The following is a 72,089-nucleotide window of genomic DNA, read 5'->3' as shown; positions in this document are numbered from 1 at the left end:
TTTAAGACCGTTCAGTCATACAACTTTACTGTGACTAAATTCAACTATGGTTCCTCAAGGGTTTTGTGGGAAACTATGCAAAACTTTGTCGAAGCCCGCTATTCCACATGTAAATGTCTATAAAAGATTGGATAACTTTCAAACAAATTGTTTCGCAAAACACCTAATAACAATGTAACTCGTCTGCTCAAAATTGATTGTTTGCATTGACACTTCTGATACAACATTTTTATTAAATAATGCAGACAGAGAACTGGTCTTAGTGAAAAGCCATCACACCACGTCAAGGTGCCAGTTGTTGTGATGGGAAAAAATTTGCCGGGCGTTTTTTTTTTTCATTTTCTCTAACACGAAGGCTCAGAGCTCAGGTGATACCGTCAGGGTCGAGACCCGGAGTCGTGGCACCAGTCTTTCATCACAGCCACTAAGGGAACTATTTACATTTATATGTGGTACAGTGGGTTACTTCCAATGGCGTTAATGAGGTCGGGGAAATACTGCGATTTATCTCGCATACGCCGCCACATCCATTCATCTATGTAAGACGGAATAAAATCCCGGTAAGCGCCGTTCATGCGTTTAAATTTACGTTTGCAGTCACACCACAAACTTTCAATGTCGTTAGTGTGAACTCCGGCTGGAGTCACAAAACGATGAGAATGGTTGACGGTTTGATGCTGGTATTGGTGTGGCAAACCTGTAATTGAACAGCCCAGCAATTACATAGCAAAACGTGTCAAAAAACAAACAAATTACTAGATAGGTGATTGTAAGCAGCCCATTCATCCGACCAGATTGTTGTCCCAGGGGCCACGTGTCGGACAATAACTGTTTCTAGGGTGGCACGATCCCGGCGTGGGACTAGTTCCAAAAAACACTCCCTGTACAAGAGTTTGTTAGCCAAATAATATGCAATAATTTTAGGTCATACTTGGTCTGAAGATCAACGCCTCCAAAAACCCACTGTTCCCGTATTGGGCGCGCCTGTGCATTTGACCCACGTTTGCGGCGTGCCACCAGACTTTCATCTATGGCCACAATGTGCCCGACTCCGCCAATCACGTTGGGCCTGGACAGGAGATCCTGCGTGCATATCTGACGAGGGTGTTTACAATAAAAGCTTGTATCTACTGAATAAGCTTACTTCACGAAGGAAATTGCACCAATCAACACAAACGGTCTTTGAGATTGACGCCTCTGCCATAATTACGTCTTGGCAGACATCTAATGTCCAAAAATACATTAGTGTCACCAGTTGACGCAAGTCGAGATGACTTTTCTCAAAAAACGACCCTTTCCGGATGGAAACTATTTTTCTGCATGCCTGTTAATACACAAACGAATCAATTCAAAAACAAAATAACTTTCAAAACTGTATATATCATGCCAAACGCCAAAAAAAATTAAACTCCAAAAACACAATCAGACAACTGCAAGATAAACGCAATGCGGCAAAACAACAACTTACACGTGCTTGACAGCGCCAAGCTAGGCCATCGACCTTGGCCGAAGCCCAAACCTTTTCTTCCATGACAGAACCACATTTTGGGCAAGTTTGCTGCCGAGAAAGCAAACCATGAGCTCGTAAAAACACTATGCATTTACCTACATCCTGCAAAACTCCTAACTCCGCCAATTTCCTCACGTTTATTTGACTACCCGCCATAAGGCAAAAACAGTATAATCAGTTGAAGTTCATCAACAAAGTGAATAAAGAACTCATAACGAGAGATAACCACGTTTCAATGGACATTAAACAATGCGACATTGTCGGTGTTCTATGTGACGTAACATAGCAAATTTGTGCCCAAGCGGAAACAAGCTTCCACAAGATGGCCAGTCAAGAAACAAAGGAAACAAAAGCTTGTAAGAAGAGGAATTTGTGGTCATGAAAGTATACCAGGTGCCGACATAGGCTTTTCCGTTGTTAACTCGGCCGCTTGAAGCGGGTCGAGCTTCGTCGAGGTGCACCCCTTTGTCGGCCTCTCATCCGAAATGTACTTGAGCTTTCGGTCCGAAAGTTGGCACGAATATTTACAAGGGATTTAACTTTCACCCACCGACTTCCCTAAGGCATTATGACGTCACAGTTAAAAACTCACAGCTCATCCGAACCTGTTGGAATTTTATAACAGTGTACATCACATAAAATTAACATACACATTTTTACTATCAAAACATGACATTGAAGTAATATACAACTTTGTAATAATATGAAAACTTGTTATTATGGTTACCGCAGCCGTCCACACACTTTAAAAATTGTTTGTCATTGTACCTAAGTGAGAAAGCGCAGGTCTTTGGCGAGCGAGAGGTGTTTTGCATTAGCGAGTAAGTTTAGACTTTGAATAGATGTAGTTAGCGTGACCCGATTGACGTAATTTTTTGCATGACGTCATTCAAAGCCTTGATGACGTCACACACCAATTTTCAACTTTCTGCGATGTGTATTTCGTAAAGTGTGAAATTTTCGTCGGGCGATAGGGAAAATGTGTGACGTCACAGTGACGTCATTATGTGCGTGACGTATCCGTACTATGACGTAGTTGATCATATGTAAAGGTCATTGATGTATGTACAGGCAGGACGTAGTTATGACGTTGGGTCATGAAAGTATACCAGACCCGTGGTTCTCAACTCGTTTTAGGCCATGGACCACTTGCCCAATTAAAATAAACTCATGGACCACTTCATTTTTGAGAAAGAATATACAGTATACACACACAAGCATTTTGGCTTTAAATGTATTTTTTAAACAACTGAAACACACAAGAACAGAATTTTGAGTATACGATACAAAAAATTAACGACTTACATTTCGCTGCAACATGATTGTTTTTTAAATGAAAACTTTAAAATTATGTAAAAGTATGCATTTATCATTAATTTGAATAATTCGGTTTTTACTTGAAAACAGACTTTTGGATTCACTTCTCACCAACAAGTTTCTCAATGTTAGGAGCGGTGCTTGATAATGCACAACAAATATCACTTTCCACTGCTAGCCGATTCCTCTGTTTCGACTTGATGTGCAATAAACATGAAAATCCACTCTCACACATGTATGTTGATGCAAAAGGCAAAAGACACTTGGCTGCATGTGAAGACAAGTTTGGATAACTGCCGATCATACTGGCCCAAAACTTTTCCATAGTAGACCGCTGGTACATGTCTTGTGCCGCCAAATCATTCTTGAGCTCCAAGAACTCCTCCTGCAGATCTTCTGGGACACTCTTAACATCTGCTGTAAATGGAATTCTGATAAAAGATAAATCATCCCTTGTCATGTCTATCTCCGGAAAGTATCGCTGAAATTCGTCCTGTAGCTTTCGTAGATGAATTACAATTTGCATTTGAATGTGTTTCTTTTCTCCTCGTATCGCATCCACAGCTGGAAATTGAACTAGGTTGTTAACTTGAACTCGCATGATCCATAGTTCCAATTTTTCAACAAAGGCCTTGATAATGCCTTGGTGAGAAAACGGATTTGCACCTTTACTCTGCAACTGAAGATTCAGTTTGTTTAAGATTCCAAAAATATCAACGAGGTATGCAAGTTCTAATTCTGACTGTGTCAGAACATTTCGTAAATCGTCTTTTCCTCGATCCTGGAGAAATAAAGTTAATTCTTCTCTAAGATCAAGTATTCTATTCAGCATGTTTCCTGCTGACAACCACCTTACAGAAGTGTAAAACAGCAATAACTCAAAGTCAGGACCCATGTCCTGACACAATTTTTTGAACAGCATAGTGTTCATTGCTGATGATTTGATATAATTAACCACTTTTACCAATCCTTTGAAAATGATGTTAAGGTGATCAGGTAGTGTTTTAGTTGCCAATGCTTCCCTGTGAATAAAGCAGTGGACACCGGTTACCAATGGAGCACGCTGCTTCACTAATGCTTGAAAGCCTGATCTGGAACCCAGCATCGCAGGTGCACCATCGGTAGTAACGCCTACCAAATTTTTCCAATTGAGACCATTTGTTTCGAAGCAATTGTTGACAATTTCTAAAACATCCTGAGCGGTTGTAGTGGTTTCAAGTTTCTTACAAAAGAGAAATTCTTCCTTAAAGGCCATCGGTACTATGTATCGCGCGAACACCATTAGCTGAGAGGACAGGGATACATCAGTTGATTCATCCAACTGTATTGCAAACATTGGGGACTTTTTTATTTCATCAACAACTTGTTCACGGATGTTTTCTGATATTTCGTTGATTCGCCTTGATACTGTGTCATTAGATACAGATATATCATTTAGCTTTCTTGCTGCTTCCTCGCCGACAACCAGCCTTACCATTTCTTTTGCACAGGGAAGCACAAGCTGCTCGACAATCGTGTGAGGCTTTTTGGCTTGTGCGACTTTATACGCAACAATGTAAGAAGCATGTACTGCATTGGTGGTCTTTTCGTGGAACTTACTGGACGAGTCAAGGCGCTGGCGTTTGAGACCTGATAATTGCCGCTCAAAGTAATTTTTATCCTTTTGCAACAAGTTGGGGTGACACTTTTCAAGATGGAGCTTCAGCTTGGCTGGCTTCATGGAATCATTTGTCAAGACGGCGTAACAAATAACACACTGTGGTAACTCTACATCACCTTTACTTTGACAAGTGAACCCAAATTTAATGTAGTCCTCTGAATGTTTACGCCTAACATTCCTTCCCGCCATTGCTTGCTAATTAGTTTTAAAACTAGTAACTACAGCAGGAGTGGATTTTCAATTTTTGAAGACCCAATTGTTCCGACAAAAGTGTTGATGAAAGCCTTGTATTACGTAATAATACTGTATTTGCAATGCATAATCTAGGCTTAACGGTTAAGGCAAAACAGATAAGATATAAGTTTTGTAACGGATGGCCAATTGTTTTTACAAACACATTTTTTATTAAATGTTTAATCATTTACATCCAACTATTTCCCGTTTATTAACAAATATTGCGGATGTCCTGTGGACCACCAAAAAAGCCCTCATGGACCACCAGTTGAGAACCACTGATCTAAAAGATACAGGCCGAGTTCCGCACTCGCTTCGAGGAGGGCCGAACCAAATCAACATTGCAGGAATACGAAAAGTTGGCGTTTCCACGTTAACTGCTCTGTTCAACTCATTACTGGAGGCTGGTCGAAGTCCATTGTGGACAAAAAATGTCGGACCACTCTGATTCCAAAGTGCGACGACCACTGGGAACTGGGGCCGATTACGGTTGGTTCCCACTTCATCCGCCTCGATAATCGCGCTGAGCGACATGCTCGCAAAGCTGCAATGTTGCTTGCCAGACCCCAACGCGCACAGTCAGCGCTTCTCTACCTGTGAAGTGTTTTTTTCTGTGTCGTTGGTGTTTGCTTGCTGTTGTTTTACCTTTTTATTGTTGTTTTAATGCATGGTGTTACAGAAACGATACCAATAGGCAAAATATATATTTTCTTAAATATTATGGACTGATTCTGCTTCTTTGAAATATTCTTTCTCAGACAGGTATTTTAATCATAGTGACCTATGTCACGCAAAGGAAGCCTGAATCGTCTATGACTAAACCTCATAGGTTGACACGGTGCAAAATAATTCGACATTGCAATGTGACACCAGAGCGATAAAAATGACATTTTAACCAACTACACATGCTAAGGAAAAATGCAGGGGAATGTTATTAACGTAAATGCAACTCGATCCATTGCGCCAAAGTCGCGCCGACGTGTACCGAACGCCAAATTGACTCAAATTAAGTTTTATATATACAATGAGCACAGTTCACGAAGCACTACTGCAAACAGTCGCACAGCTTAAACCAGGGGTGGGCAAACTTTTCAGTGCAAGGGCCGCATTCAAATGTTCATAATGTTATGGGGCCGCATAGTATTTCACCAACGGCCCCCAATTACTTACTAGTGTAAAAAATTAGATTTATATCATATATATATATATACCATTTAAAGCCACCTAAAATGCTCAGGTGTATAAGTTTAACTGAATGGAGATAACTGTTTATGACGTCATAATCTGTATTGTGACGATTACGGTGCCTGTTCTTTTCGCATTGTTTGCTCACAATAAGCGGATAAAAAGCCTTGCGCATATGGCCAGTCTCACGAAATCTCGTTTTAGCAGTTTGAAAATCGAAATATTTGGCAAAATACTTTTAGTCACGTCACGGCAGCCAGTATATATATTTTAACATACAAGGTCACGGCCGCACAAACTCGTCTCCGCGGCCGCATATGGTCGTACGACCGCAGGTTGTGCACCCCTGATTTAGCCCAAAATATTAACATAGTATATTTTCAGATATGTAGAAAAGGCTGTTTTAATAACCAAGACTGCATGTTGCCTTCATAACTTTTTGCAGAAACAACATAACCAGCCAAGAAGTTATTTATACTGTCCACCATGTCATGTGGACAGAGAGGACAATGGTGTTGTTATTCCAGGAAGATGGAGAGTGGAAGACTTGGGAGGAAACCTATTTCCACTTGGACAAATGAGCTCTAACAATTACACGAGAGCTGCATCACACATACGAGACGAATTTAAAGAATATTTTAATTCACCCGCAGGACGATTACCATGGCAGGATATCATAGCCAATAGATCTTAAGTTTTAAATGCAAACTTTGTTGTGTTATGGGTTGTATTTCAATATACATTTACATTTAAAGAAAATGTTAACACATGTACAGACTACAGCACATCAAAAGACACAGCAGTCAGTAACCAAGATTGTCATTGAGAAAGGTTATCACATTAAGAATACTGCAAGTCACATAAATATTGCAAAATGTGAGCCATTGCTTGATCTGCCTTAGCTGCTGGCAGTGCTTCTAATTTAAGGCCAACCAACTTGCCAAATTGGTTTGCTGCATTTTCAGTGTGAACTTGCTGCGTTTGTATAGAGGTCACTGCTGCAATAGCTTCATGATTTTTTTCAAACATTGAAAACAGCCTTTCCTTAAAACAAAACATAAAATCAAATTCAAGTGGCAACAAATTTTTGATTCATTAACACTATTTATGAAAAGTGTTTTAACATTCTGACAAATTTATTTACAAACCATTTTTTTTCAGTTAAATGGCAAATATCAAAGTTAAAAAAAACACAAAAAAATATCAAACATACCTGAAATTCATGCCGTTTCTTTGTTGCATTACTACTGCTGCTTGATGAAGGTGTTGGAGATCTTGTTTCTTCAGAAAATGTTTCATCCACACATTCAAGGTCTTAACAAGTTTTAAAAGTATTTTTTTTAATTTGAGCACATACCAAATGCAGTACAACAAAAAATTACACTAACCAATCAAATTTGAATCTTCGACCACTTCAGAATTGGTAAGATCCAGCATGGGTATATTGTTGACAGTTCTAAACACAAGAATTATTTTATCTTTGCTTGTGGTGTGGTTTTAAAGCAAATAAATTATATTTTGACCAGAATGTCAACTGCTAATAGACTTTCTTTCCCTTAAACATTCTGCCACTAAACACTGCCTTTAAAATCAAAACTATCAACTTCCTAACACAGGGTTGCCAGATAAAAAACGCAGAGTAGTGCCAAAAACTCTCAAAAAAGCGCCAAACACAACAAAAAAGTGCCAAACCAAAAATGTTTGATGCCAAAAATACCGCCAAACCAATTTTACAGAAATAGCAATATAATGAGTATTATCATATATATATATTGCTAAATAGGTATTATAAACTGGTCCATACTTAAAATCTGGTCAGTAGAGAATTTATAGTTATATCTACGCATAACCGTTTACCAGATCTACGCATAACCGTTTACCAGTAGTGTACACCGTGCAGTTACAAAAATAGCAACTTTATTCTCCAGCACGGCCAGAACCAGAAAGTTCTAAAAGCACCACCTGGCGGTGTACATTTTAAATTAGTTTTACCAACAATTCTTTAAAAATCACTCTAAAACATCGTTTTTGCCCTGAACCCTGCATACGCACAAAATGCCGCCATAAGGATTTTGTTTACTCACAATTAAGCATTTTACTTGGCGATAATACTTTTTCCCTAACATGGCCAGTTTTGCCACAAACAATCAGTCTCCTTACAGCACAGACACTCACTTTTATAACATGATCTATTAACGACGTTTAACGACACAACAACAACAACAAGTTTGGTGATATTTTCACATTAAAGTTTCAAGACCAGTAACATCATTACTGCCATATTCAGTAGAATATATTTTATCTGAAGTAAAGTCATGTAACATTTTTGGCGATGCAACAAAGTCTTTACAACATTTACCAGACAGTATCAACTCCGCTCTGATTCTTACAATGGGCATCAAGAAGGTACAACTGCATTCGATTCCTAGTTTTGGTTTTAATAGATGTTACAAGGGAAAAAATCCTCCCAACCACGGCGTTACTGACTGGCGACATTGTTGAACTTTTTAAACTAAATAAACTCGATGCTACTTGCCGGCGCTGACACGTTTTCTGGAACACAAACTTTATGATGTCAAACAAGCTCTGCCTTAATTAATATTTTTTTCTTAATTGTTGCATTGATTTGTCAAAAAGGGCTTGTGTGACGTATACGGGAATTCAATGAAACAGAACCTACCCATTGTAATGGCGCAGCTAGCGGATTTAAGCCGTAATTTGTTGTATCAGAAGCGCAAACCTTTGCAAAAAGCAAAAACGCCAAATAAAACAATTAGGTGCCAACCATTTCCACAAACCGCCAAATTTTACAAAAATATCCGCCAAACCGCCAGTTGCTATTTTTGGTGCCAACTACTTTCAAAAAACGCCAATTTTGAGGTATTTGGCGGCAAAACCGCCAAATTGGCAACCCTGTTCTAACATACAATCTGTGGCGAAGGTGCTCATCCAAAAACCTCATGCTCTCAAAGTGCTCCAAACCCTTCTTGCATTTGTTGCACCACTTCCACTTTTTGTGGTTTCATCCGTTGCCTTTTTTAATTTTGCAAACTTGTCTCGAAGGCTTTTCCAACGTTTGGTGCAAGCTTCAACTAATCAAGAATGCATATTTAGCAAGCTGCATTTTTTCCACTGATTTGGATATAAATAGTAACTCACTTTATAGTTTATTCACACTTAAACCTATACAACTAATATGTCATTGTTTAGTGTAGTATAGTAATCATGTACACCATAAGTGATCAGTTAGATACAGTTACCTGGCTGCCCAAGAGTTTGACTTATCTTCAGCCATGTGTTTTCTTTTTTGATAGCATCCTTGTAATCACGATTTTTTCAATCGTACAAATGAAGTGATTCCTTAACTAGGTCGATAAGACATTCATTAAAATTCTCCATTTTTTTATCAGTTTTTTTTATGCTACAACCTACAACTATATGTGAAAAAATATTGGTTTACACATTAAACTGGTTAAGAATGATCCTTTGCATCCAAATTACACATATCCTGTGAAAAGTTGCTTATAAAAACAACATTTCCATCAATATTTACCAAAAAAAATTTTGTTCTGTTTCATTCACGTTTGCAATTAATCCGCCATCCGCGCCGTACAGTTGAATCATTTCAACTCTACCGCCAGCCGCCGTAACCACAGTTTTTTTTGCCGCCCAAGGACAACCGCACCTTGTGTGACATGCCAACCGCAAAACGCTATCTGTCGACCTCCGCAGTTACGCGCTAACCGCGTCATGTGTGAACCGGCCTTTACGGTTCAACGCAGGTGATAAGCGACATGATCTTGAGGTCACAAGCTGTAGGTCAGGGGTCGGCAACCCCTGGCACGCGAGGTGTTTTTTCATGGCCCGCCAACCGATTTTTTCAGTTTTTATCATGGCATTGTCTTAAAATTTAGCCTTTCTTGCACAAAACGCCCTGCTTTCTCTTTATTATTGATATCTGCTGGCACGCACCACTATTATTTCGAAAAACGACAAGTATATTGGCACGCGTCGCCTAGAAGGTTGCCAACCCCTGCTGTAGATGGATGGTAGAGGTGGCGATTTGGTAAAAAATTCAGACCGACCAAAGCCGGTTATGTGTAGTCTCAGAAAGGACAGTGTGTTTCTGGCCCTGTTTTTAGTTCAACATTTAGTTCCGCTGTAACTGTGAGTATTAGAGTGTTTTGCTAAAATGTCGGGTCAAGTTGTATCAGCAAAGTGGACTGCGAGAGATTTACAACAAATGGCATGGAACATATTTTTTATATTTGATCTTGGGTAAATAGAGGAAAACATAATAATGTGGTGGCATTTGTCCCCAATTAACTCAGTTTCAGGAGCATCAACTGAATACATGCAATATAGGAAGTAATATTTCTTTGTTTTAAACAGGTCATCCACAAAACAACCGTAATAACGGTGAAAATAAGTTTATTAACTAAACTGAAGGGATGTGAAAACCCAGGGTTTGGACTCGGGAACAACCTTCTCTAGAAAAAATTGACACTGATTTAGCCCAGGTGGAAATTTGAAAACACACCGATGACACACACCAGTGAGAAACCGTACCAATGTGATGTTTGTGAAAGAAACACTTAGCCGAAGTGGAGTTTTGAAAAGGCACATGTTGATATACACTATGGAGAAACCCTATATACAGGGTTGCCATACCGTCCTTATTTCTAAGATTTGTCCTTATTTTGAAGGGTTATGTCTTAGAAACGTTTATTGTCCTTATTTCTAAGAAATGTCCTTCTTTTTGACTTGCGTCCTTTTTTTTTGTCTTATTTTCAACAATTACAAGGAACAAACTTAGTGAAATGACAGTCAAATCCATGCTATAAGTAAAGGTAAACCTAGACCTGAGCTGTTGTGAGGTGCACGAAGTATTCTTTATAAACAAGGAGTTGCTGGAACAGATTGTTTCTGGTCCAAATATTGCATATGATATGTCATGGCTCGTATACATGCAAATATTTGTTCAAAAACGTTTGTTTCGTTTCGCATGAAAAGATAATTTTTCGGTTGTCCTTATTTTTGGTTTCATGTCGATGGCAGCTATATATGTGACGTTTGTGAGAGAAGATTTGTCATAAGTGGACATTCGGAAAGACACATGTTGACACACACTAAAGAAAAACCCCATCGATGTGATGTTTGTGAAAAACAATTTACCCAGTCAAGAGTTTTGAAAACACACATGCTGACACACTCCGATAAGAAACTTCATCGATGTGATGTTTGTGAAAAAAAGATTTAAGCGGGGTGAAGATTTAAAAACACACAACTTAATTCACACTAAAGAGAAACCATATCAATGTAATGTTTGTGAAAAACAATTCAGCCGAAGTGGAGCTTTGAAAACACACACGTTGATTCACACTGAAGACAAACCCCATCGATGTGATGTTTGTGTGTGAAAAACAATTTACCCAGTCAGGAGTTTTGAAAACGCACATGTTGACACACTCCGATAAGAAACCGCATCGATGTGATGTTTGTGAAAAAAGATTTAAACGAGGTGGAGATTTAAAAACACACATATTGATTCACACTAAAGAGTCACCTCATCGATGTGATGTTTGTAATAAAAGATTTAATCGAGGTGAAACTTTGAGAAAACACATGTCTGACTTGATTGGGTAAACGAAGTATGCTAAAATTTTAGTTGTCAAAATAAACATTAATTTAAATCTTGCACAAAACCGTGATAAAGGAATGTGTGAATTTAAATTGCACCAATGAGAACAAAAAAGTTAATAATAATAAAAACATTGGCAGGAATACATATAGTGAAAGATAGAAACAGCAACATGCATATGTAGCAAAAAATATAAACTTACAATCTGTGGATCTAATATCGTTTAATTTATGATATAACCTGAAACAGAAAACCACACAAAGTGGAACGTCACATCGTACACATTTGTTTGTGGCTCCTTCCTCTCGGCACTTTTCTGAAATTTAGGCGGCATACCACACAGTTTGGGCAAGACCACCCTTCCCAGTTCATGGTAAAATTTCTGGGGATTCAGCCTTTGTAGTCTCTCCCCAGATGTTTCTACTGGTCGTCTTCCGGTAAATGTGTATCTTGATAGCATTGTAACTGCACAGTCTTTATAAAAAATTTCAGGCTGATTTTGAAAGACCTGGCAGGGCCACTGCAGTAGTAGTCAGACATGGGGGCCATTCGTATTCGTCATTCGTATGTATTCGAATACAGGTTTTGCCACCTTCGTGCTGTATTCGAATGATGTTGGCTTTCGTTCGATAGTGCATGAATACAATTTGAATAGTTGAAGTTAACTTTTGAACCAACAATTTCAAAACAGTAAAATGCACATGTTAGGTAAAAAATACACTATTTTTTGTTTTACTGGAGCATAAATAAATTGCTTTTTTTCTTATGTGCTACACAGTTGTCACAGTAATAGTATTGTTGGTCTTCTATATATGCACACTCTTCATTACATTGTGTACATTGGATCTCACCACATACAAAACAAGAATGTTGATGTTTGTTTATTTTCAGGTAGAAATTCTTTTGTCTTATTTTTCTGTATTTTCGGTGCTTCTAAAATTTTCTTGCCTGCAACACTTCGTTAATGAGGTGAACTTGTCAAAACTTTGTTGTTTTTCTTCTTCTCTTCCCATCTCCGTAAATCTTTTTTGGAAGAGGGCTCATCTAATATGTGTGTTTTTGTAGTAGATGAGACACACTTACGAAAGAAGAATCGGCCAAACTTCATTCAGTGGTAGACGGAACTAACAAATTGGCAGCTTTTGAAGCAACGGAATTTGAATTCTCCATTAGGTTTGGTCGATCAGTGACCCTTCAGATTTAAAGTCTGTCATTTAACACACTGACAGGATGTGCTCGCCATCCACATTGTGATCTGTTTGTGATGGTTATGTGTTTAATAAATGCAACATCAAGAGGTAAGAAATGCATCAAATACAATTGCCAGAAGACCTCTGTAAAGTTGATCAAGAGATTGACTAGTGTGTGGAGGCAGGGACAACATAAATAACAACACAACTGGAGAAATGTTGCTTTAAAATTGTGTGTATGGCGTTTATGGCCCATTCAAAATTACAAAAACATTTTTAACAGTTGATGGATGAACATGTTTGATAAAATGCTCCAACCAAATATTAAAAAACATCACTATTCATCCATCATTTCTCCTGCAACAAATCAATTAAAGTGCTGGTTATCCATACTAATTTTAACAGAACACTTAAGGAAGTTTTTGTTTTAACGCGGTTTGTTATTGCTGTTGACATAAAATGTGAATACACGTTTGTAGAAAATCAGTTGGTGCACTTAGTCGCAGCCGAGGAAGAAGTGAACGTGAAGACTTGTTGCCCGAGTTTAAAGATTGTACTTTATGTAACCCCTTAAAAAATTTTAACTGTACAGCTTCACTATTAAATAATGCCTTATATCAAGGTCGCCACAAAAAGAATAAAAACAGTGCAAAATGTGCAACAGCAATTGTGTCGACTGAAATAAATAGTGCCATCGACAATTGCGTTTGTACAATCTACACTGATGCTTGAATCATGGTGTCACAAATTTATTTACATTGTGTGTGTAGTGCGTGGTTACGGCACAAGTGGCTGATGGCAGCATGTATGTGACTGCCCGCGTCTTTCCAGAGGTACAAACGTTGTGTTTTTGCGCCTTGCAGTTTTTTGACTTGTTTTTGTGACGCCAGTCATTCTATTTTGGAAACGTACTGTGTGGACCGCCTTGCTTTAAAAAAGAAAATATTTGCTTTGAAACTGACTTGACAGCAGTGCAGAACGTACAGGTGGTACGAGATCGTAAAAAGGTTGGGAACCCCTGAATTAGATAGAAACATGGATCTTGTAATGCTACTGGAATAGCTTGTGTAGTGGCCTATAATTCCTCTACGACATTGGTTTTAAACCTATGGGTCGCGACTCCCACTCCCATGGTGGTCGTTTGCCATTTTGTTGCGGGTCGCAAAGGCATTTGAACAACAAAAAAGTAAATGTTGATAGGCAAGCAATGAAAAGTCAAACCGTTTGAAACTTAATTTGTGTTACATTTTAATTTGTAAAACTAATTTCAATTGGATTTTTTTTGTGTTACATTGTAAAACTAATTTCAATTGGAAGTCGCGTAATGTCATGCGAGATGACAATTTTTCTTCAACAAAATCAGGGCATTGTGGACAGAAATTTCCATCAAATAGAACATAACTTTTTTTGTCCATTTCAGTATTTTTCTGGAACAGGGGTAATAAGAAATCATTTGATCTATATGGTCAACGTCTGACATACACTAGTTGTATTCAACGAAGCAAACTGGTTTCGAAATGGTTTCTTTTTCTCTGTGACCTCGTTTTGTTCTTCTTTCAATCGGAACATCTTCGTGCTTAACATTTACACCAGTCTTTTATCTTTTTAAACCAGGACCACCACTTTTCTGTTGTGTTTTGCAAGGACCTGACAACTGCCAAAGTTTTTGGGTGGGTTGCTTATAATAGAATCGCCTCTGTTTGTTTGTAAAGTGACAGTGCTGTTTGGCTTCACCATCTTGAAACTTGGGTTATTCAACATCAGATAAATGGTGGCAACATAGGTTGCTCTTGTTTTCATCATCTGAAAACTCTTCCAGGTTGTTATAGTCCGGTATGTTTAGGCTTGAAAGATTTTGGGCCACATACATAGCAACTCCATAATGGATGCCCATCAGATAAAGATTTAAACCAATGTGAACATTTATCTACTATTCATCTGTTTGTTATCGAGCTATCGAAGTAGTCGCGTACAGTCAGAATCACTTTCTGCCTCTGGACTTAATGGACTAGTAGCGAGCTGGGTACGTTCACACACTTAAGTTCAATCGAAAGAGACATCATTTCCTTGGCAAGACACTAGTCAATGGGAAGGGAAAAAATGGGCTACGGCCACCGTTACTGTACCGTATCAAAAGGGAAGAAGACAACCATTTTCAACGAAAACTGCACGGTTCCGGACACTTCTGTCAGTAATGCAAATGCAGCATGTCTTAGCCAATTTTTTTGGTAAATAATCGCGGCCCAACAGTAACATATTTGTTTAAGCCGAATGTAAAACAAAAGACTTTATTACTAAACGTTAATTTATTTGAAAGTATATTCGCACAACTACATACAAACACATTTTATATAGTTCATTATGTTACAGATAAAATTATGCATAAACAATTGCCGTTTTGGTAATTGTGTAGGGAAATGAGTCAAAAAAAAGTTTTTTCGTGACTGGTGTGTGAAGGCATGGACAACACAACAACACCACAACTTGAGGCGTGTTGCAATGCTTTCAAATTGTGTGTGTAGCTCTTAGAACAGTGGTTCTCAAATTATGGGTCGCGCTTTGGTAATTCAATTCTGCCTAAACGAAATATTAGTGCGTTTAGTAAACAAAAAAGAATTTAGTAGTAAAGTCACCTCACTCGACCACGTTGTACAGGAAAATAAACCAATCATAGCAACATACAGACAATGCCCTCCAACTTTACTGTTATGCACATGGCGATTGTAACGTCATAGCACGGGAAACAGGACAAGTTTATCATGCATAACTGAACGTGGAGATGTAACAATTAGCGTTAAGGATGAGTACGTATTCGTACAAGGAAAAGTTTTTAGATTTCGGATTCACTTCTATCAATGATCATGGTGCTGCAAAGCCACAATGTGTGCTGTGTTATGCAGTGTTGTCGAACGAATCGAGCACAGTAAGCCTGCAACCATTTTGACATGGCCAGACTCCGAAATTGCAGTCTCGTTATCAAACAGCACATTTGAAAGTCAAATCACAGACCTTTCACTGAATATAAAATATCAAGTGGTCTCCCGAATGAAAAATAGAGCCGTGCATTGAAGATATTATGAAGGAAAAATTTCAGTTTTATCAATCACATTACACAAATAAATCATTTGTTTGTAATAAATCATTGTTTCATATTACTGTGTACTGCAACTGGTTGTCTGTGTCTTTTCTATTACATGTGTACCAGAAAAACTACATTGTTTGATGTTTGAGGCTTGGGTCGTGAGATGTTCATAAAACTCAGATTTGGGTCGCGGTCAAAAAAGTTTGAGAACCACTGTATTAGAAGAACCTTTTTATCGATTGATGGACATACTTGATAGAATGCTCCAAACAAATACAAATCCATCCTTTCTCCTGTAACATATTCAGTCGTTTGTAACTATTTTAAAATACATGTAGTAAGCGCATACAAAGTATCTTTAGAATCCAAACAGAACTATTCCTATGTAAATTCATAGTTCTGCAGACAAGCAATACAAAAAAGGTAGTTTAATAAGTGGCCCTAAAAATGCATGTACAGTATCTGCAATATTTTGGTTGATGTTCGGCCAGTCAGTTTACAGTAAAAAAACAAAACAACAACACTAATTTATTTATTAATTGATGAAAATACACTAACCCTAACTTTGTTAGTCTTTTGTAGATAGAACAATGCATCACCCATCACAATCCGCAAATTGTTCAGTCTTTTCTTGTTATTTAAAATCAATTCGATGGTTTTAAATTTCTTCAAAAAAAATTATGCTTTGGTAAGTTGCCGAGTACATTGTTAATTTTGTAAAACTATGCGTGTTTGACGGAACAACTTCCTTTTGTATGTTATACAACAGTCTTATTTTGAGGTTTTGCAAATAAGTATTTTTCTGCACAAATTGCGTAATGGGTGGGGATGTTCAGCTCCCAACTGTTCAAACAGAAGTGATTGTGGAATTCGAACGTTTAGGTTTCCAATTATAATTCGCAGGTCCAACGGCGTTGGTTACAAAAGTGTCCTCGGGAGAAGTGGATTTATGGCCAAAAATGGATAGCGACGCCATGGGAATGTGTCCCCACATCATATGCTGGGGACACGCCGGAACAGGGAAAACACTACTAGGCAAACTGCTCTATACCCAACGATGTCACAAGAAAACAATTACGCGACAAAGGAATCTTCAGTAGTTACTTAAGCATGTATAATAACCAACACGGCAGCAAACAAATAAATCCCGAATGCAGGCTGTTTATCGCCACCAATGTGCAGAAACCAACTGAGATGAAAAGTCTTTTCATCTATTGACAGTGCAGCACTGGATAGAAGAACCCTAGAATTTAATTCACTAACAAAAATGATATTGAAAAACTGACAGAAAGTAAGATTCACACCAGACGCGGTTGGCGGATTGCGACGCGTTTTTGCGTTCGACGGCAGGCGACGGGGTATTCACACCAGTGAGCGAAATGCCATGATGGTGTGATTTTCTCGGTTGAAACGGCTGACGGCAAAGTTAAATCGGATTCACTTTTTTTAACCTGAAAAAGGTACAAAAAAAAACAATCTCTGGGTAAACAAATACGTGGCAGTTGGAACTTGAATTATATGAACTTATTGAACACTCTTGAAGTCAAAGATAGGACAGAAATTTCATTAATACATTTGTTACAATAAATGTGTTACTTGTTGGTCTAGTAATAATTTAAAAGCCTTTGCTAATTTATTACTAGACCAACAAGAAAACAACAAAGGCTCTTATTGCCAACGAGTAACTGAATTGCTTCCGGTATAACGGGAACCCTAAGACGACTGCAATCACGTAACAAATTAGCCGTTTGGTAAGAGAAGGCAAAACCTAAACATAAACTTGGCAGCGTGATAAAAAAGGGGGGATTGTGATAATTTTAACTTGGATAACGTAACTTAAAAAGACCCCTTTGGTAACATGCAAATGTTAACCAAAATGCAAACCAGCCAATTGCGTTCTTTTGCACTGTGCACACTAATTGCAAAAAATTCCAACATCAATTCTATAATTTGTTTTGGCAAACATCGCACGCACACAGTTTCTTTTTCAAATAAAGTCAATTAAAATGCCTTGGTTGTCACAAAAACGCAAATTCAATTTCACAAAATTGTCTGCTGTAAAATGTCTTATTCCTTATTTGTGTTAGAAAACAAATGTCAACCGTGATGTCGGTGTCAAACTTCGGGCCGTCGCATCATCAGTTGTACACGTTTGTAAAGCCATAAAGTAGTAAAATTCACTTTACAAACGTGGGCTGCGATTTGTTGTTTAACCGTTTGGATGAAAAATGTGAGCCAACATAGGTTTAAAAAATTTCTCAATCGTAGAGCATTCAGACCGTATTAATTTTACTGGCAGAGCATAAAAGCTGCAAAATTAGTCTTCATATTTTTCACATTTATCCAGTTGTGTCACGTCAATATACGTGGCCTGGGGATAATGGTCCAGCAGAACCTGTTGTTTTTGACAAAGGCAACGACACCTCTTTGGTTAATCAGTTTGGACCGAATGTTTTATCCCATCTAGTATCTGGATACATTCAGGTAGAAAGTTAGGGTTATAAAATATTACAAACGCATGCGTTTTGTCGTTAACTTTTTGTTGTCTTGCCCAGTTTCGTGTATTAAATGGAGAAGGAGACGCCTATGCTTTGTGTCCTGGGATTAAAGTTCGTCAAACCTCGTGGAACAACGAACACAACTGTCTTGGATCAACAGGATACAACATTGCTGACAAGTACTGTGGTGATTTCGCAGCATGGTCCTACAATGGATATGGCACTCATACAGAATGGAGTATAAGCAAACAGCTAATTGAAAGTTCGTTTTTTATTTTCTACAAGTAATAAGAATCCATTTTCCATTTTCTTCTGTAATATTTTTTCAGTCGAATCTTTCACAACATTTTCTCATCTCAGAAGACACTCTCTCGTTACAGCCCCCTACTTATATCGTTTTTTTTACAAAAGTGCATAGTTACTACACGTCAATGCGTACTCTTGGTCCATTAGTTTAGACTAACTCTAAACTTTGGAGATATGTGTTGCGGCTATTTTGTCTTTCATTTAATATTATTTCTCGCATTTTTGTCCACCCATTTCGGTGTTTACCTTTCATTCATTAATTACAAACATGACCCTAAAGTTAAGTGAGAAACGTGGTATTATTGTCAACTTCAACACAAAAAGACTTCTGTTTCACAATATCTTTCGTTTTTTCGGAACAATAAACGAAAACACGAAACAAAGTATGATGCGGTATGCATCGTTGATTTGTGCCGCTACCACAAAGGATTAGCGACAGTGCCCGGACTGCTGTAACTCACCAAATCGCTCAATACTTTTCAAAAGAACTCCTTATTTACACACAAATCAGGTTCCAAATCGGTAAATTCAGAATTCCGTCACTTGGGTGGTTATCAAAAATCTCCCCGCGACCAAACAGCAATTTTGAACCAGACTTACCGGATTACCCTATGTTGGAGCTGGTTTGTTCCTAGCCCTGTTAAACCGCCTACGTCACAAAAAAATACTTGAATGTGTAAAATTTACTACCAGTTGCGCATGAGGCGCACATCGCAATTTACAGTTTAGGGAAACATTACATTAAGTTGGTAACACTGACATAATAAACAAAGCAAAAATCACCTAAATGGCAAGTTTATCACCGAAGCAGCCCAATACACAGCTTAATTAGCGTCATCTAAACTTTGAAAGAAAAACACACGGAACAAACGATCGTCTGTTGCTTAATCATGTCTAACCTTTTCAATACTTAGAGCGAACTCGTTTGCTTTTAATACTGTTGTATTATTGTTTGCACGTTATGTACTATTTCCGTAGTTGTGCCATATATAAAGAACTCGCGTTTTCTCTAAACGGCATGCAACTAAAGACTTCTAGACAACGAGTGCTTGCCTACGCCACATAGGCTGAATATGCTTAAAAGTTGTGCGTAAATTAAATAGGCCCAAATCGTTTGGTTTACCGCTACATGATAACAGGGAGTCGTTATCTCAAAGCCGCGAGGTTTTATCCTCTTGTATTCGCTTGTTATCTAACGCCAATTGTGACGTAACAAGGGTTGAATAAGGAGTTTTATGCGCTAACAATCGGAAAGTTACGTTCCGGCTGGGACGCTGGTTGTTAACTGCACTAAATGTAACGTATCAACCTGTTTTGCATTTTAAAAATGTAAAATGAGTAAAAATTGGATAAAAACGTTTAAACGTAATAGTTTGTCACGAACATTAGATCGATGTTCATTGAATTTATGCCTTCTACAGTTACCTTTAGTGCATTCTTGACATTGTGCAACTTAACAGTAGCATTATCGCTTTAGAAAGGCGTTCAGTCCTTGAGAATCTGTTCCCCGTGTTTTAAGCAACGATTTCGATTACCTGACGCTTATCGCTTATCTTGCAGCTGCAGTTTTGCTGAGTAAGCTAGATGGCAGCGGCGAAATCAGGAAGCTACAAAGCTGTCGCGAAAATTATTTGTTATTTCTGTCAATTGGACGGATAGAGAAACCACCACAGTCGAAAGTTGGATTAGGTTTCGGTCTTGTGCCTTCGGGTTAAAGTGCTCGTTTTTAACAAGAAAACGAAATAGACAACGGGACAATTGAGTGGTAGTTTGACGTGTGAATTACGTATTTAGTCTCGTGCGGTCTAGCGTATTTGTGTGGGAAATTTTCCACAGATCTAATGACGTCATTAGGGAAATTCCCAAAATAAAATGTTTTTCTGGATACGCCCCTGCTTATAGGTATACATATTCTGAAAACCACATGCAAACAATTTAAATCTTTATTTAAAGTTGTGTTGTTCATAGAACTGTGTCGATACTGAACTATAATAGTTAAGGAATGGAAGTAACTTTTTTGTAATTCAGCTAAAGTGAAAGAATGGATGAGTGACAGATAAAAGATTAGTTTGAATAGAACTAAAATAGTTACTCTACCTAGAAACTCTGCATGTAATTCAGCACGAAAAACCTGCGTCGGCCACTTGTGTTTCCCTGGGCAAGAAACTGGGGCGGCATAGTTCTAACCTGTAAAAACCACAGGTTGAATTAACCTGAGTTTTTCCGACCAATCGATGTTAGAGCAAAATGAAATGCAAAAATATCTTTCCTAGCATCGTACATTAAACCGTTTTACATGGTCATGTTCGCAAGTGGGTTCTAACCCGTATAGTTGACCAATCGTCAGCTTGTTTGCGTGACGAACGCGGTAACGGCATATTTACATGCGGCGTGTTGCTGTTAATTTGTCTTATGAATCAATCATTAACCGTACTGAAGCGGAAATGCTATTGCTACTGCAGCCATTTAGCAATTGTCGCAGTAGGCAGAGATTAAGACTTATTTGGATGTTTTGTAGAACACCTACAATTAAATTGAAGAATAGGCCGTCCATGGATGTTGCCAAGGTTTGTTTTTATAAACTGTATGCAATTTTTGTTGTTGTAATAATTTAGTACATCTTTTTAATTGATCCTACAAAACCAGTAAGATACTTACATAGCACAGTGCCACAAATTAACTTGTTCAGTACATTGCAACCTAGACATCTTATGACGTAACAATGTATCTGATAGGTTCTATCATCACGCCATGTGTTTGAACTAGAGTAACCTGTGGTTTGGGTGCTGTGGTGTGCGTTTTTAAACGAGGTCATTCTATTTGGAAGAGAATACAGAAAACATCTCGAAAGTTCTTGGTGTGCCAGCAGCGTACAACACAAAATAGCAACAGTTGGGATATCTGACCCGACCACTTTGCGACACACAGTTTGGTAGCAATAGAACAGGAGTGGCCAACCCGCGGCTCGCGACCCGCATACGGCTCTTCGCCTGGTTATATGCGGCTCTTACATCGTTGTCGAAATTTGGGGCCTACTGTGTATATTCTGGTTCGTTGAAAAATCGTTGAATTTATAGTAAAGCTTCAACAATTTTGCTTTTAAACAAACTCACTTTCGGTATGGCCACAAACCTTGCCTTAAAAACTGCAACCTTTTGTGGCAAATGTCTTGATTGTGATCTCATATATTCAATTGTTGAACAATGAATGGTTGCTTATTGTTGCATACAATGCGATTGAGACAAAGCAACAGCAATATTTACAACAAAGTGTTCCAAGTAAAATAATAGTGCTCCAATCCGTTGGTTTTCGGGTTACGACGAACGTAGTATTTTATGGGAAGTTTGTCTTGGGTTTGAATTGAGCAAAATGCATTAGTGACGTCGCAATGGTGGTAAATGCATTAGTGACGTCGCAATGAATTTAGTTTCGCCACTTTGCATTTTTGTTAAACTCGGCGACTACGTTTGGGGCGCATGCGCATTAGATGAAAATACCGCAAAGGTATTCACCAGGAAAAATTTTTGGAGTAAACAATTTTTGTCAAGTTAGCCTTCAAAATGACTGAAAAAAAATGTTTTTAGCAATTCACCAGACATGAATCTCACCGCACATTATTAATAGAATGAGACAAAAAGGATATTTCAATATATTTGATTTTGTTTGTGAGATTCGTTGAAATGAGAGTTTTGTGTGAGAGACACTGTTGAAAATGACTGGCCGTGGTCTGTACAAGTCCAATTGTGTCATTATTATGTTGGTGTGCGACATTTGGAATAAATCTGGCTATGCACAGGTCTGTGTGTGAGGAAGGGACAAGGCATTAAACATATGTGCTTATGTGTATAATGTGGCTCTTTGTGTTAACGCAATAAAAAATATGGCTCTTAGGCTTCGACCGGTTGGCCACCCCTGCAATAGAATGTTGTTGTTGTGCTTGGACAAATAATTTGAATTGTTTCCTATATTCTTTAGATCTAATCATTGGTGGAACACTATTGTTCCTGGTTTTAATGATGCCAAATGGGTGACCACTTTCATTTGCAGCACAATGATTTCAGGGAACTTGCTTAAAAGTTGTGGATCGACATGAAGCCAGGTTTTCCTTAACTTCCCATTATAAGCGAGACGCTTTGAAATAAAACTAACTTGTTTTGTGTTCAGAAAACTATGTGGAAAGAAAGCTTATATCTATTGATAAGCGAGTTGCAATTTGAATTTTCAAACTAGCTTCAGCTAGAATACAGGACTGTTGAAGAGTTATTTGGAGTTGGTGATGCATCAGTGCACAATTGCTTAATATGGTAAAACATTGTTGGTTTTTCATTAAGTCCACAAGTACTAAAGAGATGCCATTCTGTTACCAAATTAGGTTGTGTGATGTATTGTGCAAACATATTTCCAAATGTTTGAAATGCCTGGACTGGAAGAAGCAGTTTCGATTGCCAATCAGATTATAGCAGAAAGCCATTTTCCGCAGGTATGGTTGACTACTAAAATGGCAAACTTGTATAAAAGACATGTTTTTTAGAACCCTGGCACTAATTAGACAAATATATTGGTACTATTTAACATGCATTTGCCACGTTTTAATATTTATGTGTAAAGTTTTTTTGAAACTCAGTAATAGTAGGTGTTATGGTTGGGTGTACATTACGCGGGAATTCATTTCGTTTGGCCATTTTTTCTGTAGCCTATTTGTATTTACCGTCTGTCTTACCGAAAACAAATTTTACAAAATGGCTGATGCATGGGGCAAATTAAAAAATGAAATGAAACTTAAGCGTTCAAAGGATCCAGAAAAAAAAATCAATTTTTTTAAAGATTGGAGCTCGTCAATTTGTTCCAAACTTGTTTGAAGAGATCACCATTAAAAATAATAAAGAGTCGTGTAACAATCACTTCTCATTTGAAGACCAAGGTTTGACTTGTGATGTTCTGGCTGAAGAACAAGGTCCATCCTGTGTTATTAAATCAGCATCCTAATTTCAGAGTACTTCATATGGGAGCTATTTGCAAACAAAGTCAGTCATCTTGCAGTGAAGTATTAACATTGGCTTCTCCAGTAAAAGCATCCAATCGCCAAGCATTAAGAGAAGAAAAACAAATAGTACATTTGAACCTAAATTCAATGTGGAAAGTGAACAATGTGTGCTGAGAGAAGATGTAATTACAAAAAGTCTTTCAGTTTTAGACATGATGAAACTGGGATGTGCAATGAAAGCTACAACCACCAGAATAAAACTTTCAGAATTTCATATTTCCAATTTGCTTTGTGGTACTGAAACAGAAGTTGACATTCAGGTCGAGAAAGATAGTTTCAGTGCAGGTGGCTTTAGGAAAGCATTTAAAGTTCATTCTTCAAGCAAGATATTGCCAAGAACCTGGGTTTTGAAAAAGTATCTTCCTTCCACCTTGACTTTTACTGCCAAAAACGAAGCAGTTTTTGCAGGAATCGCAAAAAAACCTGTTTCTTGTTCTCTCATTTCAGCATTACGGCGTTGAGAAATCCTGTTTTTGACTGCATTTAGCATTTGTGTACAAATCGGCGTGGCTTCTCTTTCCAATTGATAAAAAATAAACCGAAATGTAGCATCTGCCGTCAAACGTGGGGCGTTTCGCGAAGATATTGTCTTTAATGCCGCTTCCAGCGGATTTAGCACCTTGACAAGTTCTTGTAGTTGGGTAATTTCATCCGCACCAATAGAAATACTGATGTTGAAATGAATTTGCGCCTTAGCGACTTCGTTTTTCACCTCTAAATAGGCACGAAGCATTTGCAAGAACTGTTCCACCTTGTTTTGCTGTCTAATTTTAATTGCAGTTCTTTGCCCTTAGCTTCTTCATTTATGTAAGACTGCAGCTTGTCGTTTTTCAGCGGGGATTTTCATTTGTGTCAGTTTTCTCACCTTTTCTATCACAGCTGATAGTTCCTGGCGCGAAATGGGCAAAGGTTTGCTGACAACAGGTCACAGCTTTCCCAGTCCGTCGTCAGAAAACTCATCATTGGACTCTTTCGCAAAATTTGGATAATCGTTCAATATTTTGATGTGTCATCAGCTTCTAACCGAGGATTTGTGTATATCACATCACACACAGCCAGATGAAGGGCATGAACAAACACTGCTGGTGCTCGTCCGAGCCAGCCTTCCAAATTTCACCATTGTCGCGACACCGTCGGTTACACAGCCAAATACTTGCTTTAAAAATCCAAGCCGAAGTCATTTAGATGTTTGAACAAGTTGGCAACTCTTTGCTGCAGACAAACTTCCCTTGACTCGTACCATACCCAGACACTCAGACCCAAAAAATTTTGTCCCATACATAAACATTAACATTCAGTAAAGGTCTGTTTCTAGTGCATGTGCACTCACCCAGCGTTAAAGGAAACCGTCTCATTTCAAACTGCAATTTTTGCTTCAGCGTTGAATGTTTGCCCAAACTTCCTGGCCTTGTCTTTTCCCTTCGAAAATCGAAAACCTTCGTGAGTAAACGCCTTTGGAATAAACTTGCTGTTTTTGATTTGCAGAAATGCTAAGCCAAACGTTGCTGCCAGTCTTGCAACCTTTTCTTCAAAACTTATCTTTTTCTTGAAAAGGGGAATCAATCGAAGATTGTTTTTTGGGGTGCCGGTGGTTGGTACGTAAATGGCACAAACGGAGAAATAACGTTTCAAAGTGGTTAGATCTCTAAGTTGAGGTGGCACAACTTCTGGTTCTAAATCCTTTTTCCATGCTTCGGGTGACACATCTCCTTTGACTTGGTGTCTGCTGCATGTGAAGCAAATCCATTGTTGACCATCAACAACAAAATCTACAGCAAACGATTTTAAAGAATCGGTGTAATTGTGACAGTGGTATATTTTAAATTGCTTGTGAAAATATAATCGGTCGCATATGCAACAAGTTGTAATTGTGACAGTAGTATATTTCAACTTGTTTGTGAAAAATTAATCGGTTACATATGCCACAAGGATCATTAGGAGTAGTTTGCGATGGTCACGAAAGATATAATACAATTGTTTAAATCTTTAAATTCTTCTAATTTCCTTTGATGTATAAGTGCGCTTTCTTAGGTATGTTACCTGGATCTTGGTGATACTCGGCTTTTATGCTCTCTAAAGCTTTCAGTTTTACCAATTTTCTATAACTTGTGTCAGTATGAGCTTTGATGTTTTGTGATGTTCGTCTCATTTTTGGTCTTCTGATTTTTTTCATTTTCTGGTTACACCTTTTTGCTGTTTGCAACAGACTTTTTTAGGTCGATTTCTTGAACACATAATCAGAATTATACTTAGTTTTTATTCTTTGAGATGATTTAGCTATTTGAATATACATTTTTGTTGTTTGCAGTAGACTCCTTTTGGGTGGGTTGATTTTCTAAACACAGACTCGAAAAGTTATATTTAGTTTTTTTGATTGCTCTACTTTTGATGTTCTGAACTTTTCGTTAGGTGTATTTTTTGGCTGATTGCAGCAGCTTTCTTTTACGTGAATATTGTAAACACACAATCAAAATGAAAAAACAAACAAGGAAGTTGATGGCACTGTACCCGCGGCCATCGCACCTACCTGTTGACGATTTCCTAGTTTGTAATCTACAAAAATGGTTGTGTCATTGACTGTGTTATAGGCATAAGCAACTGACATTTTACCAACAGCAACCACCTTACACAATAACAACGCCACATACTTAAATTCTTTTTCATTGGGGCTCTTAATTCTAAAAAACATTCAGATATTTCACAACATTCTGCCTGTCATCTGTTTTATAAACAGCCATGCTTAAAAATTTATTTTGGTAAATAATAATGCACTGAATAGTTTAGTTACAACACATTCACTTACTTTGTTTTTCTTGGCATTTTTTTCTAAATACAACATATTTGTATGCATATTTTTTTTTTCTAAATACAACATATTAGGTATGAAAGTCATCAACCGGTCACTTACTTTTCTGAAGCCTGAAACTGCCGATAGCGTATAAACCTGTTGAAATGAACACTTATTTTGTAATTAAACTTCATCTCATTGCTTAGTGGATGAAAACTACAATGAACCGTACGCTCATTGATTCGAATCTTGAAAAGATTTTATACTTTATTGAATTTATGTTGTGTCATCTAACACACATAATTCCTGTTTAACAATAAACCTTCTTTGTCGAGTTTGCTTCTGTATAATAAACACAATAATTTAAGTGCTCTTGCTAAACTCCCATGGGGACATACTTGAATTGATTTTTATCTGTTCAAGTTTTAAATTAGTGAAATTCGTTCAAGTTAATCAAACACCAGCGAGCAATCAACTTTCCAAGATATCAGGAAAACTGGACCCCAAACAGAAATTCTGCTATATAACGGTCTACACGTTTTTTGTAGGGCAAAACTGCGTGATGTTATAGAACACTAACAGGTACAACGTTAACTTCCTTTTGTTTTTGAAACGTTACATGAAACGAAACTGAGTATAAAATAAGACAGTCCTGATAGCCGCTGGGGGAAATTGTTTTTGTTATTTTCTTCCGACAACAGGTTGCTCGCAATGGTGTTAATCGACTCGGCGAAATACTACAAATTATCTCGCCTCTTCAAATAAAGAAATGCTCCCAGTAGTGTAGTCTGGACATGCAGTCACTGTTTGATGTGAGGGCCCAGCAGTATTACTGGACGAAGCGCTCGGTGGATCAATTTCCATGGCAATTGAACAGCTACCATGATTTTGTATGGATGTGGATGCCAATTCACCAAAGAATTCCACAGATGGTGCATGCTCCTGACCCGAAGCAACGCTTGCGTACATATGTTTTTGAGATGCTGATCCCTGATACAGCTGGTCAGAATGGAGATGACCATGGAGAATTACGCTTTTCTAGAGATTGCACATATCTCCGCTGACACCAACAGGACGCACATGCCACATCAACCGCATAGGATACATTGTCATCCTTTTCACTGCGGACAGTAAAAAGTTTTGGGGTATCTGTTGGACTGATCATGAGTCATGACCAGGGGTGGGCAACATACGGCCCGCGACGGGATTTTGAGCGGCCCGCGGACAGTTTCCGGTCTTACATGATAATGTGGCCCGCGGCCACTGTCTGCCGCAATCCCCCATTACTTGTTTACTACGTCAAATTACAGTTGTAACGCTTCCCAATAGCAAAAAAATTTCCCGCCATTGTTACCATTGCACCATACGTCCATTCTTACGACATAACTACCAACCTTGTGTGTGTCCTACTTTAACGGTTTTCTTTGTTTCCACACGTATAGTCTAGTTCAGGGGTGGGGAACCTGCGGCCTAAAGGCCACATGAGGCCTTTTAGGGCACTAAGTGCGGCTTTCGATGGCAAAATACATTTTTAAGATGTTGATATAACCGACTGCACCAGGCGCTGAAAAAAATAGACAGAAACGTATTTTTGACTTTATTGCAGATTATTTTTTGATTAGTTCCAGGGCAGCGGTTTTCAAACAATACCCATGTGGTTCCATAGTGGTACATAAAGCGATTTCCATAGTTAGGACTACCAAAAACTCAAGGTTCAGCAATTTCTAGTTTAAATAAATCCTGATTGTTGTAGTGAAGATGAAAATGTAGTGAGGAATTTTAATTAGCTTGGACCGCAAGTCCTACAAACTACGAGGAAATAGCAGAACGACCATTCTGTAAGTCAAAAAGTTTGAACATCACTGCCCTTGGCCTGGAAAATAGTCTATGCGGCCTACACGAGTGTCGATAAATCGTTTGGTAGCCTTTATAAACAAAAAGGTTCCCCACCCCTGGTTTATGTGGTCAAAAATCCGTTTCAAATCACTGGATAAATACGCGATTAATGTATCGATTCAGGAATCCGGCCCGCCAAGTACTTCATTTTCCCATATCAGGCCCGCCGACTGGAGAAGTTGCCCGCCTCTGGTCATGACTGTCATTCTATAAATTCCCAAGATTAGCTGTTCAATTGGCATGCACCACACCACGTGGTGCATTATTTACATTCCACGGGGTGTTATGGTCTTGATTACTTACGCGACCCAATTACCGCTTCCTAATTATCCCTCCAGACAGGTGTGCGATTACTGCCTGAAGAAATGCAAACTGAACTACTGTTATTGTCGTATTTTCACATGTGTTCATGTTTATTATTTACTCGATGCATTTAAAACGGTTGTCACGCAGTGCTTACTTTATATTTTTTCTTGTGTTTACAATTTGTACTAAAAATTCACCATCAAATAGATAGGGTCAGCTTTTAAAAAATAGCCAATTGTGGTTCCAGCTGCACCCTTTTTGTTTCAACCCTTATTTCACACGTTTACCTATATGTCACCTGACCTATGATTATGCTTGGGCGCTGAAACAAATAAACAATTGATTGATTGATTGATCTTATCCACGTCCAATGGTGGTGATTCTAAAGTGATCTTTTTCTTTCGATTAAGAATTACATTCAGAATGCGGTTGACAAAATATGTGCTGTACACTTCAGTTACGAAATGCAGCAACTGGCAACACGAATGAGTCAAAACTTTAACAACAAACATTAATCATGCTGTTTTTATTTACCTGTTGAAAACAATGTCCTTAATTATGCGGATGGTTGACTCGCAGCAGTTGTTTGTGTTTTGCCCACGAGTCAATAAACCATTGCGATATACTAAACACCATTTCTCCTTTTAAGCCATCCAGTGATCAACGTATCTGTAAAGCAAATCATTTTTTTGTACATACAACATACATTACACACAATATTCTGGCTTATTATTGCTTAATATTATGCAAACTGCAACTTCTAAATACCTCAAAAACAAATGGCATTGTCGACTCTCACACAAATTGGTAAGGTCAGAATGGGCATTTGAACAATCTTCCTCTGTTTGACTGTACAAGATCTTTTGAGATGCCTTCATAAGAGTTGGTCTTAAATCTTCGGTCATAAAGACTTTTGGTGAGCATGTGTAGTGAAATCCAAACTCCCCCAGCATGGTTTTGAGCAGTTGAAGGCCTAAAATGATGTGATTATAAGTTAGATATATTCCGGAAATTTCCATGTTTTTAGAAAAGTTATGTACCTTTTGTGAAACACCGCTGGTCCTACCCACTGGATATTGTAGCTCCTAATGGTAATGCCCCAATGGGACTACCACACAATAGGACTGTTAGTAAGGCATTAGTCTGATCAAGGTTGGATGTAGAATCCACAAATACAATCTCAGAAGATTGTATCATCATTTTATGGATTCTTTCCATGATCGGGCTCACAATGACACAAACATAAGACCCTTCAAATTGCTCTAGGCAGATCTTAGCTTCAGATTCTTTAGCATACTTCTGTATGGCACAAAACAAATTTAAACCACTAAATGCCCCGAAGTTGACTTACGCCACTCATCCCAGAGATAGTAGATCGAACGTGATTTTGAATTAAGACAGTTGTTAGCAACTGCACTTATTCCATCTGTAACAAGCAACTTGGTCTCATGCGTTTGCATTGCCTAAAACGGAGACAATCCCTGCTGAAAATAAAAAAAGAAAACCTGTTTTGTAGATTCACTGATCTTTAGCTGACCGAGGTTTCCGGTAACTTGAAGCAAATGATTGATTGTGGTTACCGGTCACACTTACTATACACGGATGAGTGGAAACCAACTTATCTGATTGTTTAGTTGACTTGGTGTTAAGTTTGATCTTAACATATGGATGTCAACAGGGCACAAAGTGTTAAATTGGTTTGCACTGGTTTCGTGTTGGCGGTACTGGTTGAGGTGGCACTTGAAAGTTTTCCTAAAAACATATCTTTTAGGCCTAGGAAATGTTCGAAACACATTCCAGCTAGTATTAGAAATTTTACAAAAAGACTCAAGCCACTTATCCCATTCTTCTGTTGAATGTATTTTTAATCTAAAAACCATTTCCTCAGTTCCTTTTGTTACAATCAGTGCACCAAGTTCTTCAATGTTCCGTAGTGTTTCTATTTTTATTTGAACTTTTTAGTAAAGTTTTTACGTTTAAAAAGCTGTTAAGTTTAATAATTTGGCCTACACAACAACTTATACAGTTTTATTTTATACTCAACTCAGTAAAAAAAAACTACGTAACTTTGCGCCTACAAGCAGTTTCTACAGTAACACAAAAACACACACATAAATATGCGCTTATGAGCAGCCCCCAACATCAGTATTTGGAACTTCTACTCTTGCGAAAAATTAAAAATCAGTTAGTCGCCTGGTTGTCACGCACGGTGTTCTCTGATTGGTTTGGATTGGTAAAGCGGCGGTTAAGAGGAGACCTGTGATTGGTTGAAAGAAATAGATTACACTTGGGAAATATGCCAACCGTTGGGGGGAAATTCTGAAGTTGTTTGTTCCTGTTCTAGTTTGTACTGAATTTCCTGGCGAGCATACCGCTCACGCCATATTGAATCCCATTGCCAGACAAAGGGGAGAATGGGGGTAAATATCACTAAGGCCATAGACCAGTGGTTCCCAACCAGGGCCCTTGGCGGTCCACGGGCGTAGATTCACAAGAAACACCCACTAAAAGACATTTTCACTTGTGAGGTTTATCACGCTCATTCACTCTAGTCTATTAGACCTGTTTAAGGCCAAAATTATAATACCGCATTCCAACGCGAGATTGTCATCTACATTTTAAGGGGGCCACGAGGCCAAAAAGTTACTTTAAGGGGGCCATGGTCCGTCCACGAAAGGTTGGGAACCACTGCCATAGACGATGGAAAGTATTTAAATATTAGGTGCTTCGCACACACGCTAAACCTGATGGTTCAATTTGTTTTCAAATCTTGCGCAGCGCACAGTAGGAGATATTATATCTAAAGCAAAATCGATTGTACTTCCAACGATCTTTCCGTGACGCCCAGAAGTTAAAAGCAGAGCATCATGAACGAGACTTACCAACCCATCGTTCATCGTTTATTTACGAACTCTACTACTACAATGCTTGCTCGCTTACTTGAGCAAAAGGATGTCATCAACTGCTTGTCGTTGCGTGTAATATGTGAGACCCTTTCCTTCAATGGAAAAACCGTTAAACTGCTGGTAAAAGTGCCTAAAATTGATGACGCTACAAACGAAATAAGTAGCAAGGAAGCCTCCCTATGAATTGTTGTACCACCCTTAAAGGGTATGCAACGAAAATTGGTATTTTTCAAAAACAATGTCTGTCACATACGGTTCCAGGTGTAGGAGGACTTGTATCCGACCTTAAGGAGCAAATCGTAAAACGTTTACGAAAATCAGATTCTCAATCAGCACCAGCAAAAGAGGCATATTTTCGGTCTTTGTCACACTATAACAAGTTCGCCTTGCAACTCTTGATGCTCGGATAAGGTTTGCTTGGGCAGAAAGCGATGAGCGGCAGTCAATCTCCCAACTTCTTGAATCAAAAGGCATGAACAGTATAGATACTAATGAAAATGAAGCTGACAAACAAATCTCAACATCCTCGTCTTTTGAAGACAATGACAACAGTCTTGTGTTTTTTTAGGTTGAGGTCGTCACCTTCGAGTTGTGCATAAGTTGCATGTTTTCCAAAACCAATTTTGGGTAAAATATCAAAAAAAGTGTCCGCCTTTTTTTCGTTTGGCCATGACTTTACTGTTTTGTGTGCCAACCAGTGCGTCTTCTGAACGATTGTTTAGCCCAGGGGTCGCCAACCCGCGGCTCCGGAGCCGCATGCGGCTCTTTGATCCCTCTGATGCGGCTCAGTTTTTGAATTTACCAAATGTTGTACATTTGAATAAAAATTATGTGACGATTATGCCGAACACAAAAATTGAAGTGCAGTAGCATGACTGTGCTCGCTTGTTGTAGTTACCTGCAACTCCGTCTCTATACCATCAAACGTGAAGTCTGAAAGAGGCAAACTGGCGGCGCGCAGGTGCAATATGAGACAATACTGTTTTTGTTTGCAGTCTGTGTGCGCGCGTAACAATAGCTGTTTGTTAATTGTTATGCAACAAACGCGTTAACAAGGGAATAAAAATCTGCAAAAACAGAAAAGTCGAATGTTATAAGACTAAAAAACGTTTTGCATTTTATTTTAAAACGACTATTTGGCTCCCAGTGTTTTTTACTGTGTGAAAGTGGTCCAATCTGGGACAATCGTTTCACCGCTGCGTAATCGAATTCCAAAACACGTCTACATATTAGCATTTTTGCATGCAAATATACGAGATATAAATTACACTTATTAGTGATGACCATGTGTTGTTATTTTAAGCGTTGAGTTGAATAAAAAGACAACAATTTGTTTCGTGGTATTATTGATTTAGGTTATGTATGTTGTACAAAACTTTAGTATATTTAATGGCAGAAATGGTAAACCATTTGTGCCACTTCTTTCAAGGCAACAAATTAAATGAAACATATTTGTACCAATTTTGGCACAACTGGATATTGTAGCAGATAGTTAAATTGTGCCAAGACATCTGGTGTGAAAACATTGTTTAGATCTGACACAAACCAGTGCTTTTCGCCTGGCTAGTGGTATCGGAGTGGTTGGCAGTCCCACATATTTTACACTGTTTAGTTTGCCTTGAAGGCAGTTGTAAGGATAAACATTTCTAGTCCATGGGAAAATTTTGAAGCAGTCCGCACAATGTTTGTGCCTGCAGAAAGACATTTAGCATATATGCAAATAATAACACCACTACTACAAGAATCATTTTGTGTCACTGCAGGAAATTGAGTTTAACATACAGCAGGTAATTAACCAAGCCTTTGCAGTCTGAACTAGAGATGTACCGAATATTCGGTTTGCCGAATTTATTGTAAAAAAAATAAAAAAAATGGTGTAAACAAAAAAAGATAAACAACTGAGAAAAAGCTGCTCACATAAGGTGAGATAAGGAAAATAAATTTCTGACACTGCTGCATAGCGGTTTTTAGGTAGGAAGCTATTCTCTGTACAACATTTTTTGGGACTATTATCATTTCAATGTCACAAGAAAAACAATAAATTTGTAAACTTCATTTTGCTATTCAAGATCACTTCTGTTTTATTACAAACTTACGACAAAATTCCAGCATATACATTGGTGGCACAGAACAACATTCATAACTGAAAATACTGAGAGTTGTTTGAAACAACTATGCAAATGGCTTGCCTAGTGTACACTTATGTTAGAACTGCACTGTGTACAATTATAAACCATTCATCTCTGTAGGTTAGGAACAGTTTGTTGATCCCAAGGTACGGCATGCATAGTGATGTGTTTAATTGCGTTGATAATGTGTTTAATTGCAAACTTGCCTGCATGCAGTGCTCATCATATAACATTGATTGATTGAAGGGGATGTGACATGTTGCTATCCTAAACAAACACATACCATTAATAATAGAAAATATTTATGAGTGTATAATCTAACATTAATGAAGCATATATTGCACAAAAGTGATTTTACACTCAATAAAAATTATGTGTGTATAATTTACTGCTATACATAACCTAATAAACATTACCTTCAATTCAAACATCCAAAATGCATCAGTCTTCACCATGTTGACTTGTAAAAACGATTTTTTGAATCAGCAACGTCGACAATACTGAAGTCAAAGTAACCGCTTAGCAACCTAGACGTGTGACGTAACGGCAATCCGCAGATTTCCACTGCGATTGGCTGAAAAAGCCCTGTGGTTCGAATTCGGAAACATTTTGGAAATATGCTAACAGTAACCTGCTACAAGCGCAGAACTGCGTCAAACGATAAGGAGCACACATAAAGAGGACGAGATAACAAGTTGGACTCGGTAAATTTTCGTTCTCTAACTGGTACATTCGTACACCCAACGAATTTAGATATCAAACCAATCAGGTGACTTCTTTCCTGTTCCTAGCATTTGGTCAGGCTAATGAAGCAAAAATCCAGAGGCCACATGGGGTGACAATCCAGCTCATTCCATGATTTCTCAGCCATGCACAAGTAAATCCAAAAGTCGTTGACAATGTGCTGTAGAGGCACAGATGAAGTACTAGTTCATGCACTGCAAATATCTTGGTGTTCGTTGCATTGCGACATAATCCCCACTACGCTGTGTAGCTTTTTGTTGATGGCATTGTAGTAAATGGTTGACTTGATGAGAACAGCCGAATTTTTTCAAAATTTTTGAACAAAAAAATCATTGGTTGGAACCTTACCGTCTGACTACACGTGGCCTATGTGGTTACTTTTTGTAAGTTATCAAACAATACGTTAGACGTTACAGACAAAGTTTCGCCAAACGGGACGTCGTCGCTTGCGCCCGAAACTGGATTCTCTTCCGAAAAGCTAGTCAAAATCTTCCACCTGCCCTCTTCGTGATGCGCGTCCCTCGTTGTAAACAAAATTGTCATATGATACACATTTGTTCTATTTTCTCAATGGATTCTGCACAATTAAGTAGGCACATTATATACACATGACTTTCTGTCGATGACGTTTTTTGACTAAAGTCGCCAAGGTTTTCATATTTTTCATTATGTGGCTGCCTTTCCTGTTACAATGTGAAAACAACGAGACAGGTTTCCAAACTTTCCTTAAAAAACTTAGCCAAAACAGATTGAATCAGAAGAACACCATCGTCGCAAATGCAAAGTCTGGGGCGCGTTTTTACACAAATTTTGTTTGCGTCGTTTTTGTATAGGTGATCCCATCCCGGATTTGATCATATGTGTACACTCGCTGGTCAGACGTCGGAAAACAGGTGTTTACACCACGAACGTTTACCTTGGTTTTAAGAACATCAAGGTATTTCTGAAGAGATACGAGGTTTTGCGAATACTTTTGCGATGGTGGTCGCAAGACTCGGCTGGAAACCAGTGGTGAAAATTAGCATAGAAATTATGACGCAGTTTAGGGCGAATGACCTCATCAAGCGAAGAAGCCGAAAGAGCCATGAACACCGAATCGGTATCCATCTGAACTAACTGAAAATGGGATTGGTCTAGCGGTCAAGACAATCATAATAAAACTCGAGCATACAAAGTTTTGCGTTTTGATTGACAAAATACCCAACCTAAATGGGCCGATCGTGAATAAAGCTACGCTTTCGGGATTGGACATCAAAAAATTTTCGTCAATTTCCTCTAATTTTATTACCTTTTCCTCATTGCAATAGAAAATGTGGCTGTGCTTGAGCTTGTTAGACTACCTTTTCGTAACTCGAGTTGCCTACCAACTTCATTGAGTAACGATTATTGACAGGCAGCAGAGATGTTGTGAGCGAAAGAGGCAAAACAGGCATTTGGTTCATAGCATATCACACGGTAGATAAGGGTGACAACCAGGCCATGCTTTAGATATCATTGTGAAAGAGGGTTGGTGAGTAGAATCTTTAGCCTTTCATGCCCCTGATCAGGCATCCATTGTTGACCGCATGATCACGCATAAACTGAAGTCCCAAACCGCCTTTTTGCACCTACGTTGAGCTAACCACATTTCCACCAATTCATAAGCGAGTGAAAGGCTGTGTTAGCTTTTTTTAGAGGCCTTCCTAGGATGCTTAACGCGAAGTTGAACAGGACATTTGCCCAAACCGTGGAACTGGTAAACGGCGTTGGTCTCCCGGCAGAACCCGTCAACTGAAAGATTACGCTGAGAAAAAAACTTTACAATTCAAAGCACGCTCTTTACTCGTTAAATAAAAACACATTTACTTGATGATAGTAGTTCGGCAGCTTGCCCAATCAAAGTCCCATTGAGAAAGTACACGTAAAACGTTACATTAACCAACTGGTACACCGTCCAGGAGCTGTTCTCGCGCTAAAGCTGTCGCGTTCTAAAACGTCAGACGCATTAGTGCCTCAAGGCCTTGCCGCACAAGCACCGGCAAGCCGAAAACATTAAAATTGTTGTTTTGCCACATGAAAAAAACGTAGGAACATTATGCACGGACTTGAAAAGTAGTTTAATCATAAACATTACTGCCAAGGTAGTGGTGTATATAGAATACATCGTGTAGACGTTTCAACAATCTCTGTTGTCATCATCAGTACATGTACTGATTATGATTTAATGTTTATGATTATGTTTATGATTAAAAAAAACGTGTTGTCAAGATTCCGCAAGACCTCTAGATTCTAACTGCTCCTGGCCGTTTATTGGCAGTCGGTAATTGAAGTGTACCCTTTTACGCTACTAATGCGATGATGGGAACGGATGTCATTCCACAGTGTCGCGGTCGGTGACAGCCAGTCCGCGGCGGACTCCAGCGGTGATTCGTCGTCCCCGACCGATCTGACGGAGACTAGAAACGAAAATACCATGTTGTAGTAATATCAGAACTATATACTATCGGAGGGGAAACGCAATGTACCTACACCCTAAGCTGGCTTGATAGCGACGGTTGGTGGCCATGGTGGGTGCATCACATGTGTCACCCTGAAGAAAACAAACAATTTTGTTGGTCTCCACCACATGTTTCCACACACATCGCATATATAGCCAAATGTCGGTTTATATTCTCTAAACAGGGCAGCGAAATCTTTAAGTCCGTCATCACCCTCTGGCGACATCGCCACCTGCTCAAATTTACAATAATATTTATACTAAAATGCTTTGCGTCGTTAATTTGCCCTTACAGAGCACACAAACATAACCATAATTGTAACAACCCTGAGTTAGACTAAGTTAAAAATTGAAACAGATAATTTACATTTAAATATTTTTAACACTCGACACGAAATATTTTTTGACACTCTTTGTTACCTCGAGAAGGCAAAAATCGGCGATAGCGGGATGGCGGCGCCATCTTGAGTTTCTAAAGTACGGTGGCGGCCACCGTGGATATTTTGATTTGTTTGTAGCGGTATCGCACAAAACATCGTAAAATCTGGGAACATTTTTGCTTTAAACAAGCGTACTGGCGAAAAAGCTAAAGGAAAAAGCTTTCTTAAACTTTGCTAAACCAATGATAACGTTAAAGCAAAGTATTTCAAAAATTTTTGACGAACGTTGCATTCTATTTTCTAGTTGGAGCTCGTGTGGTTGCACGCATTGGTGACGTCATAATTTACGTCGCCACCTTACATTTTTGTAAAACTCGGCGCCTATGCCTGCAACTATTTACATTTCAACTAACTAATTGTCAAGGCGTTTTAAAGTACCTATGTTTGGTTAGCCTGTTTGCGGATCTTGCAGACGTTCGTCTTATGACGGCGTAGGTTACACATTCGGGTAAAGCTGAAAAAAGACAAATCGTAAGTGAGAAAGCAAAAATAGAAAAAAATCCAAAACAAGCTTGGTGTCTTACCTCTTCCCACATTCACAAACCATGAGATTTGCGCAAACTTTCTGATGCGACTTGAATTGGTTTGCGTTGCTGAATTTGCCCTCACATACAGAGCACACGAACATAGCCACAATGTTGTTTAAGAATTTCGATTTTCTTGTAACAACAGTGACTTAACTGTGATCCAGTGTGTATCTTTTCTTCAGGGGTGATGGGTATCTAGAACGGCCAAAACCATAGATTTTGAAATATTTTGCAATTGCTACAACAAACACCTGCATTTCATTGGCACTTAAGGTACCAAATAACACTTGGACAATCTTATTTCTCACTGCCTTCGTAAGCGGTTTGCCTTCAGCAATCACATTTTTTACGGCAATTTAAGTTCTGCAACCCATGTTAATTCTTTATCTTGCTGCTGAACGTGATCACTGCTGCTACTGCTCGATGCAGCTTTACCATTGCTAGCAGTATCACCACCTGTGTAACATCCGTATGTTATTATAGACCAGGGGTGTCAAACTCGCGGCCCGAAACCTTCCAATGCGCCCCACGAACACTCAACAACAATTGTTGCATTTTGTCAGATTTTTATCTAATTATATATTTTTTTCTTACTTTACGAAGCGAGGTATTATTTAAACAGACATTTCAGAAAATTAATTTATACATAAAAGTTTATATGTTAGAAATAAGAAACAATTGTAATTAAACCGTTCCTCAAAGTGTACAACCTGCAGCCGTACGGCCACATGCGGCCGTGAGCATGTTTATTTATATTTATGTATACTGGCGGCCGTGACGTAATTAAAACTCCTGTGCCAAAAATGTTCATTTTTAAACTTTAAACAGATTTTGCGACATACTTTTTGTGCGCATATTGTGTACAAACAATGCGAAAAAACGTCACAATAGTAATTTTGACATAAACAGTACAGACTGTTATTCACTTTGTGCAGCTCAATCTGTGCATCAACTTAATCTGGGCTTTTGGGCCGTCAATACTGCCGCGTTTCACTTTCGTTCTGCAAACTTTTCTACAATAACACAAAATACATTTTATAGGCTTTAGCAACCAAGCACATGCAACTATTTACATTTCAACTAACTAATTGTCAAGGTGTTTTAAAGTACTTACGTTTTGTTAGCCTGTTTGCGGATCTTGCAGACGTTCGTCTTGTGACGGCGTAGGTTACACATTCGGGTAAAGCTGAAAAAAGACAAATCGTAAGTGAGAAAGCCAAAATAAAAATAGAAAAAAAATACAAAACAAGCTTGGTGTCTTACCTCCTCCCACATGTGATCCAGTGTGCATCTTTTCTTCGGTTTTATAGCCAACGAATGGCAAGAGTCTTGCAGCTGCCACCCGCATCCCGAATGCCTAGGTGTGTGGCAGAGGTATTAGCAAGCCTCGGCTGTCCATCACACGTGGGAGCGACCCGTCGCGGATTCCCGCCAAGGTTTACTTTCAGTTGCTTTATTTCTGCCACTTGTTACTTTCTTAAATATCCTGCTCTGCCTTCCATACGAACACACACTGCCTTTCTCAAAGCTTCGCCCTTATCTGCACTGCCCCTGAAGGATTTCTTGTGGTTTGTTTCGAAATGTCGCTTTATACTCGATGTTCTGCATACAACGATTTCTCGCGCATACTGCTCTATTGAGAAACAAATCCTTAATCAGCTGTCCAGGATTCTTTAAATAATCTCATGTCAAAAATATTTAAATATTTTCTCAGAAGATATCATGATTAATTGTCTTTTTAAAGGGAGTTTAAAAAAAAAGTTTACACTGTTACGTAGAACATCTAATGGAAAACAAGACAGCTAAACCAAACCGTGCTAACTTATTCGTTGCAACTATTTGCACCAGTTGTTTTAAATCACAATAGTTGCAAACTGGTAGGTGGTGAACATCAGACAAAAAAACATTTCTAACATTGAATTTGTACTTATACGAACTGCACGAAAAACTACCCTACTTCCTACTTCAGGTATGTCAAATGCCCTGTTGTCCGTCTGCGTATTTTTTGTGTCAAATCATACATGAGGAATATACAGTGGACGGAAAACGAATGACAAACATGAGGAATATACAGTCGAAGGAAAACGATTGACAAACATGAGGATAACACAGTGGAAGGAAAGCAAATAACAAACAGTAGAAAGGAATGTTTTGCAATTTATTGAGATGGTGCAGGATCCACAGGACAAATTGTTTTGCCTCCCTTAACAACATCCTCAACATTAGGCCAGGGTTTGTAGACCGGCAAAGGCTCGTCTTTGACCGCTGCCTCTTCCACTTCCTGTTTAAATTTAATAAACTCCATTCTCACCCTTCTTTGGCTCGTATGTATAGAGTTTCAATTGCTTTACAATCTCATTTACTTCTTGGAAATGTTTGTTAATAGATTGCATTTCATGTTTTATATTTCCACTTATGATGCTTAACCCTTGAAAATTAAAGCAATTCATTGGAAACAAAGTGCTCAGTATCAAAAAATAATGTATAATTCGCATTATGATCAAACAAAAACCTGTGCATCAAAAACCTCGTAACATACCAACATTTAATCTGCCAATTTCATCGTCTTGCAATCTCTTTATATTGTCCAACCCTTTCTTTGTTTGAGAACATCTTTGCACTTTTTCCAAAGGAGTGCCATAACGGCCCTGTCTCATTTATTACCAATCGAGGTATCTTTCACAAGTTAAATTACACCCTGTGGATTCTCCAGGACTCCGATTTAACGATGTGTCTTATCTGAAACAGCGGGTCTTCCCTGCCAGATCTCGCAATCTTTTCTGTTCCCTGTCCATTAATCCATCAATGCCATAAAATATTTGAACGACGCTTAAAATGTTCTCATTATATTCAGTTACCAATAATGTTTTAACGCAATGTTTGCACCAGCTCACTCCAACATAATGTTCAAGTTAAGTCGGAAAACAAAGATTGTTCAATTTTTTATCACAATTTGTTTGCTATAAAACAAACATTGCGTTAAAACAAACAAATTATTTTGGAACAATTTAAATTATGAAATTACTTTAGTTGAACACGTTATAACACTAAATACATTGTTTTTTTTCTAATGGACAATGATTGCGAAGTGAATATAATGAACATTCAAGAGTTCTGCCAGCTATTCTAAATGTTAGATTTACAAGAAACACACACTAAAAGCCGTTTTCTTTTCAACTTTATTCCCTAATTTCATCGAACTATTTCACATGCTATTTTCTATATTGAGGTCCATCACGATTACGGATTGTTCGTTACCCTTTTCGACATGTTTAAGATCGAAATTAGTACCCAATTCCAACACGAGATTGCCATTTACATTTTTAGGGGTCACAGGTCCTACATGGTTACTTGAAAGGGGCCACGAGGCCAAAAGTTACTTTTAGGGGTCCACGGTCCAGGAAAGGTTGACCAATGCACTAAACACATCTTGGAATATAAATTTCTTTTCAGAGGACCATCCTTGTTCAAATACATCCAACAACGTATGTATCCGACACAAACACGTTACTCCTTTTGAATGAACATGCTTAAATCGAACTCAACAACCTGGAAATGAACACCAATTATAATTTTTGCACTAATCTTCCTGCAACAACATTAATTGCTACACGAAAATGAAAGTTACCTCCCTGTCCAACCAGGTGTTGCCTTCCAACGTTTTGAACGAACAGAAACGAAGCAAATGTTGTCCATTCTGAAGTGACGCTACCCACAACATTGGATTGTCACAGATCTCGAACTTAATAAAATAGTTTGTTAAATCTTTTGGGATATTGTAACTTTCACTTCGCCAGTATTTTGTCAACATGGAAAAAAGGTCGTAATAAAAAGGGTGTAATAAAAATTAAAGACAAAACAAGCACATGACTTACTTTTGTTTCAAACTGAATAAGTTTCTGGGGAGGTTGAAAATATACTCCCTGGTTTGTTGCACCCGTCTTTGATCTTTTTGCCCAACTTCTGCGAGGTCATGGCATTCATTGAGCTTAAAAGGTAAAAGTTACAGAATATTTTGAGGTTGTAGCGGCCTCTCTCACTACCGTTATCGTGTGCTTTTATACTACAGCGAACCGGACAGATTGCCTTCTTTCTCTGACTCTCGTCTTATGCGGCGTATTCGCACATTGTGTTATTCTATTACGATGTACCTCGAATAAACACCTCGCCACAAAGTTACGTTTACAGTCAGTGGTTATCTTAAGTCCCCTAAATTGCCATAATTCAACAATACCATTTTTCCGTTTTTACTGGTTTGGTCCTGTATTTGTCATAAAACTCCCGAAGAACCGACAGGTTAGTTTGTACGAACTCCGCTAAATTTTTGAATTTGCGCCCGCGAAGCGGGGTTCTCTTCAACTCTTGTTGCGATTTTTCCATGATTCCCTTCGTCTGATTGTTTTTGGCGATTGTCTGAGAAAATATTAGATTAGACCAGTGGTTCTTAACCGGTGGGAAATTTCAAACTCTTCTCTAGAGGGCCTATGTTGACTTATGGCCTTCAAGCGCAGAATGGCTGAAAGTTCTGGATCCTCATTTTGCCATTTTCGAATATCTGCAATAGTCCATTCATCAAGCCAATTGCTGTCACCCATCGTAGAACCTCGTAGCAAGGGGGCTATTGGAACTGATCTAGGTTGTTCAAACATGGAGCAATCGACACACTCGCTGTGGTGACACCTTTGTCGCGACAAACCGTCTGCGTTCCCATGTTGTTTCCCAGGGCGATGCTCAACTTGAAACGTGTAGGTTCCAATTACTGATAGCCAACGTGCTAACATGCCCTCTGGTTCTTTAAAGGTAAGCAACCATTTCAGTGAAGCATGATCTGTCCGCAGTGTAAATTTACGCCCCCAGAGGTAGTGCCTAAAGTATTGCAAAAAGTGCACCACCGCCAACAGCTCGCGGTACGTGGCACAATAACAACGTTCTGAGCGGCTCATGGCTCTACTGCCGTAAGCAACAACACACTCTGCATTGTTGTTTCCAAATTGGGAAAGAACGCCTCCAAGACCATTGGAACTTGCATCAGTATCTAGAATAAACTCAGCATCATGAACAGGAAACGAAAGTACAGGGTTAGTCAACAAAGCTTGTTTTATAGAACCAAATGTTGCATCACATTCTTTTGTCCACTGAAAATCCCTATTCTTTCTCGTTATGTCCGTCAATGGACTAGCAATGGTTGCATAATTTTTTATGAATCTTCGGTAATAAGATGCAAAGCCAAGAAAACAGTGAACTTCCTTTACAGTAGATGGTTTGGGCCCAGCACTTACTTCTTTTAGCTTGTTTGGATTTTGCGAAACAATATGCCCAAGAAAACTAGATTCTCGAGATAACAAGTGACATTTCTTCGGCTTTAATTTAAGCCCCGCTTGCCTCAATCGGGTAAACACAGCTCTTAAATTGGCTATGGCTCCTTCAAAATTGTTCGCAAACGATACTACATCGTCGACATATACTAAACACGAATCCCACAGTAAATCTTGTAAAACTCTTTCCATTAACCTTTGAAAAGTCCCCGGAGCATTTGTCAAACCAAACGGCATAACTTTAAATTGGTATAACCCCTCAACAGGAATTGCAAATGCTGTCTTGGGCTTGTCCGACTCTTCCATTTCAACTTGTCAATATCCACTTGCTAAATCCATAGTACTGAACCACTTTGATCCACTCAGTGTTTCCAAAATATCCTCAATCCGAGGTAAAGGGTAAGTGTCTTTCTTTGTTATAGAAAGACGCCGATAATCGACACAAAACCGATACTGTCCATCTTTCTTCTTTACAAGCACCACAGGAGATGACCATGGACCGTCACTTAGTTCAATGACACCTGTACGCAACATTTTCTGCAACTCTGCGTCAATTACTTCTTTCTTGGCCCAAGAAACACGTCGTGGCGTTTGTCGTATAGGTTGGACTGTCCCAGTATTTATCCGATGTCTCACGTACGCATTCTTCGAGATCCGAGATCATTGCTTCCCTTATATATCTTGAAACTCACAAAGCAACTTGACAACTGCGTTCATGTTGGCCTCGGAAATATCTTTGAAATTGTCAACAAGACAAAGCATATGTTCAGGAAAGGAATTTGTTCCAGGGTTGCACAAAATAGGGTCGACATGTTTGCTTGTTTGAAATGATTGTTGTCCAATAAAAAATGTTTTATTACTAAAATTGATCGAACAGTTTTGTTCATGCAAGAAATATACCCTCAATCTGTCCCGGATCTGCGACCACCAGGGAGCATTGAGATTGATTTACACCAACTTTCAAAAGTGTATCAAAGGAACCGTACAGTGGCGGCTCGTGCCTAAAATTTGTGGGGGTGCTGCCCCCACAAATTTTAGCCTCTACTGAACATATATAGCCTAAGTTGGCAATATATTGAAAAGCTACATTTCTATCCACTTGTTTTGTGCAAGTAATACAAATCTTAATTAGCAACTCCATTGTGACGTAATTTTTGTTACGCAATAGTGTACACGAGTGTAAACAGCAGACGGCATCATTTGTGTATTTTGTTTACTTGCACAGCGACGGGCCAAACACAATAACGTTCAGTAATAATGTGAAAAACAAAAACACACGTGGCACAGCTTCGAAACGAAGCGGTTGTAAATACGGTAAAACACACCAGAAATATAGAAAAAAAATCGATATAAATGAGTCGAAAAAGGTCTTTCAGTTCGACAACAAAAATTGTCATGTTTCATTTAGGTAAATTTAGTCACAGTCAGCGTTTTCAACATATTCTATGACACTTCACAGATTATTGTCACACAAAAAAACTAGCCATACAGCTTTTTATTGGTATCATAACTAACAAATTTAACAACCACATTACATTGGTTTCAGAACTTGTTCATTTAAACATCTTTCTTGAATTTTGGTGTGCAGACTATTGAGTGTATTTTAGTTTCTTAGCTGCTATAATTGCTGCTTGCTGGCAAATAGCTTAACATTCCTTTTTTAAGTGCAAAACGCCTTCAAGCTTTAAAATTTACAACACTCTCACTTAAATTTAAACCATATTATTAAATCTTGTGGTTCCTTTTTCCAACCAAAATGAATCATGAAGTTATAGTTTGGGCATGATAATTGTGTTTTTCTATTTACTACTATAGCACTGCAAGTGCAAGTCTTTGGGAAATGATGGTGTTCCTCAGAAAAATTGGCATCTTTTTCAGTGTTAAAAAGAACTGTTTTGCCTTTGAAAGAATCATGGAAACAGCAAAAAGGATTTTTCATCCTAGTAATTTAACTTGGCAAAACATCATATCTAGATTAATTATTTTCAAAGTAATCATGAACATCAGATCTACAGAAACATTTTCATTTGAGTAACTAGCTTTTCTTTGTCAACAATAGGATGTGCTTGGTGTCACTACTATCTTGTCTGTAGAATGTTCATTCTTAAGAAACACTTCCTGTGAAGCAATTTAGCAGCTACTGTTCAGACAAACAGTACATGTCCATTATATCAATACACATGACTGCAATTGGTTGCAAATACTGTCAACATGGTGTGTTAAGAAAGCCACACTTTAAATTGTCTTCACTCTTTTTTTGTCTTCATTTCAAAATTCCTGTTGCTAGCAGTTGTTTGTTCTGCATTTGATATTGCCTGAATTTCAGTGAGGCATTTAACTTCACAGTCACAAATTTAATTTTTCTTTGGTAGCATTAGGAACTAAAACTGAGTATTTCTTGTTGTTGCTTATTCCTGCATGACATTGGAGTAGCAGATGTTTTGTCCCATACTTTCATAAATCTTTTTAATTCTGTTATTTATTATAAAGGTTAATTGTGACTTTTAAAGGTGTTAGATGACCTTTTTTCTTTTTCAAGGTGTTAGATACACTTATTTAATTCAATGATAACTGTAAAAACTGAAACCCACTTGCAGTCATCTTAAAAAGTCACGACTAACAGTCAAACAATAAATTTAATGATAGCAAAATAATTATTTAACTGCACTCACTGTCGAACTTAAAAACACAGTACACGGGTTTGGCTTTGGAGCTCACTGACGCAAAGCAGACAACACAACCAGCGCTACGTCACGGGAGGGGCTGCGCGAGCCACAGCCCCCTCTCGCCTATTTCGCCCGGCATGTAGCTTTTCCAAGTGCGCATGCGCACAACTGAAAACGTCACGAAACTGGAGCTGCAGCTCCGCCATAGATAACTTATTATTATTATTATTATTTTTTAAAATTTCTTTTAAATAATACAAAATTTTTATTTATTTTATTTTAATAAAAGGCCGAATAATGTTATTCTTAGTATACACTGATCAAACATAAAAACTATATGAAAAGATTGTTTTGTATAACAACTTGGAATAGGAGGTGCTGCAGCTCCGCAGCCCCCTCGCACGAGCCGCCCCTGGAACCGTAGCAAGCTATTGGAATATTTCCTACAGATATAAAATTAAACTCGTATTTGCGAAGAGAAGACGCATCGTAAGCTAGTCCAAATTTATTGAAAACACAGCGATTAATCAAAGACACACAAGATCCGGTGTCAACCAAAAACTTGACTTGTATTTGTTCCACTATGCCATCGACGTGAAAAGCTTTGTCGTTTTCGGCCAAATAATTTGTGACTGATGGTTCAGGATTTGCACCAGTCACCATAAGTTTAAAGGACGTTGAACACGATTTGTACCGGACTTATCTGCTTGTGGGCAACTCCGTTTCCAATGACCTTCTTCGCCACAGAGGTGGCATTTGCTTTCATAACTTGTTTTTCTTTGCGGTTGGGCATATTGATTCCATCGTGGTCACCACATCAACCGCTTCTTTCAAAGTCGATGGATTTCTCACGACCGAAACGTTTCGCAACGACGAGTCTTCAATGCCGGACAAAATTGTTGAACAAGAAACTCTTCAGCACACTCGTCACACCTCAGGCGATTTGAAAAGGCAAGGCTGGGCTCACTGTGTAAACGCCGGGCGGCATGAAACGCTGCTCTGGCACGTGGTGCGTTGCTTGTCCAATTCGGCAATGAGGCTTTCAAAATTCCATCTTTGGTCACTTTTCGGTTGAACAAGCGGCTAGCTGTCTTCCCTTTTCCAACAGATTCCAATCGTTTAACAGGGCAACATTCTCAAAATGTACTTTGTATTGTGCCCTTTGATCACCGTTTCCACTAAACGTTCCAGGCAACCATGTTGTTCTCGCAAAAGACTTAGAATTAACCGGTTTAGCTTCTTCTTGCGCTGTATTTACAGACGGTAAACTTTTTGGTGAAATATATATTCCTTGATTCTGTTTGGCCTAGGGTTTATACACTGGGTTTTGAATTGAATTTACAGACGGTTTTACGTCACGATTTTCGTCACAGTATCTTTCTATAACATCAACTCTTCTCTTAAGATCTACATTTTCTTCATTGAGCAAAAGTACAGCACTCTCCAACACATCAATTCGTGTTTCTGACATGGTCCTGGCGTGCTCGCCAATTTAGCTTAATTTCAGCCACAAACACACTGCTTCACTCACAACACCTTTGTATTGAATCACCCCTAAGCACTTCGGCTAACAGCAACGCAATAAAATACGCCCACTTCACGCCACATCAGTACAACGGTTCATACACACAAAGAAATAAGCTACAATATGAAAGGGATATTTGTAACATATCTCAAGGGATACAAAGTGAAAGATTGTTTCAAAACAATAAATATTAACCCTACAGAAGAAAGCTGGAGGCTGGAAGAGGGCGATTGCTGATATCCACAAAAGTTAATTTGTTTTTAAATTTTTGGAATAAGTGTACAAAAACTTAGTTAAACATTTCACAATTTACCTATGGGTTGATGGAGATCGACTTGCAGAGGTTGAGACTCTGCTTTGCACAGCTCTGCCGCTGTAGCGTGACTTTTTCCTTTTAAAAAAATCAAAACTACTATTAACTTAGTTATTAGCTAGTTATTTCTAAACAGTATTACCTATGGGTTGATGGCGATCGACTTGCAGAGGTTGAGACTCTGCTTTGAACAGCTCTGCCGCTGTAGCGTGACTTTTTCCTTTAAAAAAAAATCAAAACTACTATTAACTTAGTTATTGTTTGTTATTAGCTAGTTATTTCTAAACAGTATTACCTCTGGGTTGATGGCGATCAACTTGCAGAGGTTGAAACTCTGCTTTGCACAGCTCTGCGGCTGTATTTTTGCAAATGAGAATGACGTTTGTCCGAAGAGATAGGTTTTGACATCAAGTGATGTTGGACACAAACAAAACAAAACTAATGTTATTAAATCCAATTAAATTATAATGAATGCGTTTGTGATTGTCTTTTAATAACACTAATTGTCAATATTGTCTAACACGCCTTACCCCAAGCATGAATCATTTTCAGAGGAATCAAAGTTAATGCATCGTTTGCTTTGAATCTGAAAAAACACGTTAACTGATACATAAAACACTAATATTGTGCAAAGAGCAAAACCAAGTTGGATGCCATATTGTTCGTTGCTCATGCTGCCAGGCATTCGACTACATATTTAATGTGGCTTTATGTGATCAAAAGGTTTGCTGAAAAGCAACCGAAACACTCATCAATATTTTATTTCTAACTATTTTATAACTTACAACGTTGAGTTTTAATTAGCAGCTCATTTCTAGCCTTGTGTGCCTATAGCGCAGTAACATTCCTAACATTGTGATTAAACTCCACAAGCACAGTAAACACTAATCTGGCGTAGCTTCCGTGGAATGTTAATGAATTCTTGTTGCCTATATAATGCTGCGCATGTTAAGTTAAATCATTCTAATTTATTTGGTGTCGTGAATACAATAACTTAAAGAATACAGCAGAGTTTAATGCTCTTTTTAGGATGTAGATACAACTGTGATTGTTTTGAGGATGCAAATACCATACTAAACCGTTTTACATGGTCGTGTTCGCAAGTGGGTTATAACCCGCATAATTGACCAATCGTACGCTTGTTTGCTAAAGCGTGACGAACGCGGTAACGGAACGTGTTTACATGCGACGCATCGCTGTTGATTTGTCTTATGAATCAAACATGAACGGTACTGAAGCGGAAATGCTATTGCTACTGCAGCAATTTACTAATCGTCGCAGTCGGCAAATATTTAGACTTATTTGGATGTTTTTTGTAGAACACCTACAATTAAATTAAAGAATAGGCCGTCCATGGATGTTGCCAAAGTTTGTTTTTATATACTGTATGCATTATCTGTTGTTGTAATAATTTGGTACTTTCTTTTAGTTGATCTTACAAAACCAGTAAGTTACTTACATAGCACAGTTTGGCAGCAAGAGCATGTAGTGCATGGACAAGTAATTTGAATTGTATCCTTCATTCTTTAGATCCAACCATTGGTGGAACACTATTGTTCCTGGTTTTAATGATACCCAATGAGTGAACCACTTTCGTTTGCAACAGAATGATTTCAGGGAACTTGTTTTAAAGTTGTAGCTAGGTTACTTAACTTGCCATTTATAAGTGAGACGCTTTGAAATAAAACTGACTTGTTTTGTCTTCAGAAGACTTTGTGGTAAGAAAGCCTATATATCTACCGGTGCATCTAAAATAGACAGGATCGCTTGGTGCACCTTTATACCGCTTGTTGCATGTTTATATCGCTTGGTGCACCTTTATGTCGCTTGTTGCATGTTTATGTCGCTTGGTGCACCTTTATGTCGCTTGGGGCATGTTTATATCGCTTGGTGCACGTTTATACAACTAGGTGCACCTTTATATCGCTTGGTGCACCTTTATACCGCTTGCTGCATGTTGATATCGCTTGGTGCACTTTTATATCGCTTGGTGCGCCTTTATATCGATTGGTGTGCCTTCACATCGCTTGGTGCACCTTTATATCGCTTGGTGCACCATTATATCACTTGGTGCAACCTTTATATCACTTGGTGCACCTTTACATCGCTTAGTGCACCTTTATATCGCTTGGTGCACGTTTATACAACTAGGTGCACCTTTATATCGCTAGGTGCGCCTCCACATCGCTTGGTGCACCTTTATATCGCTTGGTGCACCTTTATATCGCTAGGTGCGCCTTCACATGGCTTGGTGCGCCTTTATATCGCTTGGTGTACCTTTATATCGCTTGGTGCACATTCATATCGCTTGGTGCACCTTTATATCGCTTGGTGCAGCACGTTCATGCAACTAGGTCAGACATGGGCCAAATCTGGCCCGCGAGATGTTTGTGTAAACTAAATCAATTAATTTCTTGTAACGTTTATAATGCCACAATAAAACAAACTTCATCCCACACGCATTAACACGTATTGTTAGAGCTTCTGTTATTGTTTCGTCACAGCACATGCATTGTGAGTGATTTGTTTGTTCCAACACTTTACAGTACCTCTGTTCTAGTCTAGCTAGGTTGCTTAACTTTAAAAGAGTTCAGCTAGAGCACAACCTGCAGTCGTCGGGCCGCAGACGCTATTTTACGAGGCCGCGCAAATGTTTGTTAAAATGTAGTTAAAGGCGGCAGTATACGCGCACCGTGGAATTTTCGTTCTGTTTGAAGCAAATATGAAATTAGTGCAAAAAAGTATTGTAATCACATTGTAATTTTGTTCAATTGTAATTTTGTAACTCGTAGTTGCAGAACTGAGCTAAATCATATCAGAGAAACGAAAAATGAGTGTATCAAAAATACGAAAAGTCGATGCAGAGAGCAGAGCATTCAAATCAGAATGGACGGCGAAATATTTTTTTTAAATGTTGGATCAACTGCTGTTTGTCAAATATGCCAAAAAAACAATGCCAACCATCCTAATTATCTTAGCAGTCATTCCAATGAACAGCGAAAAGCTATTGCCCAGAAATTAGCCAAAAATTTTCGTCTCCAGCAAAATTCTCTGTTTCAGCAAAGCGCAGCTCAGGCGTCAGGCAAGCTTTTTGTTGGCTTTCAAGTTTGCAAAAGCAAGCAAGTCATTCTCCGACGAAAAAAAAAGAGTGCATGGTAGAAACAGCAGGTCTTTTGTGCCCGGATACTAAAAGCAAATATGAACAAATTAGCTTATCACGAAGGACAATCATGAATAAACAATAGTAGGTCAATGACTTGGCGGCCAATGATTGGCCTTTCATTGACCCGTCACGCAGATACTTTTGTTGTGCAATTTCGTTTTTTTTTTTTCTCGTTGTGCAATGTCTCGTGACAAATAAACCATTGAATTGAAATTGGACAGTAACTCGTCGTGTAGAATTGATTGACGAGCACTTGGCCAGCAAATTGAGAAGAGTAGCAAATTCATTTTTGTTTGATTCATTAGCACTGGACGAAAGCAATGATATAAAAGACACCGCTCAGCTTTTGATTTTTATCCCAGGAATTAATGACAAATTCGAGATAACAGAAGAGTTTTTGGCGATGGAATCGATAAAGGGGCAAACACGAGGAGAAGACTTGTTTAACAAAGTGTCTGGTGTTATTGAAAGACACAAACTACCTTGGAGCAAACTTGTGAATGTCACTACAAACTTGACAGGAAAAAACTTAGGGCTGTTAAAAAGACTACAGGATAAGATGAAAGAGGAAAATCCAGAGCTGGATACAACTTTTTTGCACTGCATTATCCACCAGGAGGCTCTATGCAAGTCTGTATTGCGGCTTGATCATGTGGTTAAGCCAGTGGTTAAACTTATCAACTACATAAAAGCAAAAGGTCTGTCAGTTTATCAAGGAAATCGATTCTGATCACCAAGATTTACTTTACCATTCTCGTGTGCGCTGGTTAAGTTTGGGGAAAGCATGTAAACGTGTTTGGGAACTGAAAGACGCGATTAGCTCTTTTTTGGAATTAATCGAAAAAACTGAAGATTTTCCTGAACTAAAAGACAGAGATTGGTTGTGTGATTTTGCTTTTGCTGGGGACATACTTTCACACATGAATGAGCTGAACACAAAGCTGCAAGGGAAAGATAACCTTGCTCACCAATTGTACACAAACGTGAGGGCCTTTAAAGCTAAATTGACTTTATTTTCAGAACAAATATCAAACAGTTCTTTCGTGCATTTTCCCATGCTGACGTCGACGGAACTGGCCGCAAATAATCCCAAAAAATATAGTAAATTACTTGATGACCTGCATAGAGAATTTTCCCGTCGATTTCTGGATTTTGAAAAACTCCAAAAATCATTTGAGATAGTGTCATCCCCATTGTCACAAAAAGCCCAAACAGCACCACACGAGTTACAGTTGGAATTAATCGACCTTCAATGCGACTATATTATAAAAGGGAATTTCAACGCTATGAAGCTAAACGAGTTTTACGCTTCACTAAATGATGCCAGGTTTCCCAAAATTCGAGAGTTGGCTCAAAGGATGTTAGTTTTGTTTGGGTCCACATATATTTGTGAACAGACGTTTAGCCTAATGAACTTCAACAAATCTAGTCACAGATCTCAGTTAACTGATGCTCACCTTGGATCTGTTTTAAGAATTGCAACAACAAAACTAATCCCAAATTTTGAGGCTTTAGCAAATAATAATGTATTGTAGTTATTTGAGATCTGTGGCTAAACTTGTTTAAGTTCATTAGGTAAAATGTTCATGTAAATTTTCGCAAATAAAAGTATGCATTTCACATGACATACCGTGTTAGTACAGCAAAAAACGCTTCATAACTTAACATTACGATAGATTCTTTGAAATAAAGAGGCATGTTTTGACAATTTACTCTGATCTTTACACAAGTTTCTTTTGCAATCTACAACGATCTGTGTTTTTTTGTTTGTACGAGGAAGCACGCATTGATTTGTGGCCACTTCGGATGTGTACGTTTATTGGTTTGGATGGGTTGGAAAATAAACTTCGTGGTGTTACTTTTTGACTCTTTACGTCAGTGGGATTTAAAAAGCTATGTACATGAACGTATCATAATATTTTCATCAGCGAGCTGTAAATGTTATTGGGGTTTGTTAGTTACAGTACGTGCGGACAGAGGTAAAGAGAGACACGTGCAAAAAACTGTTAACCGCTAAGCGAAGCACGATTCGACTTTGTTATCATGCACAAGTGGAGGCGGGATGCGCAGTACCGCCACACACTACGCCAGTTGTAGTTTTACCCCCGTATAAACATATTTATACTAACCTATGTTCCTATCGCTTGATTAACTGAAATACTACTTGAGTAACCTTTGCATCGTTTTAAAATAAATTATGATTTAATATTTGTACCTTCATTTTTTGTGGAAACCCCCACTGGTCAATATGACAAGAAACCTTATTTTGTATTCTATGCATTTTATTGCAAAATCTAAAGTCAGTTTATTGTTTCTATTTCGAACTAAACCACGTGCTTTTGCGTACTTTTTTGGTTGCAAAATTGGTTTGCACGGTTTCTATAATTCCATTTTGACAAAATGCCTGCAAAGCCTATTTATCATTGCGGTGCTTGTAAAAACAAGTGTGATGATAACAGCGAAAGTGTCCTTTGCGAAGCATGTTTTAACTGGTACCAGTAAATGTGTATAGTTGTCAGACAAAGACTTCTCTATTCTAAAGGATGAGTCAGTAACTCCCTACATTGGCGTGTCGTGCCGCAGCAGCAAGGATGGTCATTATAATTACTGTGCCGCTATGATGAGATTGAACCAGGTATGTAATGATTACAGTGTTTCGTTAATGAAACAATGTAAGTCATAAGTCAACTAAAACTTCAAATAACTACGATTGTTTACATTGTTACGTAATAATCGACATTTGTTTTGCAAACCCCTCAATTTAAAAAAAACTATAGCCTTAAACGTGCCTATCTGTCTACTAATAACTTGTTTGCATTTTTCAGGCATCCAGTCAAGACACAGAAGTTCTACGAAAAGCAGCACATGTCGAAAATATACTTCTGCCAACCAGCAATCAAATGCTAACTATCTTCAACTTTGACTCCCTGCAGGAAGATATCCGTGCCTCGGAGGTTCTCAACAACCACAATTTGCAGGAAAACTGGCTTCCATTTCAAACCACTGCTGATGGTAATTGTCTTTTTAATGCTGTTTCGATTTGTCTGTCCGGTTCTGAAAGTTTATCACAGGCGTTGCGCGCGCGAACGTGTATTAATCTCATACTAAACAAAGAGTCGTATTAAAAACACGCATCCTCGCATACGTTTGATTTGGTGTCACCATCGTACGACGAAGCATGCATTGACTGTGCAAAAGTTGGGGGATTTTCAAGTGTTTGGACCATTTTGGCATTAACCAGTGTTATCAAAAGGCCAATTAACTGTATTTATCCGCCATGCAATGGTCAACAAGACCAAGTAGTAGAAATCCTTAATCGCATCATAGCAGCTGATGATTGCGACCCCATTAACATAATGTGGTCAAGAGTGGGGCCCTCAAAAACTCCTGTTTGGACTCCAAATCATTTTGTTGCTGTGATTCCAAGAAAGGTGTCTCACTCGTCTCCACAAATATCTTCCGCAGAGTTAAGTGATACTTTACAGGAGTCCGTGGTTTGCGAAGATATTCAATCTTCAGATTGATACAGTTGTGAAGAAACGCCCGAAAAAAGTGACAAATTTGGGTCCCAAAGTGGGTATTGGAATACGAGACATTTTTACCAACGCGTCAGGTTGTAGCAAAACTTGCAATTAGTAATGTACACCGCCTGCCGCGCCGCTCGCCTTCTACGGCGAATACTGGACTATGGTGGCCTATGAGTGCCAACACAAAAAAGAAAAAAACAGAATTGAAAACGCAATTTAAAACGAAAATTAAAGAAAAAATCAAATTAAAAACACAAATCAAAATGAAAACGCAAATCAAAATGAAAACGCAAATCAAAATGAAAACGCAAATCAAGACGAAAACGCAAATTAAAATGAAAACGCAAATCAAAATGAAAATCATTTTTTTCGCCGAGGCCGAGGCGTGCCAGTTGCGAAAAATCAAAGTGAAAATGAAAGTGCGTTTTTCCGCCGTGGCCTATGAGTGCCAGTGCCAACTGTGACGCCATACATTGGTCACGGCTGAGTAACGCATTTGCGGATAATCAGTCAGTTTGAGCAAAATCTATGTTTTGGGTATGAGGACTTGCAGCATTTTGGAACTGTAAGCCTACTTTTTGTTGTTGTTTAACTGTAAAACAAACCAATTATCTGAAAATAAAACAATAACGATAAATTGCGAAGTCTAGTAACCGCTCTTATGTATTTTATATGTGTAGCAACTTTGTATTGCAAGATTAAAAAGTGACCGAGACTTGGAAAAAAATTCAAATAAAAATGAAAGAACAAGCTACCAGAAACTAGGGGAAGATATTTTGGACAAAAAGTATTTGACAATGCAAAGATGTAGTTCGGAAGTTTCTGGCAAATATCAAAAATATTCCAAAGTCCTTGCTCGTGAATTTGTAACTTTGAAAGTGTTTCTTTGGAAAACATTAAACAAGCATGTAGCTTGCATTTTTCTCTTAAGCATATGGATTGTGATGGCTTTGCTGGGGAGCAGGTACTTTCCTACCTGTTGTTTGGACAAATAACAAATTTAAAAGTTGTTCATATTCGTTTTAACTTGTAGGGTGTGGTATTAAACACAATTAAAACTTCAGTTTCTTCAGATGAAAACATCTCATTGCCTGACATTAAAAAAATATTACGAATAAGTAAACCTACATGTGGGTCATCCCACAAAAAAAGTATGTTTTAATCATGTACCAAAAAATCCTGTCTATTTTTGACATGATAAAACTTGGCAGTGCTGTACAGTCTTCATGTACAAAGATAATTGCCCCCACTTCAAAATTGATGAGATGATGTGGGGAGGTGAAACCAGTGTTGACTTCAAAACAGAGTAAGAGAAGTTTGGAGAGGGTGGTTTCCGTAGAGCATTCAAGGAAAGATCTTCATCTAAAGATTTTCCTGGTGTTTGGGTGGTTGAGCGATATCTTCCTGAAACTTTGGAGCTGCTTTCCAAAACAAAACAGGGTCCTGAAGAACATATAAAAAAATTGTGCAAATGCACGCACTGGCTGCCAATTTTGTTGCCCAGTTGGGAAAAGTTGTTGATGAGAAATGTGCTGATGAATATGGTTACATACCAGCTTACAACAAAATTTATTATGGAACAATAAATAGCAGAGATACAACGAAAAATGAGTTCATGACAGTTGAAGAGCTAATAAACTGAACATTTAACAAGTATCTTTCAAACGTTGGCACAGTTTGTGTGTCTGAAGAAACAGAAGTTTGCCAAAAAGCCCTTTGTTTTTAGCAACGAACAACTTCTGCTCACTGATACAGTGTGTACAACAAGCTTTTACTGACCAGAAATCGCTTCACGAACTATTACAACGGAAAAAGGGACCAATGTAATTAATATTGTTAACTGTTTGTGAGGGGTGTTTGTGAGTTTTTCGTTGTTAAACTTACAGTTTTATATTTCATTTAATTTCAATTTTTATGATTAAGATATCTGTGCCTACATTGGTTTTCAGTTACCACTGTATTAATATTGTTCTTTTGTTCACAATTTATTTGCAGATCTTCATTACCTATGCTGTGTTATAGTACTGCAACCATCATATTTTTACTTTTGTAAGCCATGGTACAAATGCTAAACCACATGTGTTACCTTGCCATATCTGAATACCTTATTTGTGTCTTCATATATCACACCATGTCAATGTGTTACTTTGAAAACATGTTCACTTTCAATTCTAAGAAATAAAACATAAAAAACAATATAGACTGATCACAAACTACAAGTTTTCATCTTCGCGAATGCTTTGCTTCAAAAACAAAAATGCATCAATACAGTTACAATTTTCGATCAACTTTGTATCTCCAATTTTGGATTGCATCAAAGTTCTTTTGTTTTCATTTAGGTAGTCCCTTGGAGCCCCCAGTACACCGGACAACTCAGCCACTTGCGCCAATTGTCTTTCTGTCACTGTATTCTAAATACCATAATGCAGTTTCCATACCAGTCATACAAAATAGTTCCAACAAGTGCCTGCAAGTGGTACTGAAAACTAGTTTTGTACCCCAACAGTCTAATGTTTTGGGTAATCCAATTCTAATATGGATGTATCGACCAAAATATATTTAAATATGTACATAATCAACTACAACTATGATCAAAAATGATGTGTTGAAACACATACCACATTCATGCAGTCCTGCGTAATTTGCTACTTGGGTTATAATGACTTTCATCTTTTAAAAACATAAACTTATGTTTATAAAATTTCTCAAGTCTTTCATGCAACTCATTCCACCAACTTTCAATCTAAATGTCTTAAATATATAGGTTAGTTCAAATTACTTTCAACATAATGTTAAAATAACCGAACCTGATTTTCTGTAGATTTTCCATAAATGCTGAGTCTGCTGGTTGTTCAAAATCCTTCAAGAAATGTGTGCATTGTAGCCATTACACCAGTCTCAGATCTCCTATCCAATCTTATTTTTGTAGCAATTGTATGGCACTGATAAAGACTTTTTTCAAGATACCACTGACCAACAAGTTTAGGGTCACAGTTGTCTGTCCACAGCTTTGACCACAATAATTTTCTGCTGGCAGTGTCTGTATCCATAAACAGCGAGTGGAAAAGTGTTTCTTTGGTATCCCATTAGTTGCAATGCCCATCTAGAGAGAGACCCAATTTAGGCCTTTGCTTTTGCAATATATATACCGTTATGGATTTATTTTCAGATAATTGATTTGTTTTACAGTTAAACAACAATAAAGTAGGCTTACAGTTCCCAAATGCTGCAAGTCCTCATACCCAAAACATAGATTTTGCTCAAACTGACTGATTATCCGCAAATACGTTACTCAGCCGTGACCAATGTATGACGTCACAGTTGGCACTTATAGGCCATGGCGGAAAAACGCACTTTCATTTTCACTTTTATTTTTCGCAACTGGCACGCCTCGGCCACGGCGAATTTGCGTTTTCATTTTGATTTGCGTTTTCTTTTTGATTTGTGTTTTCATTTTGATTTGCGTTTTCATATTGATTTCCGTTTTCATTTTGATTTGCGTTTTCATATTGATTTGCGTTTTCATTTTGATTTGCGTTTTCATTTTGATTTGCGTTTTCATTTTGATTTGTGTATTCATTTTGATTTGCGTTTTCATTTTGATTTGCGTCTTCATTTTGATTTGCGTTTTCATTTTGATTTGCGTTTTCATTTTGATTTGCGTTTTCATTTTGATTTGCGTTTTCATTTTGATTTGCTTTTTCATTTTGATTTGCGTTTTTAATTTCATTTGCGTTTTTAATTTCATTTGCGTTTTCATTTTGATTTATGTTTTTATTTTGATTTGTGTTTTCATTTTGATTTGCGTTTTTAGTTTGATTTGCGTTTTTAGTTTAATTTGCGTATTCATTTTGATCTGCGTTTTTGATTTAATTTGCGTTTTCATTTTGATTTGTGTATTCATTTTGATTTGCGTTTTTAATTTAATTTGCGTTTTCATTTTGATTTATGTTTTCATTTTGATTTGTGTTTTCATTTTGATTTGCGTTTTCATTTTGATTGGGTTCTCATTTTGATTTGTGTTTTTAATTTGATTTTTTTTTCGTTTTTAATTGCGTTTTTTTAATCTTTTTTAATTTTTTGTGTTGGCACTCATAGGCCACCATACTTGTGTGGTTCATGCTTCAGGTAATACTTTTTTAGCCAGTTATTTCTGCCAAAAATGCATTTCACCCTTTGCAACACATTCATCTGACCCTACCAAGTTTGTTTATTTCATAATGTCCATAGTTTATAACTCTTGCGAACAAAAGAAATTTGGAGCATTTTTCTGAACTATGTTTATTCCTTGTTGATGTCGATATTGCCAATGTAAACGTTACTGTAGAATTTAAGCAGTGTGCCAATTCTACCATTCAGTTTCTTGACTGGCAGAATAAGAGCGGTCAGTTTCACATGAATTATTGAAATGAAGAGTAATTTAAAACGATTTTCGACCACTTAAACCAAATAGAATAAAGAACGTCATAACTACAAAATAGTCCAAACAATCTTACTTGCAGCACATAAAAGTATGCACCATAACACAACTTAATACGCTCACAACTAACTCAGATACCACTGTAACACTAACTTGATTGCACGTGTAGAAACAAAGGAAACTGTTAAAGTGGGACACATACAAGGTTAGCAGTTGTGGCGTAACAATGCATGTCTGGTGTAATGGTTGCAACGGCGGGAAAAGTATTTGTTGTAGGGGAGCGTTACATACCGGCCCTTAAATAACGAACGTGGAAACGAAGTTATTTACACACGACAACAGGAGGACAGAAACGAAACACAACAAAGTTACGCTGCCTCAAGCACAGCTTGCGTATATACAGCTCTCGCGGTGCGAACGCGAACACTTCTGACAGCTCCTTCACTATCAGGGTATACCTCCTCGACAATGCCTTTTGGCCAGGCACCCCGGGGATTTATCTCGTCCACGACCAAAACCAGGTTACCTACCCCAAAGTTCTTAGTTGGTCTTTCCCATTTTTGGCGCAGTATTTTACTATGCGAACAATACAAAGAAGAATCACAACAATTGCAAACCTTAAATCAATGGGTTTTTGGCCGATGAGTCAACATGTGTCGATTTAAAACTCCAGTTTGACGAAACTTTTGTTTGCACACATTACATTGATGTGGTCTATCTTCGGTATGGGTCAACATGTGTGATTTCAAAGTTCCAACTTGGCTAAACACTTTCTCACAAATATCACATCGATGTGGTTTCTCTCCAGTGTGAGTCAACATGTGGGTTTTTAAATTTCCAACTTGACTAAACCCTTTTTGACATACATCACATCGATGTGGTTTTTCTCCAGTGTGAGTCAACATGTGTTTATTTAATGTTTCAACATGGCCAAACCCCTTTTCACAAACAGCGCATCGATGTGGTCTCTCTTTAGTGTGAGTCAACATGTGACTATTTAAAGCTTCTTCTCGACTAAAACTCTTTTCACAAACAGCGCATCGATGAGGTTTCTTCCCAGTGTGATTTATCATGTGTCTTTTTAAATTTCCAACTCGACTAAACCTTTTTTTCACAAACATTACATTTTTGTGGTTTCTCTCCAGTATGAGTCAACATGTGTGTTTTTAAATTTCCAGCTTGACTAAATCCTTTTTGACAAATATCACATCGATGTGGTTTCTCTCCGGTGTGAGTCAACATGTGTACATTTAAAGTTTCAACATGACTGAACATCTTTTCACAAACATCACATCGATGCGGTTTCTCTCCAGTGTGATTCAACATGTGTCTCTTTAAATGTCCAACTCGACCAAACCCTTTTTGACAAACATCACATCGATGTAGTTTCCCAGTGGTGTGATCCTTTACATGACATTCCATGGTAAATTTACGTCTGCAGCGATTTTTACTTAAGGCACATTTGTAAAGCTGTTTCTTCGAGTCGCAAGGCTGATGTTGTACTTCGACAGACAAACATTTTTTCCGTGCATTTGGTTGGTTTGATTGTAAATCGTCTTTGTTCATATCTCACTAATTAATTACTACAAAATATATATATCCAAGTAGTTGGCTCCTAAATAAAAAAACAAACCATATGCATGTATGCAATGCATTCACATCCGCCATATACATTATTGAAAACATAAACCTGTGTGAATCCCCTGCTGCTTTCCAATGCATGAAGTGTTGGATAGGCATGCTTTGCAAATTGGTTTGGCATCCGACCAACTTCCCAGTCGTCTTATATTAGGCCGAACCAAACTTATCTATCGTAACTTGAATTAGAAAGATCGGTATGAGATGAGAAAATTAAACTTTATCACGCCTTTATCCCTCAAAGGTTTGTTATCTTAACAACTTGGGTGCAAAAAAGGACAAGGTGTTAAGCTTTGTCGCGATTAAACACAATCATGACTGACGTCGAAAACGACCCCAACATATTCGTTGTGCGCTATAGCTTCGACATTCGCTAAAATACTGGTTCTGTGGTGAGCGCATAATCGTTTTTGTTTTAGATATGACAAAACATTTTGTTTACAAAAAGTTGATAACATCCCAGTTTTGGATCAGCGCAGCAAGTGATACTGTAACACGCCTTTTTCTGTTCGGTACAGACCTGCAGTTGTTGTAATCTTTATTAAAATCATAAAAACCGGTACTAAAACACCAGACAGGTAAGTAACGTCTGTCCTTCACGAGAACCAGCCACCACCACCACCACGTGCCTTCACCTCCCACGTCAAACATCGCCGTTACGAAACAAACACTGGGGGCGCCACAGAACATGTGTGACTCAATACGACATACCACGAAAACGCATATGACAGCACAGAACGTATGACGTTACGCCACCAGTTTTAACACCAAATCGCTCTTAAACAAATTAAAGCAATAACTGCCTAACGGGCACAAAATAAATAAACATACGACGTGATAAGTACATGTGTAACGCAGTATTAATTAAATTAACGCCCAAAAACAAATGCGGGGAACTCAAGTCAGTGATCAATCGTGAAAACATTGTTGTGCAAATAAAAAAACACAACAAACTAGCAGTGAATCAACAACAAAACATAGGGAAAACTGCAGCTTATCATTTATTGGCTCTATGCTTTTACATAGGGAAAACAGTTAAACAAAAACAAGACACAACGCAAAGATTCTATAAGTCTGATTTAAATGACAACAAACAAAAGGAAATAGAAACAAAACACAGAAACATAACAAACGAACCTATTAGGTCACAGCGGCGGAGTAAAATGTTATCTGACGAACATTACCCGGTGGTCGTATATGAACGCACTCCACAAACTGTGGAATATCTTTTCGTGGTGCAAAGTTTGCACCCAGTGATAGTAAATCGTCGGCATTCTTGTTTGCATCTTGCCATAGATCGTCGGCATTCTTGTTTGCATTTTCTTTCTGGTGGAGGACACTTTGTTGACACAATTAACCCCATTTTGGTTCAGGGTTCTTCAAATGCACCGCACATGTTTTTTTATCAGTAACGTTGACATTCGCAAATCAACATTAATATGGAATAAAGATAGTTCAGAAAAATGCTCCAATATATTTTATTCGCAAGAGTTATGAATCGTAACATTATGAAATAAGCAAACTTGGTATGGTCAGTTGAATGTGTCGCAAAAAGGTGAAATGCATTTTTGGCAGAAATAACTTGATGCGTAGAGGGTCAATTTTTCCCAGGCGGTGACGTCAAAAATGGATCAAATTTGAGTGTAAGTTTTTGTAACATACCCGGGGTAAGTTTGTGCACATGAATAGGCTCTGTAGACTCTGAACGGCCGACCTGCAAGGCTGAGCCTCACAAAGGGGTTTGTCACGTTGAAACACGCCCCGCCCTTTCCCACACAATCACACTTCCCGAATCTCGTGTAATAATCCACAGCGACAACAGCGGCAACAACCACAACGTCGTACACAATCAGGAACGGACAGAAACAGGGTTAAGAACGATCGGAGACGGGAACGGTTTTCTAAACAAGAAAACGAAACACATTGACATATGCCAATGACTAACTTACCAACTATTTTGCGACACAGGTCAACAGGTACAGTACACGTATCAACAGTTGCAAGACGATGAAACAATCGCTGCAATCACTATAGCAAATACAGCATGCCATAAGTCACACACAAAGCCATGAATTAATTTAGGTCACAAATCGAATTAAACACTCACCGACAATCACGGTAAACAGCCTTCACTTGAAGATTAATTAGCCAGTCGTCACAATATTTAATTTAGCCTTATTCGTCTCTAAAAATGCAACACAAACGAATTTACTTAATGCAGTAATAAATCACCTTACTCGACCACGTTGTACAGTAAAATGAACTAATCATTGCAACATACAGACAAAGGCCTTCTAATTTTACTGTTACGCACATGGCGATTGTAACGTCATAGCGGGGGAATAATGAGACAAATTAATCATGCGTAACTGAACGTGGAGATGTAACAGGCTCACTGTAGCTTAGTGGTTCCCAACCACGACTTAAATTATGGTGGTGCGCACTACTCGGTATTTTATTTCTTCTGTAAATTTGCACACGAATCGCTTATTCAAAACAATTCTGCGCTCACCATCAAACCAGTTTCTCAGCGAATGTCGAAGCTATAGCGCACATCGAACATGTTGGGGTCGATTTTCGACATTAGTCATGATTGTTTAATTGCGATAAGGCTTAGCACCGTCTTCCAAGTTGTTAGGATAACAACCCTTTGAGAAATAAAGGCTTGATAAAGTTTTTTGAGAAACTACATCGATGTGATGAGTGTTTGGTCGAGTTAAACATTTAAAAAGACACATGTTGAATCACACTGAAGGGAAACCGCATCGATGTGAAGTTTGTCAAAAAGGATTTAGTCAAGCTGGACATTTAAAAAGACACCTGTTAACTCACACTAGAGAGAAACCACATCGCTGTGAAGTGTGTGAAAAAAGATTTCGTCAACCTGGGACTTTGAAAAGACACATGTTGACTCACACTGGAGAGAAACGACATCGATGTGTAGTTTGTGAAAAACAGATAGTCATTTCCTAGATGATGTCGTCATTAATTTTATATCTTTTAGAAATTTCGTACTCCACTATCTCCTACCGATTTTTGTAGAACTTTGTAAAGTAGGACCATGTCTAAATGCAGATTTTTAAGAAAAATAATTCAGCAGTTAAAGGGTTAAAAGACTAAAAGTGTGATAAAGGTATTGTTTTCGTCGATTACTGTATTTTTCGTATTTTGTTTCACAATATTGTTATAGTTTATAAAAGGGTGCTGGCACGCGGCGGATTGGGCTTTTGTTAAATATAGTGGCTACTGGTTTCGGTATGAAAAGTGTATGTCGTTTCGCACTTTTGCTAGCGACGTTTTAATGGTATCAAGTAGCCTATCTTACTTCTTTGCGACAAAACCCTGATAAAGTTAGCATCATATCCAGAAAAAGATTAAACGCGTGATAAGGACGTTTTTCGTCAAACTCCCGCTGGGATTTGTAAATAAAGTTTGCGCACAAGAAGTAAAGTCAGACATGAAGAAAAACGATTTAGTCTTAAACCAAGTATATCCAAACATTCCAAGGAAATTATGTTCGGATAACATACAACATCCTTGCAATATGTCGCTGAAACGACCGTACAAATGTCAGTTATGCGAAAAAACCTTCAAACGTAATTTTAACCTTTTATGTCACGTGAAGACTCACACTGGAGAGAAACCAAGTATATGTACTGTTTGCGAAAAAGGATTTAGTCGACTTGGAAGTTGGAAAAGACACATGTTGAGTCACACTGGAGAGAAACCACATCGATTTGATGTTTGCGAAAAAAGGTTTAGTCTAGCAGGAAATTTAAAAACCCACGTGTTGACTCACACCAGAAAAATTAAAACATCGATGTGATGTTTGTGAAGAAGCGTTTAGACCTCGAAGCGGTTGAAGTAATTCTATAATCTTATTTGGCGTCAGTTTGTGCCACTAAATCAGTTTAAATCAATATAAAATTGAGAATCGACTGTATCCATTGCTAAACAATGGCCTTTATTGAATGGCAAATATTAAAAATGCAATTGTTCGCGCACAAAAAAATTAACTCAGTACTAGTAGCAGTGGCAGCAGTGAGAACAAATATCAACGCTTGCTCTCTTTTTTCACAGTTGCTCCTACACCACGTATGTGCTGCTCTACCTTGAGCTTCAAGGTGGGCAAAGGCGATTTTTTCGACACTCAACAGCTACGCGCTCTTTGCGCCCACCTGTTCCAAGAGACTCTGCACATCCAGGTGTTTCCCACGCCGACCAAGGACGGCTACAATTGGGTGCAGGTCGTATAGTGGGCAACCTGCGATCGCGACGAACAATGTCTCATTGCAACGCGGGTCAGAGAGATGGTGGAAGAGGATGAAAAGGACGGCGCGTGGCACAACTTCAAAACCCGATCCGTGTTAGCGCCAAAACCATACTTAAAACCAATAATAAACAACGCGATTTGTTATGAGGTCAACAACAGCTTCCGCAACCTGGTCGATTCGGCCGATCGTCAGCAGCTCGAAATGATAGAACTCCTGTTTCACGACGAGGGAGCAACCACACTGGCCGAACGAACACCTGAGATGAATTGGGTCGGCGGTTTGAGCATGATGAGCCAGCCCAAACCGCCGGCTCAAGCCCTCTCGACATGTCGCAATCAAATCTCACATCACAATGGTATGGTTATATACCCGCCCAACCTCAAAATGACTTTTAGTAAGTGTTTCTGGCTGGGAACCACTGGTTTAGAGCAGCAGTCACCAAACTACGGCCCGCGGGGCCCGCGACCACATTTTTTGGTTTGTCAAATCGCATTGATAACTTTGTAACATTTAAAATTTAATCGACTTCTTACGAAAGTTTTCCTGTCGCGCTACACTGTAAATGATATTGGGGTGTTTTTACCCAAAGTAATTGGGTAGCCTGTTGGGTACCTTCGTTGGTAAACCCAAAAGGCTGGTTGGGTTATTTTGACCCAAATGCTTTGGGTAATAAAGACCCAAAATTATTAGGTAATAAACACCCAAACTTATTGGGTACTCAACACCCAAACTTATTGGGTACTAGGGACCAAATTCTCATGTACTAAATATCCAAACATTTAGGTAAAACCTCACTGCACCCAACCATGTAAAAATCCAAGCCTTAAATGTTCACACATTGTTTTCAAAAATAGTTTTTTTTTAATTGTGCCATGACAATGCAATGAAAAGAACGAAGTTGACTGAACAGTCAAAAAGTGCCCAAAAACCCAGGTTGGCAAGAAAAACGTTTTTGAAGAAACAATACAGTATGTACACAATCATGCACTATATTAATGGTGTACAGCAAATACGAATACTTGTTTCAGGTGTTAAATTTAGCCATTATGATAAGTACCATTATGTAAATGAGTTAAAGTTCCAACTTTATTGCCAGCTCTTTAACAGAGTCAACAATCAGTGGCTTTTTTATTCCCAGCCAATAATTTTGAACAAACTGCAGGGCCTTGCAAACATGGGGGCAGTATTCATAATTAAGTGCATAATAATATGACAGAAGCACCCTGCACAATCGAGTCTACCTGCATTACAACATGCTTTTCCGACATTAGGCGTTTTTTGAATTTTTGCAAGCGTCCCAAATACAATCAGAACCGGTTGGTGGCGGTCTGGTAAGTCATTTTTTATGTCCTCATAGGTTATATTGGTCTGCAAGTGCAAAAAGATATGTTCATGCATCAAATACACTATATTTATACTGGAATATAGTAAGTTAGGTTAAATTTATTGTCATTTTACCGGATAAAGGTCGAGAAGATACCGCTCTGAGGCACAATGTTTTTTGGTTTTATTTGGTAATAGGTTGGTTAGAAGCCACAACCCAATAATCAATTTCCAATCTGTTGGCAAAAAAGAAGCGATTAGTTTTAGATCACATTTATATGTCTGAAAATATTGTAGATTTACCCTGGTTAGTGTTGTCTTCCTCGAGAGGAATCTGATTCAATATTCTTTCCAGTTTGGACTTTCTGTACATAAGCAATTACTTTGTCCAATAAAACTTCCCCATTTGTCTGTAGTTTGTCCAATTCAGGATTAATTTGTTGTATTCTGTTTATTTCCCTCAATAGCTGCAAACCAAACAAGCCAACAATAGCGCAAACACGAAACTGAATATAGTGGTAAAAACTAAAAAAAAAGACAAATCTTACTTCATCAAATGTGGATATTGGAGGCCACTCCTTTGTCATTGTCTGGGGTGTAGGTTTGTTTTCTGCTATGTACTTCTGTCGGAAGTTAAATGTTTGTGCCATCAACTCTGAAATATTTTTTTTGTTCCGGAGAATTACTGGCTTCATAAATTCTTGCTTCAGGTTCTAAATAAATGTTATTATAAAAAAGGTATTTTTGTGAGAAACATGCATGATTATAAAGTATGATATGCCACAATAAAACAGCAGTATGTGGTGTGACATTTATTTATTCAAAGTAGCAGCTAAAAACAAAAAACTGTATGTTTAACACACCTATGTTATACAAAATAAATATGGCTAAATAAAGAGGATTTGTTCAAACACAAACAAACCATTTGGTGTTGTTCCATTAAAGAATTCTCCTCCATGTGATATTCAAAAGTTTTGGAAACCTTTTGGCGTTTTGCAACTGACGTATTGACAAGTTGTTACTGGCTCTTTTGGATGGCGTTTTTTCCTTTTGTGACTTTCTGATTTGTTTTAGCTGCGTATTCAATTTTTGAGTAATTTTGTGCAACCAGAAGATCTAAAGAACAAACTGATTAGTAATACTTCCTAGCTTTATTTTTACACATACATTAGTAGGTTATCAAGTCTATAGAGCTCTTCTGGCAAACGTATTTTGGTTATATTTTAGGTTATATTAGTAGGTTATATTTATATCAAATATGAACAGCTACCTTGGCTTCTTCGTCACTTAGACCCAGTGAAGCTTTTCCAAGTGCCACCAAAGCCGAAACTGCTGCTCTTCTCAAAATTCTACCAGGATGGCTGGTTAAAATAAACAAAAGTTTTAACTAAATGCAATGTTGCACACTAACAAACAAAATACAGGTACCTTTCATAATTTTTCATAACTCTAATGATCTCAGAGGTTATTTCTCTCTGTCCCTTGTCAGTAAGTGAACCTGTTTTTATCAACATTTTTGCATGATATCCAAATTGACAGGTTTTTATAGGAAACGATTTTGGAATTGGATGGGCTGTGTTTTCAAAACTTGGACCAGCAAGCTCAGCCTCAGACTCACTTCCAATAGGCAAATTATCACTACAATCTTCTGATATGACCGCGGACATGTCTTTAATGCGCCTACTTATAGCGTTGTCAGATAGAGGAATTTTATTTACCTCTGAAACAGCATCCTCCCCAAACATTATCCTCACTATTTCTTGGCATGCAGGTAAAATTACAGCTTCAGCTGTGGTATAAGATTTCATTTTTCTCGCAACTATCTCCGGCACAGCATAATTTGCTTCTTGTCTTTTGTCAATCAACTTGAACTTTTTGGCAAACAACGAAGCCTGCCTTTTACTGCACGTCATTTCTCTTTTAAAATATTGTTCATCTTTTCTCGACAACTCTGGATGGTTAGTTATTAAATGTCGTTTTAGTTTGGCTGGTGCCATAGCACTGTTAGCCAGCTTCCCCCCACATACAATACACAAAGGTTAAGGGCACTCAGGATTTCCAGTCCAAGTAAATCCCAGAGCTATGTAGTTTTCACAATATTGACGAACTTTTTGTTGTAAATTAATTCCATCTTTTCTTGATAATTTCGACGAGGCAGCATCGCTGGTATTAGTTGCTACTTCTACAGACTGGCTATGATTCTGCGTGTCTTCATCCACATCTATCTTCCGTCTTTTCACAAATTTATCCATGATTGTAAAGTCTGTAAAGTAATGAATGTAATGAGTTTAATCAAGAAAAATTTAATATATTCAAGCAATAGATTTTTAAAAATATGCATTTGATATGTAACGTCGGGAATCTGCGCGCCTGGTGCCGCGCTGGCGTCACACTAGATGAGAAGTCCAATTTCTGGAAACGCGTGAATTTTATTTGAGCACGTAAACACGTTCAGTTCAACACGGTTTTCTGCTAAGAAAACATTCACTCAAAATCGGAAACAGAAATTAATTTTATGCCGGCAGAAATAAAACTTACCAGAGTTTGGGACCAGGGTATCACAGATATAAACATCTTGACATTGTCAGAAAGCATTCCATACATATAAAAAACGTATAATTCAAATGTACGGCAAATTGGACAACTTATTGCAAAATCAAGCTCACCAATGGAAACATTATTTATTTTCATCAGAGATATAAAGCACTACCATCTATTGATGACAAACAAATTATAGTTAGTCACTGTCATTGCTTTATCTAAAGTTTGCCAATTCAAGCCAGCAACTAACGAACTATACACGTGGTCCAAACTAAACTTAATACTAAATGGCCAATCGCACAGCATAGAGAAAGAAACTACAAGGGCATTGTTACGTTATAGGGGATTCAGGCATTGTGGTGCAATCACAGCACACGAGATGTAACGTGAGTATACGGTTACGTTGAAGCGGTTTACGATTTAATAAAAAGCAGTTCTCAATTATCTCACCCTTGTGTGAATGAGTAAGGCACAGTTCGATGGGCAAACTTTTTCGCATGAGCGAGCACGGTAGTAAGGTCGCTACAGGACCACCCTGCAGAAGCGGGAATTTACGAAGAACAGTCGGTACTACATGTGCCGCGGAAACAGTGTTCGTGGAGGACAGATGACTGGCGGTTTCGGGCGAAGCGAGGATTTTATCCAAAAACCTGGTTGGTTTTTATTTATTGCCCAAGGTGTGTTCGGAAGGCTAGTTCGGGAGGCGCGCTGCACGTGTTTGCTGGGGCACTGCGGAATGACGTAGCGTAGCAGAGCAAAGCGGTTCTCTGAGCAAGCATGAGGTGCACGAAATGGCGACAACACGGTTGCTTTTTCAGCCAAAGGGACCAGACAGCTTTCACTCCGGTCGATGGAACACCGATACCTAGACCTGGCGTTTGCGAGTGTAAGCGTCGATAACCGGATTCCTGGCAGACGTGTACTTGGAAAGTTCCCTCGGTCACAACATCGTCCCTAGCTGATATCGATGCCCAAACTTGTTACTCCAGTCGCGAGTGCACCGATGAAGCGTTGCAACTTCCGCACAGACCAAACATTTCCATTTAGCCCGAGGTATATTACGTCATATTCGGTATAGATACGCAACAAGCACCTAGTGCGACTTTTTCCTGTTACGTGTAGTAACTTGGGAGATTTACCGAAACCTAGCGGGGATTTTTTTTACAAAAATGTGCATTTTTACTAGTGTTGTTGAGGGCCACACTAAATGGCTTGGCGGGCCGAAGTGCGGGCTGCGGGTTGCACACCCCTGTGTTAAAGGGACCTGGGGAGCGACGACCATAACGCATTCGGGTTTGGGGTGAATTCCACCAGCGACACGCCGATCCTGCTGGTGCTTATCGCAGGCTTACAACATAAACCTGTTGTGATAACAGACGATGTCATCCGCTCTCCAAAGTACACGCTCTGGCAAAGCTGGTAGTTGCTTCAGTCAACCTAGCGGTTGATGTAGTCATAAGTAAACTAGCATTCAAACCGCACTGAATTGAAAGGTCTTGCTTGATGACAACTTGTTGATAATCGTCTGATGCTTTTCCTGTTACTACTGCAAAACAACATTCTACATATGTTTTAAGACTTTCCTCAAATCAGAAGGCAGGAGCGGGATTTACCACAAACTAGACGTCTGTCGACTTCCAACGACATGATACGCTTAAAACAGCTTTTTGCAGCACTCACATTTTCTTGACACTTGGAGCATCGTCTCTATTTCCTCTGAAAGTGTGTTAACCAAGTCTTGAATTTGAAGGCGCGCTTTTTTTTGTTCCGTAACGTTTTATTTTCTCTACGCTGTACTTCAGTTTGCAACTTACAAAATTGATTTTACCATGTGCAAAAATGGAAATTGGTTCATAGCACAAAACACGATAAATAACCGGCCCGTGTAGTAAATACTGTAAAAGTGGTGTGGCAAGTTAAAACTTTTCACCCTTCATGCTGCCAATTAGGCAGCGCCGTTTGATTGCAAGGATGTTGTTGTCTGATCCGCACAAACCCCATATGAGTTTGTCTCCTTCCCTGCGAGAAATTGTGCCCCACGCAGATATGCCGTGTTCTCCTTGGTCTTCGCCATAGCGGTAGCACCGTTTGCAGGGCCTTGTGTGAAACAACTATCCCACACCAGGTATGATTGGTTTTCCGCAGTGGCATAAAAAAACACAGATAGCAGATTCTCTATAACCTCCTCTATTAAACAATTGTTGCCAACAACGCAGTAATGCAAATGAGATGGCGGATGTGATTTTGCCTCACGATGCTGGTCGTCGTCTCACGGAAAAGGCGAAGCAATTGCTTCATGACCTAAACTAAAGCCTGTTGCAAAACATATCGCTGTCGTCAATCGAAAACTCGACAATACCGCTTACTTTAAAATCCATCAAATTCAATTCAGTAGTGTAATGTATTTTCCGTGGCGTTAAAGTATCATAAGATTCACAATGTTTCGCTCCTTTGGTAACATCCGTAGTCGTAGTCTTTCGGTCTCGGACAAAACGCTTCGCTTCTTTAGTGATTGTGTTTCTGGTGCCGGATCAACATCGTAGTCGTAGTCTTTTGGTTTCGGACGTTTTGTGTCGGATTTTCTTTTTCTTCCTCTCCTGTATAATCAACAATGACAGAGAATATTTTCCTATATTTTATGTGTTCGGATCAGTAAGCCATTTGCACCCGAAAATGCGAAAACGGATGCCCATGTTAGGACAAGAACATTTCGAAGGTTTTTTGAAAACGAACACTGCGAACTTCATCACCGTAAGCATTTATCACACAGAACAATGATGTGGTAGATGAAAATTAAACCAAGCCTCTTTTACACTTATGCGGTCAATAGCTCCTTGCGTTGTTCGAAAATGTTCGCTTTTCCTCACAGTACTGTGAACTGGGCCTTTCTTTTGCATTCACTTTCTTTTGCCATTACTTCCTGCACACTCTGTTTTAAACTTACTATAGAGTAGGGTTGCCATATTTTATGATACACAATCCGTGACAAAATTGATCTCAGTTGTATTAACCCAGTGGCTCTCAAATTTTTTCGGTATTTTCTCTTAACGGTCCCTTTGACATTAATTGGAGGGCTTGTGGTCCTTAAGCCTGAATGTGTTTTTCAGAAAAAGGAAAATTGATCGCAGGATTTTAGCTAGTTATGTAAAATTCTGCATAACAATGATCTAGTATAAAGTGGTATAAAGTATAAAGTGTAAGTATAAAGTGCCCCTTAACTGCATTTTCCGAATAAAGCAATCGACGCAAAAACTAATGTGCCAAATACATAGATTTTTCACAAAGATTTGGGCGTAAAACTTGGTACTTGTTATTCCAGTGCCTAAACCATCTTAAATTATTGCGCTTTCATTACTCAAGTCATCGGCATCTATAGTTATCTTATGGTGTTAAAATTGTTTAAGAACCAATAACTTTAAGTGCATATTTTTTGCAATGATAATTCTTCAAGAATAAATATGTATTGCGGCAGTGTCGTTCACTGCTTACTGCTAAAAACAAGAAC

General features: G+C 38.4%; 5 protein-coding genes, 2 long non-coding RNA genes and 2 pseudogenes across 7 annotated transcripts in view; 4 read left to right on the top strand and 5 right to left on the bottom strand.

Moving 5' to 3' along the window:
* Positions 1 to 2,927: 2,927 nt before the first annotated feature.
* On the bottom strand, positions 2,928 to 4,605 carry LOC145219488 (zinc finger BED domain-containing protein 5-like). Its single transcript, XM_080086853.1, has one exon. The coding sequence runs from the start codon at positions 4,545 to 4,547 to the stop codon at positions 2,928 to 2,930; it is 1,620 nt and encodes a 539-aa protein (XP_079942979.1). The 5' UTR covers positions 4,548 to 4,605.
* Positions 4,606 to 6,527: 1,922 nt separating this feature from the next.
* On the bottom strand, positions 6,528 to 7,379 carry LOC145217511 (uncharacterized). The gene is made up of 3 exons (XM_080084782.1): positions 7,295 to 7,379; positions 7,120 to 7,220; positions 6,528 to 6,950 (listed from the first exon to the last, which is right to left on the bottom strand). Exons 1-3 carry the CDS (start codon positions 7,341 to 7,343, stop codon positions 6,747 to 6,749), a joined length of 354 nt encoding a protein of 117 aa, XP_079940908.1. The 5' UTR covers positions 7,344 to 7,379; the 3' UTR covers positions 6,528 to 6,746.
* Positions 7,380 to 12,291: 4,912 nt separating this feature from the next.
* On the top strand, positions 12,292 to 13,618 carry LOC145217526 (uncharacterized). The gene is made up of 2 exons (XR_013857424.1): positions 12,292 to 12,438; positions 12,613 to 13,618. It is a non-coding gene; the product is annotated as an uncharacterized LOC145217526 (long non-coding RNA).
* A 3,160-nt stretch (positions 13,619 to 16,778) lies between these two features.
* Positions 16,779 to 18,605, top strand: LOC145219487 (intelectin-1-like). The gene is made up of 3 exons (XM_080086852.1): positions 16,779 to 16,854; positions 18,167 to 18,303; positions 18,375 to 18,605. Exons 1-3 carry the CDS (start codon positions 16,779 to 16,781, stop codon positions 18,603 to 18,605), a joined length of 444 nt encoding a protein of 147 aa, XP_079942978.1.
* Positions 18,606 to 29,137: 10,532 nt separating this feature from the next.
* On the bottom strand, positions 29,138 to 29,645 carry LOC145217515 (uncharacterized). Its single transcript, XR_013857410.1, has 2 exons — positions 29,426 to 29,645; positions 29,138 to 29,326 (listed from the first exon to the last, which is right to left on the bottom strand). It is a non-coding gene; the product is annotated as an uncharacterized LOC145217515 (long non-coding RNA).
* A 44-nt stretch (positions 29,646 to 29,689) lies between these two features.
* LOC145219486 (uncharacterized) lies at positions 29,690 to 39,227 on the bottom strand (annotated as a pseudogene).
* Positions 39,228 to 53,219: 13,992 nt separating this feature from the next.
* Positions 53,220 to 56,414, top strand: LOC145217512 (uncharacterized). Its single transcript, XM_080084783.1, has 2 exons — positions 53,220 to 53,496; positions 53,687 to 56,414. Exons 1-2 carry the CDS (start codon positions 53,479 to 53,481, stop codon positions 53,984 to 53,986), a joined length of 318 nt encoding a protein of 105 aa, XP_079940909.1. The 5' UTR covers positions 53,220 to 53,478; the 3' UTR covers positions 53,987 to 56,414.
* Positions 56,415 to 58,653: 2,239 nt separating this feature from the next.
* On the bottom strand, positions 58,654 to 60,584 carry LOC145217501 (uncharacterized; annotated as a pseudogene).
* Positions 60,585 to 62,837: 2,253 nt separating this feature from the next.
* Positions 62,838 to 72,089, top strand: part of LOC145219485 (uncharacterized) — a 10,000-nt gene continuing 748 nt past the window's right edge. The window contains exons 1-3 of the mRNA XM_080086850.1: positions 62,838 to 63,407; positions 63,814 to 64,202; positions 64,527 to 72,089. The exon at positions 64,527 to 72,089 is cut by the window's right edge and continues 748 nt beyond it. Of these exons, the coding sequence (XP_079942976.1) occupies positions 63,183 to 63,407; positions 63,814 to 64,202; positions 64,527 to 64,773 (861 nt within the window). The 5' untranslated portion in view covers positions 62,838 to 63,182 and the 3' untranslated portion in view covers positions 64,774 to 72,089. The remainder of the gene's footprint in view (positions 63,408 to 63,813; positions 64,203 to 64,526) is intronic.

Source organism: Phallusia mammillata, chromosome 3, assembly GCF_965637545.1.
Source record: "Phallusia mammillata chromosome 3, kaPhaMamm4.hap1.1, whole genome shotgun sequence".
NCBI classification, from domain to species: Eukaryota; Metazoa; Chordata; class Ascidiacea; order Phlebobranchia; family Ascidiidae; genus Phallusia; species Phallusia mammillata.
The sequence above is the reverse complement of the archived record's forward strand: the minus strand, read 5'-3'. Positions and strand labels throughout refer to the sequence as shown.

Bases quoted from the DNA above. Each gene is read 5' to 3' on its own strand.
- LOC145217511 (XM_080084782.1), bottom strand. From the start codon at position 7,343: ATGCTGGATCTTACCAATTCTGAAGTGGTCGAAGATTCAAATTTGATT. The intron at 7,221-7,294 runs GTTAGTGTAATT...AAACTTGTTAAG, and splicing joins CGAAGATTCAAATTTGATTG to ACCTTGAATGTGTGGATGAA. The intron at 6,951-7,119 runs GTATGTTTGATA...TTTTGTTTTAAG, and splicing joins AGAAACGGCATGAATTTCAG to GAAAGGCTGTTTTCAATGTT.
- LOC145219487 (XM_080086852.1), top strand. From the start codon at position 16,779: ATGGATAGCGACGCCATGGGAATGTGTCCCCACATCATATGCTGGGGA. The intron at 16,855-18,166 runs GCAAACTGCTCT...ACATTTATCCAG, and splicing joins AACAGGGAAAACACTACTAG to TTGTGTCACGTCAATATACG. The intron at 18,304-18,374 runs GTAGAAAGTTAG...TGTCTTGCCCAG, and splicing joins TAGTATCTGGATACATTCAG to TTTCGTGTATTAAATGGAGA.
- LOC145219488 (XM_080086853.1), bottom strand. From the start codon at position 4,547: ATGAAGCCAGCCAAGCTGAAGCTCCATCTTGAAAAGTGTCACCCCAAC.